This window comes from Serinus canaria, chromosome 11, assembly GCF_022539315.1.
Source record: "Serinus canaria isolate serCan28SL12 chromosome 11, serCan2020, whole genome shotgun sequence".
Taxonomy (NCBI): Eukaryota; Metazoa; Chordata; class Aves; order Passeriformes; family Fringillidae; genus Serinus; species Serinus canaria.
In genome coordinates, this window is record NC_066325.1 from 17,780,442 (window position 1) to 17,851,445 (window position 71,004).

At 44.9% G+C, this 71,004-nt stretch overlaps 2 protein-coding genes across 5 annotated transcripts; one reads left to right on the plus strand and one right to left on the minus strand.

Annotated features, from left to right (window-relative positions):
* Positions 1-781: 781 nt before the first annotated feature.
* ZDHHC7 (zinc finger DHHC-type palmitoyltransferase 7) lies at positions 782-20,806 on the minus strand. Of its 4 annotated transcripts, none has more exons than XM_030227702.2 (8): positions 20,652-20,806; positions 15,218-15,303; positions 12,658-12,986; positions 9,938-10,062; positions 5,473-5,569; positions 5,143-5,224; positions 3,876-4,006; positions 782-2,895 (listed from the first exon to the last, which is right to left on the minus strand). In XM_030227702.2, exons 3-8 carry the CDS (start codon positions 12,967-12,969, stop codon positions 2,719-2,721), a joined length of 924 nt encoding a protein of 307 aa, XP_030083562.1. In that variant the 5' UTR covers positions 12,970-12,986; positions 15,218-15,303; positions 20,652-20,806; the 3' UTR covers positions 782-2,718. The 4 variants fall into 4 exon arrangements, with proteins under 4 accessions (XP_030083562.1, XP_030083563.1, XP_030083567.1 ...); XM_030227703.2 differs by having other exon boundaries at positions 20,574-20,793; XM_030227707.2 differs by lacking the exon at positions 15,218-15,303 and having other exon boundaries at positions 20,652-20,804.
* A 3,526-nt stretch (positions 20,807-24,332) lies between these two features.
* LOC108962125 (uncharacterized) lies at positions 24,333-32,483 on the plus strand. The gene is made up of 11 exons (XM_050979087.1): positions 24,333-24,533; positions 25,183-25,317; positions 26,101-26,225; positions 26,492-26,560; positions 26,740-26,853; positions 27,568-27,683; positions 27,965-28,020; positions 29,370-29,422; positions 30,131-30,258; positions 30,815-30,971; positions 31,990-32,483. The coding sequence occupies exons 1-11, from the start codon at positions 24,333-24,335 to the stop codon at positions 32,075-32,077; spliced, it is 1,242 nt and encodes a 413-aa protein (XP_050835044.1). The 3' UTR covers positions 32,078-32,483.
* Positions 32,484-71,004: the final 38,521 nt, after the last annotated feature.

A 71,004-nucleotide genomic window follows, 5' to 3' on the forward strand; every position in this document is an offset into this window, starting at 1 on the left:
ATAAAAAGGAGATAAATTGGCAGGATCCATCTGCTGGGATGTCTGTTGCCTTCAAAGAATAAACAAACTATTCCTTAAAATACACATAAACATAATCAAACCATTAACCTGCTCCAAAATACCAGCAGCACTGGCACAGTCTGTGTTCATGGATTTGGAGCTCTTTTCTCTAGAGAAACATCAGAGTGTGATACAGACCCAGAAAACATCTCAAAGTGTTTTTTAGAATTATTGCAAGGGGGAAGTGAACAGCTTTGAGTCTCCCCATCCTTTCCTGCCATTTGTTCCTCCTCCCCCTTGCTTGGGTGGACACTCCCAACCTGCTGCTCTCCAGGCTCAGAACTCTCTTTGCTCCAGAAACAGAGGAAAAATCCAAGATTTGCACAGAAAAACTGGAGACTCAAACCTGAATTTATCCCAGATTCCCTGGAAGTGCAAAGGCTGGAATACTGAGGTGACTTTTCAGATTGGAAGTGTTTTCCCACTCACCTCAGCCAAACTGGGTGAGAACAAGATGAGCTTTAAGGTTCCTTCCCATGGAAATCACTCCATGGTTCTACAATAAAATAAGCAACTACAGCAGAGGATGAAGAAAATGGAATGACCAAGAAGGGCTAAAAGAGTGTAGCTTAAAATTCTTAATAAGCAGAGAAGCCTCTTTAATTTGGAGCAGTTAATTAATATAAATATGAATTAATTACAAACCAAAGGATTCAAGACTATTTCCCTGAAGCTGCTTCAATCTATGTGAAAAAAAAAAAAAAAACCTTTGACATCTAGAGAAGTTAATCAACTAAGACTTCATTCGTTTATTCTTTTTTACATAAAAAAAAATTACAAGGTAAGGATTTGAAAAGCTGAGTAAACCGGATTCCACACGCACACATTTGCCAAGTCACAGGGTCCAACCACCTGGAGTGCTATTTTCTGATTTTCTCATGGAACAATATACACAGTAAGAGCCTCAGGACAAAGCCAGACACCTTTTTTTTTTCTCCCCAATCCTTCAGTGTGCAACTGAATCTGCACAGAATCCTGTGCAACTTCCAGCTTCCCCCTCAGTTTGGTTCACAGGACTGCAATTCCAGTGGATTTCCACCTAGGAAGGTTCCAGCATTCCACACCACCACCACCCTCCCCCAAAAGCAAAGTGAAAATACCCCAAAGTATTGCACAGTTTTGTTCACAGGGCACAGACAAGAAATGGATCCCTCAGTACCTTCAGCCACCCCATGGAACAGAAACTGATGGAGCTGGGATCAGGATGCCAGGAAGAGATGGAGCAGCAGGGCACTGAGAAAGGAAACAGCTCCTGCAGGGCACAAAGGGTGGAATGCAGGGCTCTGAGCTGCTTGAGGTGGGACAGGTCACCAGTGCCACTGGCTGAGCAAAAGCAAGAACAGGACAATTTTAAGGCAAGTCCCAAAAACAGGGAGCTATTTACTCTCTAGGCACGATTTCAAGCTATGCATCAAGGCTCCTGCTTTATCCTTTCTATGGTCAGTAATTTATAGGTTAACAATAATACCAAAAAGAGTCTAAATGTCATTTTTAAAGAATCAACTTTTAGCTGGATTTTTATTACTTGCAGCTTGTATTTCATTACTTGCAGATTTATGAATATTTTTTAGCACTACTGTTGTTTGTCAGGCCCACGTAAAGCAGTTCTAGATCTATATTGCTCTCGTTTCTTCAAAGTAGTTTTGGTTGGAAATGGTTAAATTCAAAAGAACTCATTCTATTGCAGATGTTCCTACATTTAAGATGTGCTGTACTTGAGAAAGGAGGGAAGTTGCCTCTTTCTCTGCTGTCTTTGTCCAAGGGATCACAAACAGCTTTCCCTCTATGAAAGGTCTGTACAGCAAAAAAGGGGCAGAGCAAGACCCTACAAGGACAAAGTGTTTGCAGTGAATGACCCCCAATGTGTCCCCTCACTGTCACCTCACACAGCAGGACACTGTCCCACTCACCCCTGCACTGTCCACACCTGAGTTCCTCTGCAATCAAAGCATGAGGAACTGGAAATGCACATCCCAGGGCAGGATTTGGCTCCCAGCCAGGTTACAAGTGAACATTCAGCCTTCCCCTAAATGCCAGATGGGATGGACACTGCCAAAGACAGGCCATGCTTTAGGGAGCCTGGGAAGACACTGGGCAGGGTGTGACAGTGCCTCTGTGCTGGGCAGCACCTGCACATGAGGAATGTGTGGGACACACAGGGACAGCTCTGCTTATCAGGACAAGAGGAGAGAGAAAGGAGAACTGAACAAAGCACATTTCCCTGAAATCTGGACTGAGAAGGCTGTGTCTCACTGGAGATCAACTTCCACCAGAATGCTCCTCCTAATGATTGACAACTGCATCCAAGGACTTTGACTCGTTATAAAAACACACAGGTAATTCCCCAGACATTTATCAAATAAAAAGGGTTGAACAAAAAAATGGGGAAGTAATCTCAGAAAATAAATTACAGTAGCATGACAACATTTGGCTTCTTTAGTGTGACCACGTGCTTATCCTGCTGTGAAGATCATGGCAGATCCAGTTCCTGTCTCAGGATTAATGAGATGTCTGTGACAATAAACGTAGAAAACTCTGCTTGCTACAAGCAAATGTCTGATATCAGTTTCACCTGGTCACAGATTATATGTAGACAGCCTTCTCTGGCCCCAAAATAAATACTATATAGGATTCTTGCAAGTTCCAGCATATTTAGACTCAAACAGAAAACTCAGGTCCTCCTTTCTTCCCTCGCAGCAGAAGTCTCCTGATGCGAAATCCTGCGAAGGGGTTGATCCACAGGAGGGAGGGCTGGCCCCCAAAAACTGATTTCATCCCTTCCCAGCGCAGCCTGCGCTCCCACGTTGGCTTTTCACTCTTCAGTCTCTCAATCTCCTGCAAATAAACACAGGCAGGCAGGCCCTGCTAAGTCCAAGGTTTGGTTTAATCGAAACTAAAACCCGGCTGTAAAAACCGGGCTTGCACTTTTATTGTGCTGTTTCACTGTGTTGTTCCTCAGCTTACTGTTATTTATGAGTTATTAAGGGACAAGTCAGAAAGTGTTTTAGCCCTGTGGATACAGGGAAGGAGATTTAGAACATTAAATATCAATGAGAAGGTTGATATCTCTCTTTCCCCCTCAAGCTAAAAGACAAAAATCCCAGAAGAGCTGATGGATCCACGTGCAGTATCCTACACTCCAAGTTGTTTACTCAGTTAATGAAAGCAGACAATAAGGTTCCTGCTCCAAGTTACTGGAGACAGGATTGCTCTCCCAAATGCATTAATTGATGGTCATTTTTTGTGCTTCCCACTAATGAAGGCTAAGTATTTACCAGTTGTTTTGCACTTACTCCTCACTACAGAAATACACTTTTAAACATGAGAAAGTATTGAACAGTCACAGGATTCAATTCCCTTACGTTTCCAAGCAATTATTCTCTCCAGGTGTGACACTGCAGAAATAAGGACAAGGGAGCCAACGGCCCAAACTCTGTTTTATCCTCTGATAAAATGCATCACAGTGAGGTGAGAGACTGATTTTCAGTGTAAACCTGAGAAAAGCAGACACCTCCCGTGGCACCCTGCAGGAATTTGTGCCAGCTCAGAAGGGAAAGTCAAACCTCAAGTCAGAAGCTTTGTATTCTTTGTCATTTAAAACCAAATTACAAACTGTCAAAATCACAAATAGTGCAAGAACTTCTCTTAGCAAGCAACCCCCAGAAAACCATTCCAATCTTCCCCCAAGTGCAGAAAATAAAAATGATGAACTATTGAAGTTTTGCAGCTTTCTCTGAAATAAGAGCCTCTCCTCATGCAAATAAAACCACATCTAATCACATCTTCCCAGAATACAAAAAAGTCAAGGTTTTTACCGTTTCATCATTGCATATTGAGTGGATTTGGGTGCCAAACATGACTGCAGTGAAAGTGAGAAACAGAAAACCCTCAAGGCACAAGAAGATCATCAGGATCACAGTTACAGGTGGGGAGAAGTCACTGCACTCTGTGAAAATGAGATATTGTAGTTACAAAAAAAAAAATCAACAGCAAATTATAGAGCATGTCCTACATGTCTGGCGCTTGAAATAATATTTCCCATTTAAAAACAAACTTCTGATTTTGCAGCAGCTTTATTTGCTGATCAAGAAAATATAGAATTTTATGGAAGTAACATTTCTGGCTTCCTCTGAAGCACATGGTAACTATTTCTGCAATCCTGCCTCAGGATTTCAAGGCTATCAAATAAATGTTTGCACATGAGGTGAGTGAAGAACTCAGACCTGCACATGAGAGAGCAGCTTGGAGCTTCCTGCATGACAGATGCTGTAAAACCATCCCCACTGTCAGCCCTGACTTGCTCATACAGATGTTCCACTTGGCTGCCATTGCTTTATTACTCTTTTAATTTTAATTCTCCACACAAAGTAATCAAGTTCTGCCTCACACATCTCTGGAGAGCCTCTGATCACCTGATTAGCTCAGTTATATTTAAACAGGGATAGGTGAATGTTTCAAGTAAAACAAAGTTCTAAGATTCCATCCATTTAATGAAATACTCAGAAAAAAAAAAATAAAAATCACATGGATTTGCCTGTTGCTTCATAGACCAAAAGAACACATCAACAATCTGCCAAAAGCACAAGACCAGAATGAGCTCTGGAACACTTGAACAGAAAGAAATACAAGCCAGAAGCCTACATAAAAAAAAAAATGGAATAGTTCAGGGGATTTCCTTTCTGCAGGAGCCCCACAGCTGACTCCAGTAATGGAATGAGAGAGAAATGTGTTTGAATTTCAGGTGCCGTTCCCAGAACTGAGGTGGGGCACACAAAGCCCAGATTTAGGTGATGTAGTGCTGAGGTGGTTGAGGACCAGCTCTGTTTCCTTCCCACTACAGAAGCAGGGAATTACTACTGTGAGTAGAGGGAGTGAGAATGCCCCTGACAGCCACAGCTCCTACAGAGAATGACTGAAGGAAAGGGAGGGAAAAACCCAGAAAGGAAAAGGAGAGTGAGGGATAAACAGATCTGAAATGTTTTAAGGATATCACTGAAAAATGGGACTAAAATAGGAATGCTATGACTTTTCCCAAGTATCTACTAGACTATGATAATGAAAATTAAGTATTTATTTGCTCACCAGTCCACTGCCCTCGGACACAGGAGAAGAACTGAAATCCACAGAGTACAAGAGCATGAGCTGAAATTAGGGCTATGTACATCTGCAAACAAGAGACAGCACCATTTCACTCACTGCCACTGCATAAAACACAGCAAAACTTTGAAGAAGAAACTTTGAAACAACACAAAATTAAAATGAATATGGGAAGAACTACCCTGCACAGAAGGAACAACCCCACCCAATTTACCAACACAATCATGTCCTAAAGCCATTACTCACTCAGCACAACCTAAATGGGTATAATCAAGGAAAATTCAGCCTAAAATCAAGCTGCTGTTGCTCACTTACCGTAAACAGAACAAAAAATCTCTGATTTTTCTCCCCCACACAGTTGTTCACCCACGGGCAGTGGTGATCCATCTTTCGGATGCATCGCTTGCAAATACTGGAAAAAAGGACAAGAGGCTTCTGCTGAGAAATTGCATTTGAAAGGTAGAACCAAGGGCAGCCAGTGGTCACAGGATGATGGGCTGAAATAGTTCTTGACAAACTGCAGACAGGGATTTATTTTATTTGCATTTCTTTTTAAGAAACTGTTTGTTCCCTCTCACAGCTCAGCTTTTGGTTGCTCCAAAATGGACAGTGTACATAAAATACTCCTCACAATAAAACAAATCCAGAAATTCAGACACCTGCAGCTCAGAACAAGCAAAGCTTCAACTCTCTCTCATTCAGTATTAATAAGACCCTTTCCCTTCTGGAGAAATGTTTTAGATAAAATAAATATTTAACTTTTACAGGCTTTCAAGTTGTAAATTTTGCTTGTGGATAAGAAAAAACACAAGAAATTCACATCTTCAAGAGAGGAACTGTCACTGTTGAGGTCTCAACCGGCCATAATATTCTAAATTTATGCAATCAAAATCTCAACTAAAGCACAGCTTACAGTATCAAACCTCAATTCCTCAAGAGAAAACACAAATATTGAAATTATAACCAGCACTTATCAAGTAGCCACTTGTCCATGACTGCTTGAACACTCCTGTTCTCTGCTGGCTCACTTGGTTCCTGCCCAGTTTTGAGTCAAGGCTATGTCCACAGAAGTCAGAGAAATGCTCCAAAAGCTCCATTTTACATCTGCCATACAGCAGCAGAGGGCTCAGTTCTGCAGCCAAATATGAAGAATTACACACCAAAAACTAAACAGTTGCAACATCTGTTGTAGTTCTTCATAAATCAATAGCTTAGGCAATGCTGATATTCCATTTTCTCAGCTTTGTACTTAAGACAGCCACACACTCAGTGCTGCAGATTTTCCCACAGAATATCCAGAATATTAAACATTTTCACTTCAGCAGTCACCAAGCCAAAGAAGCCTAAAAATGCAGGCACTGTGATTCAAACCCCTTTGTTTTTGACACAGGCTGATTTACGTGTGATATCTACAAGTGCTGCAGTGACAAACCACAAAACAAAGCTGGTGGCTGTCACTGGAGAGACAAAAGAGGGAGGTGTGGGGGGAAATCAGTGCCCTGAGGCAGAAAATCATTTTTAAGTCGTCACATTTGTAGGATTCTAAGGTAATTCAGCACGAGGCAGAAGACATCATGTCCAGGTTATGGGGAAGAATCCCAAATGAAGCTGCCTTTGCTCTGGGCTATCAAAACCCAGCCCCTACATTCCCCCTGCCCCTTGTTTTGTGGACATGAAAGAGGATTCATCCTCTGCTACAAATGACTTTTTAAATACAAGTGGGAATCCCAATAGCAGATAAACACCAGAAGCACACTCTGGTGCAGGAAAAGTGGGTATCACTCAGGAGGAGACGTTCAGGAGGCTCCTCAAAAGAGTTCCCTTGCTGCCTGCAAGTCCAGCCTCTCATTTCCCTGAGTACCACAAGCAGACAAGGCTCCTGATGTGCCACAGAATCTATTCCAGCACTCTAAAAAGCAATATTAATGTGAAGTGCTGAGTAAAACCCTTCCCAGGCTCAGCTGAGCTGAAGGCTGGAGGATGGGAGGTGGGCAGGACTCGATTCTGCTCATTCAGAATTTCTCACAAGCCCACACAGAGCTCTCACAAGAGCTCAGATATCTGGAATTCTGCCTTCATTCCTGATCTCCCACCAACAATCTCACAGCAATGCTTCCACCAGTGCTTCTGCCTTCTTCCTACCCCATCCCTTGTATTTTATTCTTTTTTATGCAGCAGGAGTTTGGGGAAATCCCTCCTTCAGCTGCACCCAGGAATGTTCACAAGAAAGAAGCAAACAGAACAAGCACCTGTGGATGGAGGAAAGTCTCTCCTCCAGCCTGGAATTGCTGCTCCATGGACTCAGGCAGGTGCAATTACAGCTCTGAATGCCAAAGATAACATTCAGAAAGGCACAGATAAAGACTCAAGAGAAATGGGTGTGGATAGCAGATATTCCCTGGGAGCCTGCTGGAAACATCTGAGTGACTTTATTCAGAGTTACAGCTCCCCTCACACAACACAGGCACTCAGAACAGGCAGAAATGATGACAGCTGTGCTCCTTCAGTGAAAATGAAATCCCATTCACTCAGGACAGGGCTCTTCCCTGTGCTGAAAATGTTAACTGCTCACCAAACCATCACTTTGATTGCATCACTTTATTTCAGAGATGCTTAGCTGTAAATGAAAGGTTCTTGCTCTTTTCCCCATCACTAATGTGTATTATGAAACTATTTTTCTTCCTTAAAAGAACTTCTGTTGCAGTGTTGCACAACAATTTTCGTAACTACATCCTAAGAGTCTCTTCTGTTAATAATTTACTACTGAAAACATGCACTGTGGCTCTCTCTGAGTGTAAGTATTTCCCAACAGCAAACAACTTCAATTTCCATTTTCAAGCCTCTTCTATCAGCAAATTGCCACTTTAAATACTTGGGACTCGATCATCCTTTTAATGTCCTTGGAATGGGTTTGCAAACCAACAAAAAAAAATTGGCAGCATAATCAAACCAACCCTTTTTCTATTGGGTGAACTCCTGCAGTGATAAATTGAAGGCAAAGAATCAGATTAACAGAAACAAAGACAATTAAACCAGAAATCCAACTGCTGAGAAAAACATGACAGCAGCCTCACAACACTTTCAGGCTCTGATATTCTGTGGAGCCAGGGATGCACTGAGCAAGCCCCAAAATGCCTCTTTTGCCCTTAGGTAAAATAATTGATCAAGGATTAAAACAATGCCTGAGACAGACAAAGCTGGATCCCCAAATAGGTGCTTGGGGAAAAAAAAAACCCTTTGAAGATATCAGGTATTTCCTTTGTCACTGACATTATTCATTCTTGCTCAAATTCTTGCTATAAAAAAGGCATTTGAGCTCCAGGATCTCTGACACTCCAGCTCTTTTTCTGTCTTATGTATTTCAACAGATGTTGTTTTCACTTTGGGCTCCTTCCAAATTAGCAAATTCTACCAGGAGCAAGGATGTGGGAAATGCTTTCCACAGATACCTGCAAGGTCTCTGTAGGAATCAACCTGAATATGGGAGGAGAAAATGAGTGAGATCCAGCCCATCTGTGCAGGGGCTCCCAGCTGTCCCTCATGGACACAGAGCCAGGCCATGTGAACACTGCACAGCTCTCCTGGATCCCCAGGGATTTTCCAGGGGCAGCTGTGCTGCCTCCACCCCCAGCCATCCTCCAGTGAGCACTCCTGAGCTGATAAAGCAGCAGCAGCATCCCTGCACAGCAAGGCAGCCCTGGGATCTGCACCTGAGCAAAGGCAGCCCAAAGCACACACAGAGCAAGTGCAGAGCATTCCATCCTCGCCTGTTTATCCATGGAACTTCTCCCTTCCCACTCCAGATCCCAAATCCCACTCAGAGCTGAGAGAAGAACAGGAGCTCCATGCCAAGGCTGAGTATTTATAAATGGGAGCAGTTTCTCAGCCGTAGCACTGAGCACTGACACACACATGAGGCTTTTAATTTAGAACCCACAAAGCTCCAGAATCATCTCAGAGTCCTGACAAGACTCTGCTCTGTTCTTTTGACAGGCACTAACTCAGAGATTTCAATTTAGTACTTCTCACAATTCAACACACATCACTCCCCACACCTAGAGAGCCACCAAAAGCATTTGCATCTTTATGTAAGCCCTGATTATGCAGGCACAGCTATTTTCAACTGGCACACAATAAACACTACAAAAGCATTTCCACAGTGCCTGAGAACTCCAGAGACTGAGAATTAAAAATATACATTTACTATCTCTTCCATAGCATGTTTAGTTCAAATGATTATCATTTCTGTCCTTATTGAAATGGATTTTCAGTAAGTGGAAGTGCATTTAACCAATTATTCATGCAACTTTGGGAAAATAATCTGGCAATTCACATATGACTTCAGATGCACTGCAAAGAAGAGATGACACAAAGTAATCATTTTAAACTACCCTAAATTTTGTTCATTTAAGACTGCAGGAGTCACTTCTTAAATCAGCTCCTCTCAGAAATTTCTCAGAGATTCTTTTCTTTGCCCTGCATTACCCACAGCACAGCACAATAACTGGAATGATGTGCAGGAAAAGATATTCACTGATCAAAATTATTTAAGACACCAGAGCACAGTTATTGTAATAAAATCTTAGAGTTTCTTACTTCTCTCCCCTCATCCACAGTCATTTCTGGCCATAGTACATTACACTCACAAAATACTCTGCAATGTAGGAATTTGAAAGTTTACTGGATACCAAAAGAAATTTGTGGGGGAAAAAATGAACAAACATCAGGAATGTTATTCCAGGCCTCCAAATGCAGAACTCTTTAAGGAACTCTGGCATACCTGCAGTGGTGTGCACGCTCAGGTTTGATACTACAGCACTTGGGACATTTGTAGATCACTTCTCCTGGTTTCAGTTGCAAATTATCCATGTATTCTTTAGTGGCATTTCCTTTGGGCACAGCCCCCTGAAATCATTTCAATTAGAGGAGAAAAAGCTTCTTAAATGGCATGAGAGCATTTAAAAATACATTTCATATACTTCATACCAGTAACCTCAGGATAATTGCTGAAATAAGTTCATTTATTCAAAGCCAGAATCAATTCCAAAGGAATAAATTACCTCTGCTTGACCTCAAATCAGCTTTATTCCAGCAAGACTCATCTCTGGCCAAGTATTAGTTCATTCTCACAGAATATCCTGTCACCAGCCCACAGAAATGAAGAGGGAGACACATCTTACCCTGCAGATACAAGCACTGCCCATCATTTGCTGAGGAGTTACCCTGAATATTTCTTGTGGCATTTGATTAATGGGCCAAGCCATCCACAAAAGTTAAATCAGCAACTACTTGGAAGATGTTATTTCAACTCTCTGAAGCCAGGGTTTAACCACCTGCCCCAAGTTTTTGAGAACTGTCTTTTTTTTTTTCCCTAAAATCTTTAGGTTGGACCCTATTAGCAGGACCAGAACTGGCTCCTTTATTCTTCTTTATTGTGCAGCTTCATGGTAAAGAGTTGAAGGAACTGATTGAAAAGAAAAATAATTGATTGGGAAAAGAAATGAACTTTTAGTGATTAGTTCTCTGATCTGATTATCACAGAGCTGCACCCTGAGATCAGGATCTAAATTTGGATTAGTGAGGAGAAAATAATGGACAGCATCATTGTCACCCTGCTCATTTATGGAGATAAAGCCTTATCTGTGAGGGGAAGTGATTGTGAAACAAACTGGGATGTGCCAGCCAAGTGGCCTTTCTGTACAACTGCTCCAGGTCAGCCCTTCCTTCACACAGGGAGAGCCTTCTGCAGCTCAGCCTAAGCCAACTGCAACACTCTACAATTCATTCTCATTCAAAAAAAGCCCCCTGGCAACATCAGCACTTGACACAGACACCTTAAGAAGTTCTGGGACAGATTGAAGAAGGCAGCAGGAACTCAGATTCCCTCTGCTGAGGCAGGGAGTTTTTGTTACCTATGGCCTGGCATAATAAATGCGTGTTTGTGTTGCCAAGACACAGCCCAGCTCCTGTCCCAGGTGAGCTCTGTGGCTGAGTGGTGCTTCAAACCTGACCAGGTGTCACAGGGGTACGCAGAGACTTCCTGAAGCACTCATGTTGTGCTCCTGAGGTGGATTTTGCAATCTGAACATTTTACCCCAGTTAGTATTTGGTATAAACATCTCACATTCCCCTATTCACCTGCCACAAGGATCAGAACCTCAGACCATGCCTTCAAGCATTTTGCTGACAAAAATATACTCTATTTCAAAAACATCTTTCACAGTCACAGCCAGCCACCAAAAATCTATTTTTGTAGTTACAAGAGTAAATTTAATTCACATGAGTTTTGAGGCAGCTCATTCCTTTCATTTTAGTTTCTATCACACAGTTTTGTCTTCCATTCTGGGACTCAGCACGAAAGGAATGGAAGAAAAAAAAGCAGTGACTCATCTCAGTTTGGATCATAAAAAACACCACAGGTCTAGAAAGACACCCAGTTTTACCAGCTCATATTTACAAGCAATAAATCCTTAAACCATTATCTCTCTGAGCTATCACAGTTTGTAGAAGTTGTGATATTTCATCACTGGGTGTGGACAGAAGTAAATCAAAGACCTAGAAAATCATTAACTACAACACCCTGCTGGGTTTTTGAATGCTCCCTTAACTTCTCCATACACTGCTACTGGAGAAAAATCTCCATTTTTCTCCAAAAATCTGGAGAAAAGAGATGTTTTTCCCCTCACCCCACTTTTCCCAGGTTTATTCCCTAAAAATAGTAATGGATTTTAGTACAAAATCAACTATTTCATCACTTGAAATCTTGAGGAGTAAAAGTTCTAAGAAATGAGCACTTTCTAGACCTCTTACACCTACACTGCTTCAATATGTGTTCAGTTTAAATCTCCCTTCCCTCTGATTCCAAATATTCAAAGACAAAAATGCAGGAATCACATGGGACAGTGGTTTTTTCAGTATGCCAAGTGTGCCTGAGGTTTTGCAGCACATCCACCTCTAAAAGTTCTTCCATGGGAAGCATGGGAGCATTTCAAGAGATGCAAAAGATGAAGGTAAAAATTCTGAAAATAAATCTGATGAAAAAAAGATAAGAAAAACGAGGACAGAGAAGACTAAACTTTATTAGCTCCTTCAGGACCTGGAGTAATATTTTACTGGGTTTTTTTGAGTCTAACACTTTTATAAATTTTATATTGACTGTTCTGTGGTTTCATTAATGGAGTAACAGGAGAGGTAGAGGCATCATCCTGATGATAAGCACAGGTAACATCAAAACCTTGAGGGTTTTAAATCTAACACAAGCATTTTAACTCTAACATGAGGATTTTGAATCTAACATAAATATTCTGAATCTAACATGAGGATTTTGAATCTAACACGAATATTTTGAATATAACACAAATATTTTGAATCTAACGCAAATATTTTGAATCTAACACGAGGATTTTGACTCTAACACTACTTTTCCCAGCAGAAGACTTCTCCAAACTTCTGTGCAGATGGAGGGGACAATCCAATGCCAAGGAACTCTTGGATACTTACTGGATCAGTCAGCATAGTCCTCAGATGTGACGACAGAGCCAGCACTGCCAAGCAGTTAAAGAGAACCCCGTTGATCACGGAGTACCAAAAGTCTTTGGAAGGCAGCAACATGACAAAAGTCACTACAAAGTCTGCATAGACCACCAGGAGCCAGGTCATGATGGCACAGACCATGCCACAGCCGTCCCTGATGAACCAGACCCTGTCAGCCATGTCAGCCTCCGAGGAGGAGGAGGAGGAGTCGTAGCTGTCATTGTCGGCCAGGAGCGGGTGGTGCTCGACATCGCGGAAACGGTGCCCTGATGACTGCATGGTTTGCTGGCCTCGCCCTGCAGGGACAAACACACCACCACCACCATCATCATCATCATCACTGGTATTCATTATTAATGAGGAAATAGAGTACAGCTGGCTCTGGGGGTTTGTTTCTGGGAGATAAAGCACGTTCAAGTTCATAATAGAACTGGGATTCTTTCTGATCGACGCCTGAGCGATTCTGTGACTGCAGCAAGGTGAGTATGAAAGAAGGAGGGACAGGTTCAAGGTTTTGGTTTTAGGGGTTTTGTTTGGTTGTTTTTAGTTTTTTTGTTTGTTTGTTTTAGTTTTTATTTCTTATTATTCTACTGTAATGTCATTGGCAATAAACTAAGCTGATTTCCCCAGGTCAAGCCTGTGATGGGAATTGCTGAGTGATCTCTCCTGCTCTTATCTGAACCCACAATTCTTTCTTTTATATTTTCTCTCCCCTCTCTGACAGACACACAGACTAGCTTTGGTGGGTGTCCAGCCAGAGTTAACTCACCACTAACACGCAACTTCAATGCCTGACAAAGGGATTTTAGACTGGTTTCATTTCCATCATGCTGTGCTCATAAACCACTCCTCCTCTTCTGCCAAAAACTCAACTTCTCTCTTTTATCTCAAACTAAAATGGCAAAGTCTTCATTAAATTACAGCTCATGTCTCTCTGAAAACAGCAAATTATGGCACCAGACTGTTGACTTTTCATTCTGCTCCAGCAAGTGAGGGAAGAGTAGACTGGAAAACCAGGATGGAAACAAAGCTGTTCTAATACACTGCTCACAACAAACAACACAGCAAGTTAGAAAGCAGCTAAATTTGTTGACAAAAAACGTTATTGTTTTGGAAAAACCACAAGCCTGTTACAAAGATCTATTGGATAACTTATCAAACAGTCTCAGATCAGCCCAAACTTAAAGGAAACAAATGGTTCTGGTTAAATGAACATGGCAACAGATTACATGAAACAGATTTTCAAAGAACACATTAATTCATTTAATTTCATGAAAACTCTTTTAAGGTCTTTGTTGTCCTTCCAATGTGGAGCAAAAACCAGACATGAAGCCTTAACAGTTCTCATGAAAAGAGAATTATTTTCCAGACATTTCTCCCAAGGAAAGATATGGAATGGCAGAACTGAAGTGCTATCAACAAACAGGAGACAAATTAAAGCTTAAACATTAGGCCTCAAGAATATCCTGCTGCTTTAAAAGTATACTGTGTTCTAAAAATCAAATTGATTCCTGCTATTAAAGGCCATGTCTGAGAGAAACCTGAAAGCATTTCTATTGATTTATGACAGGCACACAGAGGTCTCCCTTTCCCCCCCTTATTAATGGCAGCCTGTACATGACTGTAGGGATTATGGCACTGCAATTTCAATTTCCATCCCAAGACCTTGAATTTGGGATCACTTTGTTCCTCTAGAATGGTCCAAGTGACCAGTACCAGGTGAAGACACTGGCACTGAGATGGTGTTTGATGAAGTTGTGTTTGTCTAAACCCTTTAAAATCTCTTTATCAGGAATCAGAATAACACATTCTGCCCAGGAAATCCAGCTAGGAGCAATCCAAGAAACCAGAAATGAAAATAAACACATGCAGATGCAGCAGAGAGATGTGAGAGCAACTGCAAAAATAGCTGGGAAGCTCCCAGGACACTGTGAGGTGTCTGAAGGACACATTCTCTGCTGGTGGAACAGAACAAACTGAAATTCAGCTCTGCTGCTTGGATCTATTACAATTTCTAGGAGTCAAATTGTATGTTCTGCTCACACATTGGGCTTTTTTTGGACAAAATTCCTCTCTCTCACCAGAATGAAGCTTCTAAGCCAAGGATGAAGATGTCACACACTCGAAAATTACCTTAGGAAAGAATGAACTTTATCTCCCTCAAAAGTAATTTAAGCTTAACTTAACCTAAATATGGCCCTCACCCAGTTCAGATTATCCTGATCTTTCTTTATGTTCAGAATTAAAACTACAATCTGTCCCAATTAAGTCCAATAGCACTTTGGGACATCACCAGCCCTTGTGGTCAAGAAAATTTAATTGCCATAAAAATACTGAATTAGCAGTTGAAACACGAAGATAACCATGCAAATCAGTTATTATTTCATCATAAAAAGGGCTTCTAACATTTTTAAGGAGTGTTTTAAGTATGGAATGGCACAGAATTACTGCATTCATTTTGCTTAAATGTCTTAAAGACAACCAAAAATTTTAGCACAATTAAAGAAATTCAAAACAAAACAAATACCTCAAAAATGTTTTGTATGTTATTCTGACATCCTGTCCTGCCTTTGGCTTATCCCTGGTTATTCACATAGTCATGTCTGATGTAATCTGCAAAGACATCACCAACAAACTGATTAGCAAAGCTGCACCAGGAAAATACTGTTAAATACAAAGAAGAGACATCAATAGTAGCACTCTGAAACATGCTGCATGTAGCTACCATGGAAAAGTTTGTGTTTTATTTAGAGAACCAGGTACTTGAAACCTTGACATTTTTGGCTGTTAACTTTTGGAAACCACCACATGGCACTTGGAGCAGGATTGCAGCACAGAACCTTGCATTTCATTTCTATTTGAGGAAGAGAACAGAAGAGGTGTGGGCCCAAACTGCTGTCTGGTTAAAGCTGCCTAAAGAAGCACCTAGGGTTTTCTTCTTCATTGGTTTTATTCTATTTATTTGAAGTAAATTTTGTGACATGGAAATCACTCTAATTTGCAAGGTTAACTTAATGGATTCTGACATTTCAGAGCTACAGCAAATACAAAGTCACTTTCTTGAAAGGCTTCTGAAAGCAGCTTGTTAGAAATAAATACTCCAAACACAACACTACTGGTGGAGTTCCTTCAGTACCCGTTTTCAAATGGTCCCAGCTCAAGGGGGATTGAAAAGGAGAAGTCTCTTACCTTATCTAAACAAACTCAAACATTCTACTGCAAGACCAAATGGTAATGCAAATGTTTATTATGAACATATCAGAATTACTGAAGAGATTGGGTTGGAAGGGACCTTTACAAGTCACCTAGTGCCACCATCCACCATGGCCAGGGACATCTCCCACTATCCCAGGCTGCTCCAAACCCCCAAGCAACCTGAGCCTCGACTTTTCCAGGGATGAGGCCTCCCTGACAGAGCTTCACCACCCTCACTGTGAAAAACTTCTGATATCAAACCCCAACTGACCCTCTTTCAGTTGAAAACCACCCCCTTTATCTTCTGTACCACTGCAGGAAGCTGTGATTGCTTTGTGGTTCGCTGTACAAATAAGCTTTTAGACTTTCCTTAAACTTCACAATATTGTGAAATGCACACCCATTAAGTTGTCACTGAGGTGGCATCTGGTGGCAGCTGAGCAGAGACACAGGAGCAGACAGGCTGAGTGTGTGCCATTAATGTGCAGTGCCACCCACCCGTGGGGAGCTGGGGATGACAGGCAGTGGCACACTCAGCTCTGCAGGTGAAATATTCAGCTCTGCAGGTGAAATATTCAGCTCACAGCCATCAGGTGCAACTGCTCCTGGAGAGTTCACTGACGAGACAGGGACATGATTTGTTCAGTCAGTCCCTAATCCCAACTGCAATCCTGTGCAAAATCTGTGTTTGTCACAGCCTCGCCAGTCCCTGGTTTATGTGCAAGTGTCCCCTCAGCTCAGCTCTGCAGGGATAATGGATTTAGGCATTCCCATGGGATCTGCCCCTTCCTTCTCCTCCCCAGCTGCCCACACCAGTGCCCCCACCTGGGTCCCTGCAAGGGAAAAGGATCAATGTTTGAAAGCTCTCCTTTATGAAGAGCTCAGCATCCCCACTGAGATGCTCACAGCTTCCCTTTACTCTTCATTTATTTGCTCCAATGCCTGTCCTAACCAAATTTACTCTAGAGTACAAAAGGGCAAAGCGTTACACTTCAACCTCTAATACATCAAGCAACAGTTTTTAATTTGACCTTGTACAAATCTTTATTTAGCACCAGAAGATAACACCAAATTATTCAATGCTTCACGGCCAATGTTATGTTTGCACACGTGGTTATATTAAACCTGACCCAACCCTGTTCCATTCCTAGGTGTTACTTGAAATTCCAGGTTGGGAATATGCCATCTGATCTGCACCTCTCTGGTACTGAAACTCAGGGCTAAAAGGCAGATGTACTACTGGAATAAAAAACACAAACAACTTTTGAAGAAGTTATGTTATAAACTCATGATCACCAGAAAGATGCCCTTGTAAAATCACTGGGTTTAGTGGAAGAAGGCTGCAAAGGGATTAGGAAGACAAATGACACAACACAACTAATTGTATCACAAGGCCCCTGGACTGGTAATTAAGTTTTAAAAAGGCACTTCAGGCTTAAGAACCGTCCTTTTCCCTGCTATTTTTTTTGAGGATGAATAGAAAAGCATTGTCGTTAAAAAAAAAAAAAAAAAAAAGCTTATTTCTCTGTAAATTTTTAAACAAGCAAGAATTTATATACAGGCTAAAAAATCCATCAGCTGTCAAAGCATAAATTTTTTTGGTTGCCTTTTCCTTCAAGCTACACAATGAACAGCTCCTAAGATTCCTCCCATTTCAGTGGTAACACAATACAGAGAATGCCTTTATTTCAACATTTCTGATTACACTACATAGTTGTAGAGACACCAGCACATATTGCACACTAGAATAACAACCTTGCAGCACTTACCTACAACGGATTTAAATCCCACCTGGAAGCAGAGCACTGGGGGCAAATCATAATTACAGCCCTGTAATCTCCCTAAGAGGTTACAGCATAAACATTAACTCCAGGAACTTGGGAGTTTTAAGCAAACCAAGCAGGCAAAGCTCCTCCTGCACCCATGGGCAATTTGGACTGTGAGTGCTGACAGATAAATATCTATCAGATAATGTCTGCACAGACTCATGTCTCATTTAGAAGAATCACCTACTTGCATTACAGATCCAGGCAAGCCAAGCTGCAAAGGCATTTAAAAAGCCAGCTGTGGCTGTTTTAATTCTTTTCCAGGGACTGGTTTAGCAGCCACCCTCTCAGCAATTTGGGAACTGGGATGTCCTTAACACAGCACACACAGCTCTGGAGAGGAGCAGCTGGAATAACTTGTGATGGAGATCCATGACACAACCCTGCAGTGTTACCATCAACTTATCCCCAAATCCATGCTCAGTGGCACAGCTCACCATCCCTCCAAAACCCTGCTGTTGTTCTTACAATATATTAAGTGTTTCTCTCCTGGATTTCCCATTTATGCCTTGCAGCCCTTTCCTTGTGCTGCTCCATCTCTGCTCTCCTGCAGGCACAGAGGGACAGGTCACAGTGAGCACAGAATTAATGTGAGATTATTTGTGTGCACACATTGAAGAGAACAGTCACTAAGCACATATTTAATACAGTCAAAGCTTCAAGATGCTGTAACAATTCTCCTTAAGCCAGCCCATCATGAATCACTGGAACTGCTCCTTTCCAGCTGTGAAAAGGGGATGTGCTGCTCCTCAGTATACAGAAGTACTTCAGCATAACTATGAAGGTCTTACTGAGAAGATGATCATCTAATTACTTATGTTGTTTTTCAAACTGAAAGAAAAAGACATTTAGTTTAGATATACAGAATGAATTGCTGCCTGTGAGGGTGGTGAGGCCCTGGCACAGGGTGCCCAGAGAAGCTGTGGCTGCCCCTGGATCCCTGGAATTGTTCAAGGCCAGGCTGGATGGAGCTCTGAGCAATCCCATCTGGTTGAGGATGCTCCCAGAGGGGGTGGGAACAAGATGATCTTTAAGGTCCCTTCCAACCCAAACCACTTCTATGATTTATGCCAGTAGCATCTTTATAAACATCCTCAAAACCCAGAAATGAGAATTCACAGTAAAAGAAGTTATTAAAAATGCACGAAAGCACCCCGATGCATGTATTCAGAACACGTTTATACAAAGTTTTAAAAAGCTTTGCTATCAGACATGGAATAGATTTATGATACCAAATCACTTTAATAAAAGCACAAAGCAATACCAGAGATGTTCAACAGGATATCTTTTCAATAACATCTTTCACCCTGAGATGTGAAAGTCAAGGAAAATGCATTACACATGACTTTGCTGCCCAGCACAGAACACTATCTGATCCACCAAGAGTTCACTGGGTACAGCAGCAAGGACAAAAGGCTCCTGCATCAAACAACCTTCACCTGAGAAGGACACGAACACAATCTGTGGCTGGGCTTTGATTTCTGCCTCTTCTGGAACAGGGCCACAGGCTCAAATTCAGATTAAACCCCACAAGGCTGCAGGCTCACACCAATATCAACACTGGTATGTGAAAGCTGAAAGTTTTACCTCTTTGCCAACAGCAATTGCATGGATCACATCCTACTCGAGAGAGTAATTTTTTATTTCTAATTTTCGCATTCATCAGGGCACACTCTGTCCTCACAGTCCACTGAAGAGAGCTCAGGTATCACACACAGTGATTGCTCTGTGATATTAACCTGGCAAGCACATTTTGATGTCAGCTATTACATCCACATCCACATCTATATCCATGTGATTCTTCTTCCCAGGTTCCAAAAAATAATGTTATTGGTTAAACTATTCTCACTAGCAACTTCCAATATCCATTAGAGGAATGTTCAAGCCTTTGTTAGTATTTTTGCTCACGTTCAATTGTTCCTCATTTCAAATGTTCCTCATATTTCCTCTATGTTCTTCATGTTCAGCCATTCAACCACGGCAAAATTCCATCAATTCACTTCCCTTAAAAGTTCTCAGCCCTCATAAAAGGCATAAAAAAGAAATCATCAGATCTGTATGATACAAAATATACTATGCTAAAGGAAAACCAAGAAGATAGAGTATTTAGAGAGATAAAAGTATTACCAATTCCTTTCAGCCACAAAGAGATCTCAGCTATTTAACTCTAATCCCAAACCACTAAAATTTCACATCAGTTTCATCTCCTAATGAACCAGTACGGCTCCTTTTTATCTGCAAATTTTCAAAGCCAGAGAGCATTCACTTCAAAAGAGCTAATTTAAGTCTCTTAATGTGAACAGTCACGGCGACTTCAACCTAATTATGTCTCCAGCAAAGCAAACAGTTACATCACTGTAATTCTGCATCCCGATACCATCACCCGAGTGGATATTCTGTATAAAAAGTAGCCAGTGATTTCCCAATCCTTTTTTTTTTTTCACGGCACAGATCACACACACGCTGTGCCGCACCAACCCACCCTCTCGTTTGAGAGCTATTTGCATTCCCACTTCCTGCAAGCGCCGTTCTCCTCTCCTGGAAATGAGGAAAACGAGAAGCACAGAAACCAGGGGAACTCCCCGGAGCAAGCAGGGCACGGCCGGAAAGGAGCGATCCAGACAGGAGCTGCCCGCTGCCCTTCAGCCTCCCCGGCCGCAGCTCGGGCTCCGCACCACCCGCGCCGGGGCACCGGGACACGGCCAAGCTCCTGCCCACAGCTGCCGGGGAATCATTTTTAATGTTTTTTGGGGGGGTGTAGATAACGCGGAAAGCGACAGGAGACGCAGAAACACCGCACGAACTGCGCCCACACAGCAGCCCCGCGCTCAGCCCGGCCCGAGGCGGCTCAGCCCCGCTCACCTTCCCCGCTCGCCCTTCCCGGGGCCACCGCGCTCCCTGCAGCGGGGAGCCGCGGGGAGGGACCGCGAGCGGATTTACCTCAGCAGCAGCAGCGGCGGCGGTGGCGGCGCCGCTGCCCTGGCGCGGTGGGGCGCTGGGGCCGGGCCCCGGCCGCTGGAGCTCCGTGCCCGCCGCCACCGCGCCCGCGGCTCCCGAGGCTCCCGAGGAGCCGCAGGATCCCGGAAGCGGCGGAGGCGGCGCTTCCGCGGGAGGCGGAAGGGACGCGCGCACGGCCCCGCGCAGGCGCGGCGGGCGGGGCGCCCTTGGCGCGGCCCTGAGGGCTGGGCAGGGCAGGGGCTGGGCACGGCCACGGGCACACCCGCAGCGCCCTCCTGGAGCGGGCACGGAGGGCAGATCTGGGCTGGGCACACCCGCAGCGCCCTCATGGAGCGGGCACGGAGGGCAGCTCAGGGCTGGGCACACCCGCAGTGCCCTCATGGAGCGGGCAGGGCTGGGCACGGGCACACCCGAGCGCCCTCCATGGAGCGGACAGGGAGGGCAGGGCCGGCCACGGGCACGGGCACACCGGCAGCGCCCTCGTGGAGCGGGCACGGAGGGCAGAGAAATCCCGTCCCACCCCGGCCACTTGCAGGCACACCCGCAGCGCCCTCATGGAGCGGGCACGGAGGGCAGCGCAGGGCTGGGCACGGGCACACCCTCAGCGCCCTCATGGAGCGGGCACGGAGGGCAGAGATATCCCGTCCCACCCCGGCCACCTGCAGGCACACCCGCAGCGCCCTCATGGAGCGGGCACGGAGGGCAGAGATATCCCGTCCCACCCCGGCCACCTGCAGGCACACCCGCAGCGCCCTCATGGAGCGGGCACGGAGGGCAGAGATATCCCGTCCCACCCCGGCCACCTGCAGGCACACCCGCAGCGCCCTCATGAAGCAGGCACGGAGGGCAGCGATGCTCCCATCCCACCCCGACCACCGGCAGGGACACCGCCCGCTGTCCCAGGGTGCGCCAGGGTCCGACCTGCTGTGGGACAGTTCCAGGGATGGGGCAGCCGCAGCTTCGCTGGGCAGTCTGTGCCAGGGTGTCCCCGCCCTCACAGGGGAGAATTTCCTCCTAACAGCGAATCCAAACGTGCTCTGTCAGTTTGAGGCCATTCCCTCTGGTCCTGTCACTCCAGGCTCTTATCAACAGTCCCATTCCATCATTCCATGGTCTCCTTTCAGGCACCGCAAAGCTGCCATGAGGTCACCTTGAAGTTTCTCTTTTCCAGGTGAACAATCGCAGTTCTGTCAACCTTTTGCCAGCAGAGCTGCTCCATCCTCTGCTCAGCCTGGAGCCTCCTCTGGGCTCTGCAGCCCCAGGTCCCCGCTGTGCCGGTGGGGACATCACCCTGCCCCTGCAAGAATCCAGCACGGAGGCAGTGGGTATTCAGTTTCTCCATGAAGAGTTTTTGCTTTATGTCTACACATATTTCCGTGGCCATATTCCATTACAGTCCCTCATTTATTTCTACCTAGTCCCTGGCAGTGTACAAGGCCAGGTTGGATGGGGCTTGGAGCAGCCTGGGACAGTGGGAGCTGTCCCTGCCCATGGCAGAGGGGAGAATGAGCTTTGAGGTCCCTTCCCACCCAAACCATCTGTGATTCTGTGATTTCACTTCTGAGAGCCTCAGGAATGTGATTTGGCACCTAATTCGAGAGCATGTTCAGCAGTTGTTCACTATGCCTAAACATCAATAGTTAAATTGTTTGATATGTAAATATTATGTGACGCTCATCCAGGTTTTCCCACTGTGTATGAGGAAAAATACAGACCCAGTGGCTCAAAAAGTTCAGGCAAAACAGCAAACCTTGCAGTGTGTGAGCTGAGGATATTTTTAAAACAAATTAAAAATGCTGAAGGATGACAAACAGAAACGATGACAACTCGGGCACGCTCCTGCATCCTTTTTCTCTTGTAGCATGACCACCATCTAGTGGGACACGGGCAGCCAGTGCACAGGGGTGCTGTGTGCTGGTAAGTGCAATAAAATACAGCTGCCCACGTGCCTGTTTGTCTCCTGCGCTGAAATATTGGGGACTTCTGAAAAGCTTGATTTGACGTATTTTCTTCTATTTCCCAACAACTGGTTGCACATATGAAAAGAAATTTGTCTATGCCGATGTCTCTGCTATTCAAATGTGATTGTGTAAATATTTATAGACACAAAATCATAACAGCTGATCGTTTTCTAAATCTGCCTTCTCCCTCGGTGTTTTCCTTAATGGAACTAATATGTTATTTATGCAGGAATAAAAATAAAAACAAAATATTATTCTATTTATTAAATTACAGTGAGTTTAACCCTTAAGAAAACTACCATTATTGTGCTTTTTATCTCAGGCTGGCTGAGATACCAGAATTTCCCAGGAGTTACAAAAAAGTTAGGTAGAGTGGCATCTTTATTTAGCAATATTGCAGATGCTTAAGACCTTATACAAAAGCTTAAATTTTTGCTAACCAGAAATCCTTAAATTCAGCTCGCTTTTTCTTTGTGTTTTAGCACCGTCACAGATTCCTGATTTCCTCCTGATCTCAAAAACAAATCAGTTGAGTATTTTCCTCCCCACATTTTTGCTGAACACGTGGAGCAGCTCTTAGAGTTGTTTCAATACACAAAGAGCTGGTGTTGTCACTCCAAAAACATCCCCAGGACTCTGGTTCTTCTGCAAGTCCTGATGGTTTGGAACCCCTTTCCACCACAAATAACATCGCCAAGATAAACTGTTTGCCAGAGATAACTTCAAGCCCTCAAACAAATTACCTAAGAAATGTGGAAACAGAAGGTGGCACGAAACAAATTGTTTCCATGTCCTGTGCTGAGAGGAAGGAAGGAGCTTATCTCTGGTACAGATTCCATAGGGACACACACACAATGCCTCTCCTGAGAGGCTGGGCTTGTTCAGTGCAGGGAAATGAGACTAAATGCTGATTGTAGAAAGAATAAAAAAGATCTATTGTACAGCCAACCAAAAGCCTTCAAAAATATGGCTTCTAGAAATGGTACCTACAATGGTACCTGAAGAGATGCTGAGGTGCCTGCTGTGGGTGGGGTGTTTTGGTCCTTGAGTGAAATGGGCTGCTGCCTGTTGGATGGAGCTGGCACTGGGAGCAAGAGAAGGACCCACTGATGCCAAGAGCCCAATAAAACAGGATCAGAAACCACAGACTCATAGAATCACAGAATAGTTTGATTTGGAAGGATCCTTTTGCAGGTCATCTAGTCCAAGTCCCCTCTGCCACGAACATCCTCAACTAGACCAGATTGCTCAAAGCTGCATCCAAATATTTCCAGGGATGGGGCATCCACCACCTCTGTGACAACCTGTGTCAGCGTTTCACCATCCCTCCTTGTCAAGCATTTATTTCCTATCTCTAATCTTAAACGGACTGTCCTTCAGCGATCTGCAGCAAAGAGTTGGGGAAGAGAGCCTAACACCCGCTTTTTGTGCCCTCATCACTAGAGGGTTTCCTCTAGCGTCCTTCCAGGAGAACTGCCTGAACTTCCCTTGGAGTGCGTAGTAACCAAACCGAGCAAATCCAACTTCCCCCTCGCGGAAATGACCGCGATCCCAGCCGGGACGCGGCGGGGAGCGGCCCCGAGGCGGGGTTTGGGGCCGGCCGGAGCCAGCCCCGCACCGCGTCCCGCATCGCACCGGGCTCCGTGCCGCGCACCCCGCACCGGGCACCGCGCACTCCGCACGGGGCACCGCGCACTCCGCGATGCCGGCGCTGCTGGCTCTGGTGGCCGCGGCGCTGCTGGCGCTGCTCGGGGTCGGACGAGCGGCCGCCCCCGGCTCCTGGGCGCCGCTGAAGCGCTGGGCCCTGGGCTGCCTCCTGCTCTGCCTCGGCGCCTGCCGGCAGCGAGCGGCCGCGGGCACCGCCGAGCCGCGCCGGCCGCGCCCGCTCCGCGCCGACCCCCACGTGAGTGGCCCGGGACACCCGGTGCTGAGACCCCCTTCCCTGGGACCCGCTTCTGCGACACCCTATTCTCATAGCCTGGCGTCCCTGTGTCCCACATCCCTGGCACTCCCATCTCGCTGTTCCCCTGGCACTCCATCTCCTGCATCCCCACATTCCACCAGTCTTGGAACTCTCATCCCCAGCATCCCCATGTCCCCCCAGTCTTGGAACTCTCCTCCCCAGCTTCTCCATGTTCCCCCAGTCTCGGAACTCCCACCCCCAGCATCCCCACGTTACCTCAGAACACCTTTTCCCCTTCGGACTCAAACTTCCCTGGCCCTGCACCACCTCCACCCCACTGCATCCTCTGCATTCCAGCCCTTGCATCCCCCTGGCAATACCTCAGGTGCTCCTGTTCCCTGCATCCCGGTGCCTGGCACCCCTCACTGCCCAACCCCATTTGTTTTTGAGCTCTCCTTTCTTTTGGCTGAGGTTTCACTGCTGCTTTTAAAGCTGCCTGGCTGTTCTCGGGGTGCCTGCTATGAAATACAAAAAGTGAAAGCAAAATTTGATCCCTGAGCAGAAGCCTATGGAAAACAAAGGATTGCTGACCTTCTCTCCTCCCTTTCCTGCCTCCTGCTGGAGCTGAAATCCATTTCCCTTTCCCCAGGCTCTCGATTCCCTGTACTTCACCGGCTTTGCAGAGACCAACCGGAGCTTTGTGATCGCTCGCCTCGCCCGACGCCCCGCTGGCCTCTGTGAGATGTGGCTCTTCCTCAGGCTGGATGGGATCGGCGAGTTTGAAGTAAGTGCTGGGTGTGGGGTGATGTTCAGGAGCAGTGCTTAACTCCTTTCTTGATCCCGTGATGGGATCCCAAACCAAGATTTATGTCCTCTGCATCTCACACAGTAAGGCACCAGAGCTGTGTCCAAGGGCAGTGGTAGAACTGCTCAGAGTAGTGGAGATGTTCTTTTTTCAGTAGGGTCTGACACTCATTCCCCCTTCCCATCATCTGCACAAAACAGAACAGTTTCTAAAAAGTGCCTTACTAAATCCCCCTGGAGGAATTCCAGCATCAAGTCTTTCCAATCAGGTGCAGCACATGGCTGATGAGTTCTATTTTATGCTGATGGTTAGTTTCCTCCCTTTTCCTAATTTTCATGCTATAAAAAACATTTGGAATTGCCTCTTTAAAAGAGAGGGGAAAGCTTTTAGCCAGTTTTATGCACATCTGCTTCATTCTTGCTGAAAAGAAAGCTTAATCAGATATCATTAATCAGATTTTTGCCTGAGGATTTTCTTTTTTTATTAAGAGCCGGTTACATAGTAAAGAAGGAGAGAAGACCTGACATAAATCCCTTTGCACTCAACTCTCTTTATATTCACAAATCTCTTTCACTAAGTAGCCATGACCAGAAAAAGCAGGAGAAATCTTATTTGAAGAATACAGGGAAGAAAAAAAAAGAGAGAGGAATGATGTGCACATTATTTTGGGTTTTTAGTCATATGTAGTATAACAAGACTCTTCTGTGGCATCCTCACAATTGAAATAAGCAAATGTTTTCCCAAAATGTTTCCTCCTTTTAGCACCCACAGCACCCAAACATGATGGTGAGAGATGAATCCAAAGAGATCTGGAGTGGAGGAGGACTCACTATGGAATACTTGGAGCCCCAAATGTGCTGGAAGATAAATTTCGATGGATTACTCAGGTACTGCAGCACTCCCTAATTTCATTTATCTACACATAAAACCAAGGCTTTTTCAGCACTATCTGGAAATAGATTTCATTTATTTTAAATTTACCCAGCTTGAACCAAAAGCTGTTTGGTAACTAAAACACTTTGATTTTTAAGGAATGAAAATAAATCTGGTGGTGTAGAGCATTATAGATTCTTCTATTCCAATTCCAAACATGCAAGAAACATTTTGTTGTTTGTTTAGGAGTGATATAAAATTATAGTGCTTTGCCTTGCAGGAAAGGATCCTACAGACAGCAGTGGAGTGAAGAGGAGGGAGAACTTGTACCCGTTAAATTCTCTTTGCAGTAAGTTTTTCATCTTTGCTTTGGGATGTACAGTAAGCTCATAGCTCAATTAAAATGGCAAAAATCAGAATTTTCCAATAAAATACCAAGATTGCCTCTGTCAAAGTAGCAAGTGCACAGCTTGGCCTAGTATGAGCTGAATGCTAATAATGTCTTTTTTTTCCCCTCTCTTTTTCTAGGTGGGAGAACTCCACAGATGTTTTTAACTTTAATGTTGACAGCAACCCCAGCACATTTGCTCGTGCTTTAGCCCAGGAGCCTTGGACCATCGAGCTCTTCCAGAGGGTCAAAAAGTGAGGGACAAGATTAATACCTTCTGGGGTTAATAATAATTTGTTCTACAGTTCTGTTCAAGGTCTGATGTATGTTATAGTTGCATTTAGAAGGTGGGTTTAATTTGAAGTGCTCTAATAAAGGACATGGCTCTTGGTTTCAATGCCACAGCACACCTGGGGGATCCTGCACACAGGTGGGATCTTCCTGATGCCTGAGTGAAACCCTCAGCAGCAGGAATATTTCTTATTCTTTCTGTTTGCATTGATTTAGGCAGCTCCCTAAATGGGAGCTGCCTAAATGGGTTCAAGTATAGCTAAAAAAAGGAATATAATCCCATGAGAAAGGAGCCGAAGTGGGTGTTTAAAATACTGTACAAGCTCTGGAGAGCTAAAAATATGAGAATCAATGGTGTGAAATTATATCTATCAATAATGTGTGTGTTTTGGTGATGCCTGCTGAGTTCTAAGCAGCAGCTGTTTGGCAGCCCAGCATTTCTTCAAACAAAGGGTGATTTTATATCCTGTCAGCGTGAGAATTTGCTGCTGTTTCATTCTCAGGTGTCTCATTATGTAACAGTAACTGGGAAATGTAGAAGTGATGTGTAAAACCTGGGATAGCCATGGTCCAGATGCTCTGAAATTCCCTTCATTTTGAGGGGTAAATCCATAGGATTGGCATTGAGGCTTCTTGAGGAGAGCTGGAGTGCTGACCCACTCCTTTCTCTCTTCCAGGCAGAGGGAGCAGCATTTCCGACACGAGCAGTGGGGCCGGTCTGTTGGAGAGATTGAGATTGAAAATTCTGGGAAAACTGAACTTTCCCTCCAAGGCATTCGGAGCCACTCCTATGGTAACAGCACTGCAAAGAATTCCCTGCCTTGGGAATGCCTTCAGCATAGGTGGCACTGGCAGGGCAGTGAGATGAAGGATGAGCTGTTAAAATAACCAGTTCCATGCCTGGGCATGAAGTGAAGGCATTCCAGAGGAAATACCATCACTGGTTTGGGGACATACATTGTCAATGACTGGATATTTCTTTATCCAGAAGGGTTGTTGTGAAGTCAGGTACTGTTCACATTTCCCAGGAATGGTGAAACTCCAGCTTGAGGGATTTTGGTTTTTTTATTGCAGGTGTCCGGAACTGGGCTGAGATTCGCCGTTATGTGATGGTTTTGGCACACTTTGAAGTAGGTATTAACATGGCAATACAGGAAAATTTTCTGAGCTTTTCAGGCATATTTAAGTATCCAGAACTAAGGATTTGGGAACATCCACGGTGCACAACGAAAGTTCTCACTGGTGGCACCATTAGCCCAGATCAGTGTTGAGAGCTTTTGCTCTCTCTCAAAAGCAGAGCTGTGTGTGTAAAAACTGAGATTTTGCTACGCTGATTGAAGCAAAACTTGCTTGATAACTTGAAACAGTTTGTTTTGGCTCTTTCAAGAAGAATTAGGCAGGCAGCCTTACAGGAGAAATTCTCAGCTGCTGCAAGTACCCAGCACTCCGGGGAGTTGCTGCAGAGCTGATTCCCATTAATGGGAAGCCTGAGGTGTTTGAAGCATCCTAAGCCTTCATGACAGCAGTCAGCAAATATTTCTGCCTGTGCTGAGCCATAATTCTCTGCTGTGCTGCGTGGGGGAGAGGCAGAGCTGTGGCTGCTGGGAGCACACAGCCCAGGGACATGCTGGGGGCAGGCCCTGCCAGCTGCCAGCCGAGCCCAGCAGATGCCCCTGAAAAGGCATTTCCTTTGCCAAGCCAGGCATAAATCAAAACTCTCTGTTATAGGCAGCCTTACAGGGTTTAGACTGAATTCAGAATGAAAGTTCTTTTCCCAGCTTGGAAAATTCCACTTCTGTACAAATCCTGATTTATCCTGTGCCTGTGTATCTTTTCCTAAGACTGAGCTTTGGCACCACAGTGTGCATAACCAACCTCTCCCTGTTGTCCAGTTTCTCAAGACACAAAGTGACTGTGGCTGTTCTGCCCCTAATTAAAAGCCAGCTGACTTCATTAAGAACTTTATTGCAGATTGAAGCTTGGAGTCCTCTTACCCTGTGTCTGTACATTTATAGCATCAGAGGAGGCTTAAATTTGCCTCAGAGCAGCCCAAACAGAGCATGAAGAGTCCAGACCTAAGGATGGAAGAGAAATTAGTAAAACCAGGAGATTCCAGTTCCTCCTTAACATTTTCCCTATCTGCTGCTCCCAGACATAGATGAATACAGGTTAGAAAAGTCTGGTCAAAGTACACCAGTTTTGTTCTTTGCAGGCTTTGTTTCCTTCCTATGTCCTCTTGCTGTGGACTTTCTGTTGTTCCCATTGTCCTTAATTTGTCCTGACTGTGTTTGGTTTATATTCCTGGATTGGTTTGCAGCCAGATTTTCATGGTAGATGTAGTGAGAGGATTTTGAAGTGTGAAGCCATAGCACATTGCATAGGCTGAGTTCTGCCCAGTGTCTTCGTGGTCCAGCCAGTGATGCACCCTCAGAAATGAATCTGCACAACTCTGGCTGCTTTTTCTTTCTCTCTCTTGCAGGATGGGACTGCAGCACATTTAACAGTTATCAACATGCCAGCTACCACCACTCAGTAAGTGACCAAAGAACTTTCTGTTGCTGAAACCACTCATCTCAGAGGTGGCAAAAGCTGCTCTGCAGGACACCTGTGTGCACATTCCTGCTTTGACCCTGTACTGCCCAACTTCCATCCACGCCCTCATGCTCCCTGCTCCCAGTTTTTCAATTGCAGTTGGTCACAAGGACAGCTTTCACCTTCCCTTGTTTCCTGTCCCTTCAGCTGCTGAGGGCTGATGGAGCTGTCTGTCTGTCTGTCTGTCTGTCTGGATGGTTTAGAGGTACAAACTGGGCACTCCCAGCTGTGTGAGGAGGATCCAGCTGCAGTGGGGCATTCCACAGGAGCCCTGCCTTGCTCACTGGTGGGTTAAAGAGCAATGTCCATGGCCCCAAGGTTGCTCCAAGCCCCATCCAACCTGGCCTTGGACACTTCCAGAGATGGGGCAGCCACAGCTGCTCTGGGCACCCTGTGCCAGGGCTTCACCATCCTCACAGGGAAGAATTTCTTCCCAATATCCCATCTAACCCAGCCCTCTGGCAGTGGGGAGCATTTCTCCTTATCCTGGCACTCCAGGCCCTTTTCCAAAGCCCCTCTCCAGCTCTCTTGGAAGCCCCCAGAGCCTTCTCTTCTCCAGGCAGAACAGTCCCAATTCACTTTGCCATTGTTCTGGTGCATTTGAGTTTCGGCTGAACTTCAAACCTGCTGCATTCCTCTCCCCTTCAGCCTCACTGTAGGTTATGTGTTTTTTCCTGATGGGAGGAAGGCTGGCATTGAGTGGTCCAACGCCTCCCTGGCTGAGCTGGCTGAGGATGGGCTCATCCTGGAGGAGTATGGAGTCAGTTTTACTGCTGGTAAGCTCCACACAGTCCAGCTGCCTCTGCCTTCATTTCTTGGCCTGCAGTTCCTTTAGTGGAGGGAAGGCTGTTTGTTCAGTGAGATTCTGTGTGATTCTGGGGAGAGCATCATCTGACACCCTGAGAAATCTTCTCAGAGCCAGAAAGTCTTGGTTTGGGTTGGAGGGGACTTGAAGATCCTCTGGTTCCAACCCCACTGCCACGGGCACTTCCCTGCTTAAATGAAATTAAAGTTGTGGTGAGTCCTGGGTGAAATGTGTCCACTGCAGGGTCAGGGCCACATGTCCCAGAGGGAGAGTTACAGATTCTGTTTGTGCTAATCCACATAAAATAGTGATTTCCACATTTTTGGGGTGTCAGAACATCTCTCTTGAGGTGGATTCAGCTGGAAATATGGTTGATCGTTTTACTTGATTTACAAAGCAGACAGAACTATCACTCTTCAGAAAAGCATAAAAACCCCCATACACAAAAATAATAGAAATGGGGATTGTTTTGAGAGAAAATACTACTGAAAGTTGTTGACATTGTTTCCTTTTCACTCTTCTGCAAGGTGGCAAGAGCTTTGATGTTTCTGCAGCCCTGGATAAGCAGGCCTGTCCCGTGGTGTACAATGGACTGACAGGGAGTGGAGTTTTCCACGAGTGCATTGCAGATTTCCAACTCAATGGCTTAACACCAGGCTGGGGCCTGGTTGAATTTTATTACAGGTAAAAAAATGACAGGCAAGAAGAGGTAAAAAACTCCCATCCTCCTATGGTTACAACTCCATAGATATTTGAAGCATAAATACGTTGATTTTTTTTTACCTGATGTAAAAAAAGTTGCTCATTTAGTGCTTAATGTGTTTATTAAGTTGACAAGCACTCTTATATTAATTGAAAAGGAATAATTGCACAAGCAGTTCATGGTGCAGCCATTTGTTTGTTGTATAGGTTTATGTGGGTTTTCTGTTGGTCTCCATGTAGGTTTATGAGTTGTAGGATGCTCTGTTCTGGACATTCTTTTATTTAGAAAATCTGTCCCATTATAGAAATAAAGAGTCCAAGTGAAACTTGCTCACTCAGGGATTTATTTGGACAGATAAATGTTCAGAAAATCCCCACAGAAATGGCTCTGTTAGGGGGAAAATTATATCCACAAAGAATTGCACTGAAGTGCTGTTCCTCCAGCCACGTGATTGCCCCTCTTTCCTTGGAACCTTTTCCATATGGAGTCTTTGCTCTCATGAAAGAAAAAGGCAAATTTTGTTGCTTACATTTTGTTTGCTTTTTAAAATAAACACTGATCCTTGGCTGCTGGAGGAAATGCCATAAATGACTTTCAGCAGATGGAGACCTCAGCTCCTTCCGAAAACCAGACATATTCAAAGCACATCAAACAGGCCAAAAGTGCAAAATACCTGCTGGTTGAACTTGAACCTGCAGCTGCTGCCAGGTCCCTGCTCCCTCCCCTTTTTGGGCTGTCCAAACCTGCCTGGTGGAGGGAATGACCCAGCAGGGAAAGCCTCGGCTAAAACCCAAACCGGGCTCCTTCCGCAAGCCCGCACAGCCCCGCCGGTCTGGAGGCGCCCCAGGGAGCCTTCACTTGGCAGTGCTGACACCGTTCCTGTCAGCTCCACCTCGTATCTGCTCCCAAATCAACCCCACGGGACAAATGGAAGGGTGGGGGTGTTGTTCTTCCTCCTCTCCACGAGACACCAGCTCAGCGCCGCTGCTCTTCCCGCAGGGACGAGGCCGCCCAGCCGGTTCCAAACCTGCAGCTTGGCTCCAGAACAGAAGGACCTGACCCTGCCACCGATGCCTCTCCCCCATGATCATCTACAAGCTCATCCCAGCAATGTTAGCCAGCAGCAGCTTTCCAAAAATATGTAATTCCCTGCAAAAATCCAGCACTGGTTTGAGTGTAGAGCTCGTCACAGGATGCTGGGGAGGTCAAGGGTACAAAAGGATTTGGAGAGAAATGAGATCTATTTTTATTAGTGCAGCTTTCAGTGGTTGCTAACCAGGGTGGTCTGGAGGCAATTTGAAGGAAGTCTGATTGCAGGAGGAATGCACTGGGAGGGATCATTCCATGCTCTGTCCTTTGGTGTTTTTCCTGAACTTCCAGCTGCTCCCCACCGTGACGAGCAGGACCCCAGGCTACGTGGATCACTGACCCAATTTAACAGCTCCTCTCTTCTCTCAGATTTGTTTTTGAAATAAAAACTGTGTATTTCTGAACTCTCTGGTTGTTATAGTCATTAAAACGTGGGAAAAACCTGTTACAGGAAGCTGCCCTGATTTGATAGTTTTGTCTGTGGCTGTGTAAAACATGAGGTGGAAGGAGCAGGAGCAAGCACATCTAAGTGAGGTGTCCTCTAGGAATAGCATTATTGGCCAGTGAAATAAGTGGCACAAACACAATTTTCCCTTGTCTGAAGGAAAGGCAGGGTCTGGTAATCCAGTTTAGAATGGGATCCGAATTCCTCATCATTCCCTTGTAGGTGCCTTATTAACCACAGCACCCACAATAGTCACAGGCCCAAGGCAGGTGTTCCCTACCTAGGTACATCTTGCCATTAATTACTGAAAATTAAACATGCTTCAAATATGTGAAAAGAAAAAAAGTTAAGTGGAAAGTGTGGAGAAGAGAAATTGAGGAAAGATACCTTATAATTAGAATAGAACCACCATTCTATTTCAGAAAATAGTGAAATCTGGGTGCATAACTTTGTGTTTTTATAAGCCCTGCTTAGGCTGACAGAGGAAGAGATTTTAATAGAATTTAAAGGAGAATTTTTCCTTTCTGAGGCAGTTCCTACACTTACTGCTACAACAACTTTTTCTGCAGAATGGGTGCATGAACATAAAATGATTCCATGTGTATGCATGACATCCATGTCCCAGTTTGGGATGCGTCACTGAACGAGGCTGGGATGCTGCAAGCCTGATGTGCTGTGACAGGCTGGTTTTATCAGCTCCCTCCTGCAGCTGTGAGAGATTCCCATTCCCTAATTCCCTAATTTCCAACCTGATCCCTGTTCTGCACTCCTGCCCTTGAGCTGCACCCCAACAGGTGCAGGGCTGTGTCCCTCCTTCCATCCCAAAGCACCCCTGGATGAGCCAAGCTGACTTTTGGGTGCATTTCTTTTGAGGTTGGCACTGATTCAGAGCTTGGGATTGGAGCTGCCCCTCTATAAACCCTTCTCCAGTTACAGAGGTATTAATGGCCACATTCTTGTGAGCCTTGCACAAACTCAAAGATGCCTTAAATCTGTCTGTGCTCTCGTGGTCTCGAGGTGCTGAAACAGGGAGCTTCTAAATTTCTCCAGACAATGGTACTTTGACAGGAGGGAAGGCCTTATGCCTCTTTTTACACCTCAGAAATCAGTCAAATAGGTAATTTTAGAAAGGTTAGGAAAATAATGATGTTATACATCACAGTTTGTTCCTATTAAGTGTGTGGCTTGTTTTGCTATGATCTCAGGAACATCTGTTCCTTTCTTTCTGTGGAGTTCTTGTCATCTCTTTCCCTTTCACTTATTTCTTCAAGGCTAAAACATTAACATTTAGAAGGTGGGAGACAGGCACGTAATAAAGCAAGGTTTTGGAGGTGTCAGAGCATGTAGATTATGAGAAAAAAATTGTTAATTATGACTCTGGAATCACAGTTTGAGAAATCACTATAAAAATAATTCCCTGTCCAGGACAAAAATTAAAAAAAAAAAAAATCCCCTCAAGGAAGGGATTGGCCTGGCAATTTCCTAAATTCCAGAAACTGGGCTTGGAAGTAGGGATGCTGTGGGGAAAAGGCAGGTGTGTCCCCAAATTACTGGAAGTTGATGCTCCTGCAGTGGAGGAGGCAGAGATGAAGCCTTCATCACTCTCCTTTTGTCCTCTTCTTGTTTCTTTTGGTACCAGTGGGTGGAGAATTGGAGCACTCCTGAGTTCAGTTGGGAAAAGTTCAAGCAGGGTACAGCAAATGATTAATAAAGTTTGGAGCTGGCAGGTTTATTTGCCAGGTGATGAACTACTGGTAGGGTATTTCAGCTCCAAGGACTGAAATAATTGACTGTGGGGGTTTTCTCCCTGGATTTCAAATTACTTTAGAGCAAGCCTGTGTCCAGGACAGATGGAATAACTTATTTAATTTAAAATAAATCTCCCAAGCCCCACGCTTTGACCGTATGAAGTGGTCCTTCACTTGTGGCTCCTTTCTCAGTGGAAAAATCCATCTTGGGAAGTGCTTCTGCAGCCCAAAAGCATTCATTTTGAGCCAAAAAAGCAATAAATGGAGGTGAGCCCTGGCCAGAAGTGAAATGCAGCATGTGATCTGCATGAAGGGGGGCAGCTGGAGCCTGGTTGGGATGAGCTGCTTTCCCAGCATCTGGAGGAGGGAGCACCTGGAATTCCTGCTGCTGTCACGGCAGAATGCTCCCACCAAACCCGTGCACCTCCCCCTGGAGCTCCCTGCACGTTGAATTTCAGGATTCAGGCCTTGTGAAGAGGTCATTTAAAGGCTGTCAGCCCCAAACTGAGCATTTCCCATCAATCTGCCCCTGGCTACCGATGTCTAGAATGGTAAATATTTTACCGTGCTTATTTATTCTCCTTCCTTCTTGCAATTTTTCATTGCAAAGCTATAAAAGCCATTTTCAGTGACATTGTGTTTCACTGGCAGAAAGAAAGGAAATAAAAAAAAAAAGTCTTTTTTTCTGTTTGGATTTATGTCGTAGCTTTACAGTTGGTGAAGCAAAGCGTAGCCCAGGGAGCTCTGTAATTTATCCACAGAAATGCACTGCATGGCCAAATTATCTCTGCAAAGCAACTGATTACTTCCAAAGTGGACTTTTCCCTCCATAAGAACGTGCTCAGCAGCCAAATAACTCAAAGACATTCCAGCCAGAGTGACTGATAACTGCTCACTCCCTTCTCCCATTTACTGGAACCCCAACTCCCTCACATCTGCCATAAAAACCCACATTGCTCTTTCTCCATCCAAAATTGCTCTTCCCTAAAATGTGACTTTTTTATTGCTGTTCTCCCAACAGCCTCCAAGCTCAGGTGTCTGAAGCAAAGCCTCCAAAGGGATCTGTCCTGGGGGGCTTTTTGGGTCCCCCCTTTTGAGGTATTTTTTGCCACTCCTCATTAAAGCTGTAATTAGTTACCACATTGATTTTTTTGCTTTCCTTCAGCATAAAAAAACTTTTATTAAACCACAGTGCAAGTGAAGTTCATTCTAATCTGGCCGTAAAATTTTACGAGAGGTGTAAATCAAAGGGAGGAGTGGCAGCAAATTCTCTGGAACAGTTGAGCCCTGTTCAGGCTCCCTCAGTGGAGTTAAATCCCTCCAGGAGCAATTAGCCTAACGAGCTGCTCGGTCCTCTTATAAATAACGTCACTGATGGAGACATCTGGAGGTGTCTGCTCTGTGCAGAGAGGCTTTCCAAATGTGCTCAGTGGTGAATGACCTTTTTTTTCCCCTTAATCCACGGGCTGGGGGTGGAGATGCAGATCTGACATGTCCCAGGATGTCCCGTTTTTGTCCCGTTTTCCAGGAAAGATAAAGAAGGGAAAGTAGGAGTGACGTTGTCAGCCAGAATGTCCTCTTGCATTCCTTGGTAGCTGAGCATGGGACAGCGTGTCTGCAGGGCTGACCCCAAGTGCTTTGGTCAGAGAAGGCCAGGAGTGGCCCTGGGCACAACAAACCTGGAGAGGGTTCGTGGCTGGAGTCCTTGTCACAGCCCTTGGGACACCAGAGACTGGCCAGGCACTTCTGGCTGCTCTAGGGGTCACAAATAGGTTTGCAGAAGGAGATCCAGATGATGGCTCTCCGTTTTTACTTCTGCCACAAATTCTGCGCACTCGATACCTTTTGAACAACCTTTTTTAACCTTCACAACTCCCTTTTGGATTTAGCACAGGAAATTAAACTGTTTGTTGCTTTGGTCACTCCTAAATGCACATTGAGAGAGGGCTAGGTAAGCGGTTGATAAGGAAGGAAAAAATTAATTATAAAATGAGGTTTAAGAATATTTAATAGTGTTTTGCAGAGGTGAGGAGTGGGAAAAGCTGTGAGGTCACACAATGGGCAGTGCTGATGGTTGTCTTTACTAAAGCATCCAGATCCCAGTGTTTCCTTTCCCACTCTTGTTCCTGCTGTTATTCTAAGGCACGTAGGCTTCTCTCACATGTTTATAAGCTGATAAAACCATAATGCCAGGAATGTTTTCCTTCCCCTATTGCATTAACAAAATAAGTGACTTTGCAGATATAGCCTTGTTTACCTGACTTTCTGCACCGAAACAATGTTTGTGAAGAAATGTCATCATTCATGGAGAGGTGAGGAAAGAAGAGTTTCTTTTCTAAATGCTGATGTAAGAGCTGTGCATCTCCTTGTGGATGAGAACTGTTCAGCTCTGCTGTCACACCGCTGCTCTGCTGGGCTGGCAACCCTCGGTGGTGACAGCAGGGCTGACAAAATGCTCAGCCCAAATATCTGAGAAGAAATCCCAGCAGACACTGCTGAGCAATTCATAATTGGACATGTCAGGCAGCTCCTGACGACACAGGCTGGACTCCCAGCGGGGCAGAGCAGCCCCACAAAATGCTTTTCATGGTGCAGGAGGAGGATTTGAACTGATCTCTGCAGAGATTTTCCCAAAGCCATAAATAAGCTGCTCCTGCTCTGCAGTGCACTCGGAGGAGCCTGTGCTGTGTGAGGCTCTCAGAACAAACCCCAGCACAGAGGAGCTCAGGGGTTGGGGAAGAGCCCTGAGCCATCACAGCCAGTTACACTCAACTCCCCAAACACATCAAGCATTTCATCAAGGGAGATCAAAGTGCCTTTCATGGGAAGGAAGAGCTATGATCTGCCTCTTACCCACGGGAAAGCTCTGGGGAAGAGGCTGTCTGGCCAATTCTCTAGCAGCATTCTTTAACTGTTAACCCCAGAGTTTGCTCTCTGCTCCTCACAGCCCCTCCTGGGCTCTGCCCAGACCTACAGCAGCCTTCAAGCTTCTTGGGGTGGGACACAAGGGGAAAAAAGTGGGGGGAGAGTCTGCAAAAAACCCCCCAAATCTGGTCAAAGCTGTAAGTGAAACCTGGCAGCACCCACTGCAGATCCTCCTTGGAAATGCTGTGCAACCACCCCCGGTAAAATGGTTAAAAGTGTGACTGCAAAAAATGATGTGGGATGTGTTGGGCTATGAAGAATCCTCAGTTTTCATGCACGTTATGAATGTGCCATGATGATAATGCCAAGGTTTTCCCTGCTTGGCTCTGGGTTTCATGGTCACAACTGGATCAGCTCGGTTAGCATTGAATGGATATTTAGGGGAGCACCTTGTTCCTGGATAATTGGGTGTTCTGGAGGTGATGTTTGCTAACATTATTTAGCAATATTGCCTAGAAAAGCTGTAATTCATGGCACTTTATTAGTTCCCACTGACTGAGGAGTGAGGATTTTGTGCAGGCTGAGGTGCAAATGGAGCAGAAAAGGCCCCAGGTGTGTTCTGTGCCTCCCACGTTTGCCAGAGCTCTGTTGACACAGCTCAACCCCAGCAGAGAGCACTGCCCCATCCCATCTCTGCTCCCAGTGATGCCTTGGGAAGGCTGAGCTGGAACAGAGTTACAGAATAAAGCAGGGATTTATCAAAAGGATCTCCTCAATGGATCCACCTTGGACAGCACAAGAGCCCAGCCAGGGCTGCACCCAAGATGAACCAAAATGGTCCCAAAATGAACCCAAGGTGAACCAAAATGGTCCCAAAATGAACCCAAGGTGAACCAAAATGGCTCTAAAATGAACCCAAGGTGAACCAAAATGGCCCCAAAATGAACCCAAGATGAACCAAAATTGTCCCAAAATGAACCCAAGATGAACCAAAATGTCCCCAAAATGCCCGAGCGCTCCCGGGGTGTCTCCCTGGGATCAGCTCTGCTCCATTCCCACCTTGCAGTTCATTGTCCCAGCCCAGCTTTAGCCCAGGCAGTCCCAGCCTTGTTTTTCTCTCTCCAGCCCACGGGGTTTGTGCTCCTGGGCTGAGATTTGGCTCATTTGTCCTTGGTGCCCAGCTGGAGCAGGAATTGTTTTGTCTCCCTGCTCTGTGCACAGAGCTCACCATGCCCTGATGGGAACCCAGCCCCACACACTAAAGCAGCACAGAATGTGAGAAATAGAAAAGCCAAACCTGAGGCATCACCTCCAGGATGTTGCTTTCCCTTTCCTGGAATCTGGGATGTTTCTCTGTCTCTCCCCTTTCAGCCTCCTGAGACCAAGCACTTCCAATTTGTCTTCTCTGATGACTCCAGAGGCTGTTTCCTCCAGGACCTTGCCTCTTGGATTTGTTTCCCCTGTCTGATTTGCAGACCCCCAGTTTGTTTGATCTCCCAGGGCCAGCATTTCCAGCAGCTCCCTGGGGCTCCATGAAAGGGGAGTGAGGAAGAAGAGTTCACATGTGCTCCACAGAAATCTCCATATTTTAAAGGGTATCCTGTATCCCCGCTGGAACATTTTTAATGGCCCACAAATCAGAAAAGAGAAAAAAATTAAAGAGTTGAAAACCACACTTGAGGCATTCATGGTTCAAAGCCCAGATCCCTGGGACTGCTGGAGGCTCCACAGGGGTGGATCCAAGGAATTCTGTGCTGGGGTGGGCTCTGGGAGCCCCCTCACCCAGGCCTGGCTGGGGGTGCTGCTCTCAGGCCCTCTCTGTTTGTTTTTCAGGGAAATGTTTCCATTTTTGGGTTGGGAGGCAAGCAGGGAAAATTCCGAGGAAGATTCTGCCAAGGTATTAGGTGTGGAGATTACTGCCCTGCTTGTGGCAGGGGATGGTGGAATGTGTGTTAGAAGAGGTAAAAACTGATTTTATTCCTCCTTAAAGCTCCTGTCAAGCAGAATTCTGCTCCCCTCGTGACATCCTTTGATGAGCCTCAATGGTCACCAAGGCTGGCCAAGCCAAAAGTGATGGCTGGGATTTTCAAAAGTGGGAAAGCCAGCATTAATCCAGCATATTTCAGATTTTGTCTTCCCTTCAGCTTCTCCATTCATTCCCTCTGCAATTCCCAGTCACTAACACAGGGAAATGGAGTGTCACTGACACGTTTTATGAAAAATCCTTTCCTTAAGTTTTTTTTCCTCCTGAGAAGCTGAGAGGCCTCAAGAACAAAATGTAAAAAATTATTATTTGCTGCTGTAGAATGCAACAAGTAGATTTCTGATTAGTCTCATGTAGTTGTTTCTAATTAATGGCCAATCCCAGTCCAGCTGTCCAAACTGTCTCAGTCAGAAACAAACCTTTGTTATTCATTCTTTTTCTATTCTTACCTAACCTTCTGCTAAAATAATTTCTTCTAGTCTTTTAATATAGTTTTTAATCTTATATATAACATAAAATAATAAATCAAACCTTCTAAAACACAGAGTCAAAATTCTCATCTCTTCCCTCTAAAATCCCTGCAAAGTTCCTGCAATGGAGACCCCCATGAATAAACTCTGCTTTTTCCTTCAGGTCAGCTGTTTAATGAGTCCTCTGCTTTGGTGTTTGGTGACAGGGCAGGGAGAGGGACCCCCAGGAGCTGAGGAGGCTCCAGCTCTTCAGCAAGGAGCTGCATTTTCAGGCAATGATATGGATTTAATCTTACCTGGGCTCAGAAGTGCAGTTACTGAGACTGAAGAGCCAAAATCCTGTGACACTGTTCACAGGGGTCCCAGGATGAGGGAAGAGATGAGAAAGTTGACTCCATGTTTCAGAAGGCTGATTTATTATTTTATGATAAATATTATACTAAAAATTATACTAAAAGAATAGAAGAAAGGATTTCATCAGAAGGCTGGCTAAGAATGGAAAAGGAATGAATGACAAAGGTTTGTCTCTGACCCAGACAGTCTGGACAGCTGGGCTGGGATTGGCCATTGATCAGAAACAACCACAGAGACCAATCCCAGCCCCACCTGCTGCACCCACAGCAGCAGAGAAGAATTGTTCACATTTTGTTCTTGAGGCCTCTCAGCAACTCAGGAGGGAAAATCTCAAGAAAATGATTTTTCATAAAACATGTGGGTGACAATATCCCACAAGAATATTGGGACTGGCCAACAGTTTGCAGCTTATTGTTAGGACAAGAAACATAAACTTGTGAAATTGTGAGAATGGGTTCTCCAAAGATTTCTCCAAATGTGTCCATGATCAGCTGGAAACACTTCCAGACTGTCTTTGTTTCATAAAATCCTCTTGAAATGGGATTCACTTGTAAAAGTGTTTGTGCTGTAAACATCTGGCAATTCTTGAGCTTCTGAGTGAAACAGAAATATTGTCAATTATGCAACCAAAATGGCATTTCCTTTGGTATCTGAATGTTCTGAGTGAAAGCGTCATTTCTAGAATTACTCTGCTGCAGGAGGGTGCACCCAGGTGTGGGTTGGCCTCTCCCCCCAGGTGACAAGTGATGGGACAAGAGGAAGTGGCACTGGATCCCAAAATCCCAGGATCCCTCAGGCTGCTCCTTGCCTGACCTGCTCTCACAGCCACGGGCTAACAGGGATTTTTTGTGTCCTGGAGACATTTGCGCACATCCATCCTCCTCCTCCTCCTCTGGCTGAGGAAGCCCAAAATGTGCCAGACCCAGAGAGGAAAACCCAATGGGATGGTGAGGGGACGTGAAATTCCAAACATCTGTCTCATTTCAAGGCAGGAGCACCAAATCCCTGGAAATATCCTGTGATTATCAGGGCTCTAGAGACCTCTCGTGGACAAACATTTGCTTCCTTCATGTGAAGTGTTTGTTTTAGGGATAAAGTGTGTTTACTTGCCAATAACTTATTACTATTATTACAAACACAACATTATTATTATTATTATTATTATTATTATTATTATTATTATTATTATTATTAGTAGTAGTAGTAGTAGTAGTAGTAGTAATTATTATTATTAATTATTATTATTATTGTTATAATATTATTAGTATTATTAGTAGTATTAGTATTATTAGTATTATTAGTAGTATTAGTATTAGTATTAGTGTTATTATTATTATTATTATTGTTATTATTATTATTATTATTATTATTATTATTATTATTATTATTATTATTATTATTACCACCATCATCACCACCATCATATTTTATAATTAATCATCATTATTATATTACATTATAATAATGACAATAATTATTATATAATCCAATTACATAATACCATATGATAATTCTGTAATATATTATAGAATTTAATATAATTCCATTCAATAATACCATGTAAAACAATGTATCAATAACAGAATGTAATGTAACTACATTCCAGGTTATTAATGCATTCCATGGTGACACAAAGGTTCTACTCCTACAAGAGATGATCAGGCAAATAATATCTTAAATATTCACCCACCTACCCCCTTTGCCTTGCCCTCAATTCAATATTTTGTTAGGAATTTTGCATTCTGGAGTGGTGCTTGGCAGTGAAAAATAATTCCAGTTCACGTTGGGTTTGGGTTTTTTGACTGTTTTGACTTATCAGACAATAAAGGTGCTAGAAAAGGAAGAATTCAACCAGCAGCACTACATTCCATCCCTGTGCATTTATTGTTGGCTGTAAATTATTTGGAATCTGGTGGTTTCTTCCTCATCTGAAAAACTTATTAAGATTCATCAATTTATTGAGTCTTTTCCCCCTCGATTTTAATGCCCATTTTTTGTCACAAAGCAGAAAATTTCTATCAGCCAGAGAGAAATCTGGGATTTGCTGAGCATTTCTGGGGCTGGCCGAGGGAGTTCAGTGATTGACACCCAGAACTCTTAAAGAGGAAATAAATCAGCGAGGGAATTTTTATTTACTGATTAAAAAACTCCAATTTTTCCCCCTGAGAAATGTGTAAACCTGGCTGTGGGAGGTGACTCCCAGGAGATGAGATTTATCCCCAAATCCCCTGTCTGCAGCCATCTGCCAGTGGGGGGATAAATTGCTTTTTCCACAGAGATTATTCGATTTTTTCCACGATCCGCCTCATTTTCCAGCTCCATCCTTTCCTCACTGGGCTGAGTTATTGGTGGCCCTTGATGTTCTCACTTAACAAAAAGCATGAGGAGAAATTCCTGTTTACTTCACCGCCCTGGCTTTGCATGAAAGTGCTGTAAAATTAAAGGCAGACAAAGAATTTAATATTAAGGAGAGGTAATTAAGGAGTTGCTCAGCCCTCGGTGCTTATCTCCAGCCCACTGTGTGCAAGGCAAAGGCAATTTTTCTTTTTAATATTGCAATAACTCTGAGCTCTTTTAAGAGAAAATCCACTGACCATTTGGGACAAAAAGCTACATTTCAAAAATAAATTAAAATCTTGGCCGGCAGCGCTTGATTTCACAGGAAAATTTCGATGTGCCAGAGTGCTGAAAACCAAATGTATTTCAGCTGAGAGCTCTTTGATTTTTTTCAGGGAGGAAAAATTCCTTTTTAATTCTTCTCTGCCCTTTTCCAGCAGGGGGAAGGTCTGGCAATATTTTAAAATTCTTCTTTGCAGCTTTGGTTGTGGGTGCAAAGATGGAACGTTGGAATTGGGGAGAGAAGGATGAAGATGTTTACATCCAGGGTGAGCTCTTCTTTTCCCAATGCTTTATATCCTATACAATTTTTATATAGGATTTTTATAATTTTTTATATAGGACTTTACACATTGTGCAGAGTAGATTGAAGCAGATTTTAAAGGAATTTCTTCCAGCTGGTTGCTCTGCTCACCTTCAGGACCTGCCTAATTCTGACACCACTTTCTCTTTGATTCTGTCCTTGTCCTGTGTGCAAAGGAAATAATAAATAAAAGGAATTTCCAGGCACCAGGGAAAGCCTGGAGAAATGGGGTAGTGGTGGATTTAAATTGTTTTTTTTCATTTTTTCTCCCATTTTTATTCAATACTGTCTATCAGCTGTGTCCAGGCCAACCACAGACCTGGAATCCCAAATCCTTGCCCCATTTTTCTCTCTCTCATTCCAAGTTTCTCATTCCACTTTTGACAAACCACCAGGGAGTTTGAGGCTGGCTATTATTTTTTTCGTGGTACATCTTATCAGCCAATTAGTGTTTGAATTGAAACCTACAAGTGCCTATCTCTCTGTTCACAGCTATTCTGCCTGATTCCAAACAATTCCTTGCTCCCAGGCTCCAGGAATCAGCGTTATCACCACTCCTGGAGTATCTTATTTGCTTTGTGATAGGAGGGCTGAGCGCATTCCCAAATTCTGTTTGCTGGCCCTGCCTTTTCGTGTGCCACTCTGCAAAAGCAGAGTGAGCTCAGCAGGAGATTTTCCTGTTGTTAAGCCCTGCACCCTAATCTGGAGGAAACAAACCCAGCTCCTCTCATTTTCGAGCAGATAAGATTTGTGGGGTTGTTAATCACGGGCTCGAACGGCCGCGCCGGGAATTGGAAACGATCAAGGGTTTGATATAAAACCTGTCAACATTTATTCCAGAGAGAGACCATCCGTCCAGGGGGAGCCTTGGGAAGTCATTTTGTGTCTGGTGGATGATAAAGGGCCATTTAAGTGCATAAACAGCCATGACATCATGCTGAACTTACATGTTCTTTCATCTGCCCCTAAACGAGACCGGCTCTTTCTGGCTGCTGCCCCGAGCTTTGATTTTGGAAGATTTTCTCCCCCTCCATGTATCATTTAATTTATTTCTTCTCTCTTGAATTGTTGTTATTTAATAGAACGAGTTGCTGCTGTTTGGTTTATTTTTCTCAAAGGGCTTCAATGCTGGATTCAGAGGATTAACTCCTGGGCAGGTGTAAATCAGCGTCGGGTCGGCCTCCCTCGGACAAGGGTTTAGCTCACGGTGTTTAATCCTGGTGAATTTGTACTCTGGAAAACATGAAATGATGTCCTCCCCCCTGTAAACATCCTGGGAGTGCTGAACACTTTGAGAGAAGATAATTTTCACATTTCTTTTTTTCCTTTCTTAGCATTGCTCTCCAGCCTTTAAACCTATTTCATGGGTGGCTGATACACAGGGCAACCCAACCCACAGACAATTCATGACAGAGAGAACTGAAAAAGGAGATTATTTTCTTTTTGCTGTAGCTGCCATGAGCTCTACGAGTGCCCAACAGCCTTGAGCTGGAAGAGCTCTCAGTGTGTGCTTTAACATCACCTTCAATTTGGCAAAATAGGTTTAAACCCTCATAAACACTCCACAAAAATCTCCCAGTGACCATTTGGTGCTGAAATCAACTGCCAACATGGCTTGGGAAAGTTAGGATAAATATTTATCTGTCTAAAATATATTAACTAGCTAACTAACTAGCTAGCTAGCTAACTAACTAACTAACTAACTAACTAAATAAATAAATAAATAAATTTTTATCTATATATCTGCTCCTGATGGGAAGGGAGGCCTTGCACAGATGCCACGGTGCAATTCCAGCCTCCACGGGACACCCCAGTCCCTGCCAAGGGCTGTGATAAGATCACAGAGTGCAATAAACCTCTCCAGTCCCTTCCAAGGGATAAAAGATGGGAAGCAAAGTGTTTCAAGTGCAGCCAGATTGCTGTCCTAGGCTGGGGAGGAGAAAGCAAGAGCTGGGGAGGCTGGTGTTTGGAGAAGTGATCTCTGAACTGGGTAGGATTTTGTTTGGCATGGAGGAATTAGGCTGTGGAGACTGAAAAAATGTAGATTTTTGTTCTCTGGTGGTGCTGCAGCCCTGAGCTGGCACCTCTGGGGCTGCAGATGCCAAAAGGCAAAGATGGGGCAGAACATTGCCCTGTAGAAAGAAAGAAATCAAAGATTTCTTTGGAATGGGAGTGATTTGTCTGAATAAAGCACCTGCAAATGGACTTTGTCAAAATCCACTCCCTGTTTCAAGGGATGAGTTTTCTGAGGGAAGGGACATCTGTTGGGGCTTTCTCTGCTAGTGTTCAATCTTACCAAGGGGTTTTTTCCCTCTGGAATGTGCACATCATTTTGAATTTCACCCTCATTTTAACACAAGAAGTGATTTGATCACTGGCAAGAGCTGATGCAAAACTCTCCACTCTTTGTTAGGAAAAGGTTGGCTGTTCATGCAATTCCAAATCCTTCCTTTTAAAATGAAATTTACAGCCTCCTGAAATGGCTCCCACAGACCTCCCAGGCTTTGAGCTCCCTCTGAGTTTTTGGAATGCCTCTCGACCCCCAGGCTGGGAACAGCCTGGAATAATTACACCTGATGGGAGGTGTTAATGCCCCTGACACTGCCTGCCACTCATCTCCACACTCTGGAGAAATTGATGTGCCAACTGCCTGGTGTTTTACTGCCAAGCTGAGCCCTTCCCACTCCTCCTAGGAGAGAATCCGCTCGTGCATTTATCATTGCAGTTCCTCAGGTCAGATTTATTTCCAAGGGGAGAATAAGGAGAGGGCTGCACACGTGGTGAGGTGTGCAGAGGAGGTTCTGCTCTCCATGTTCTTTTTCTCTATTTTCCCTTGAATAGGGAATTTTCCCAGGATTTAATTCTGTCAGTGTCTACTGCTCACGTACCACGAGTAACCCAAACCATATTGTTGTAGTCTATTTCCAGAACTTTAGACTGAATTTGAGGTTAAAAAAAAAAATTATAGCAAGTATTTCATAGCTCTTGCTTTTAAATTAATGAGAAGTGAGGAAAGGGAAGATCAGCAGAAAGCTGTTCTCACCTTGGTTCAGAGAACTCTGAAGAGTTGTGCTAAGCCAGCTGAGTTCTTTAATAATGTTTTCAGCTACACTCCATCAAATATCCTGGCTGAGCAGGAAATAGCCAGACCTTTGAACTGTTCTTGTGTCTCCTCATCACTCACATCTGCTCAGGACTCTCTCCTAATCTTGATCTGGAACAGAAAGGCAGGAGACACAGCTCACACCTGAGCAGTGCTGCCTGCCAGGCCTCAGCTAATCCCAAAATCCCTGGGAATGCTCCCACATTGAGGCAGGTTATTCATTACTGTTATTATTATTATTATTGGAAGGATCTCCTCAATTGATCCACCCTGGGCAGCACCAGAGCCCAGCCAGGGCTGCACCCAAGGTGAACCAAAATGGTCCCAAGATGAACCCAAGATGAACCAAAATGGCCCCAAAATGAACCCAAGGTGAACCAAAATGGTCCCAAAATGAACCCAAGATGAACCAAAATGGTCCCAAAATGAACCCAAGATGAACCAAAATGGCCCCAAAATGAACCCAAGGTGAACCAAAATGGTCCCAAAATGAACCCAAGATGAACCAAAATGGTCCCAAAATGAACCCAAGGTGAACCAAAATGGCCCCAAAATGAACCCAAGGTGAACCAAAATGGCCCCAAAATGAACCCAAGGTGAACCAAAATCGTCCCAAAATGAACTCAAGGTGAACCAAAATGGCCCCAAAATGAACCCAAGATGACCCAAAATGTCCCCAAAATGCCCGAGCGCTCCCGGGGTCTCTCCCTGGGATCAGCTCTGCTCCATTCCCACCTTGCAGTTCATTGTCCCAGCCCAGCTTTAGCCCAGGCAGTCCCAGCCTTGTTTTTCTCTCTCCAGCCCACGGGGTTTGTGCTCCTGGGCTGAGATTTGGCTCATTTGTCCTTGGTGCCCAGCTGGAGCAGGAATTGTTTTGTCTCCCTGCTCTGTGCACAGAGCTCACCATGCCCTGATGGGAACCCAGCCCCACACACTAAAGCAGCACAGAGTGTGAAAATAGAAAAGCCAAAACTGAAAGCATCCCAGCAGCGCTGATGGAAAACCAGGTGATGTCTGAATGTGGCTGAGGGTGGGGCCTGAATCTCTGCGTTTAATTTGGGACAATCATCTCCTGTGGGACGCAGGCCAGGAGGACTGAGCTGAGAGCAGCAGCCACACTTCCCCTGGCAGATGAAAAACCTTTTCTGGAACCTCAGCAACACCCCCTGCCAAAAGCTTTGTTTTACACAGTGCTGGAGATGCTGCCCATTAAACAGCAATTAGTCCTTGCTGGATCCAAAGCCTGCCCTCTCTCCCAGATGGCCACTTATTAAGATATTTATGGTTAATATGAATTTCCCCTGCCATAAATCAGCAGCTTTATACCTGCAGGGAAGTCGGGGCAATCAGTGACCCTGCTCAGCCCGGCCGGGCAGCCAGCGCTGCCTTGTAAAATAAAGGTTGTAACAACTTCTCCTGCTCGTAAAAACAACAGGAGAGGGGAAAATCCCGGTGCTGGGATCTGATAACGGGCTGTAATCAAGAGCTGGCACATCCTCCTGGAGGAGGCTGGCAAGTGGAAAGTTACAGGGATTCATTTGTCACTCGGGGGTTTCTGGACACGGAGCCACAGCCGGCTCGGGTGGGGGAGCAGGGATCTGCAGCCATGAAGAGACACAGAGAGGTTTGGGTTGGAATGAACCTTAAAGCTCATCCCATTCCATCCCATTCCATGGGCAGGGGTGGGGGTACCAGTCCTGGGTTTCTCTGGGGCTGGATTGAAGGCACTGAGACAGCAGTTCATGCTCAGACTCAGGTGTTTGTTATTTCTCATCAGTGAAACAATCTCACAACCATGAGTTGGGCAGCTTTTCATTAGAAGGCACAAAATGGTTAACTATCTCTTGTTCCAAGGGCTTTTCAGACTAAACTATCCCATTAAGATCTGACACCTGGATTATTTCCCTTTTAACCCAATAACTGATCCCACAGAGCCCCAGTGGGGACTTTTCTGCCCAATTACAAAATGCCACCCCAACCCATGGAGAAGAAGGTGAAGAAGAAACCCAGGATGACACCCTGTGCCCTCCACCTTGCTTCCATCCACAGCACACTAAAAACCCCAAACCCTCAATTTCTCACCCAGTGACACACCTGCACTGCTCTCTATAACCTATTCCACACTTTTGTGGGTTCCAGTCTATCTTGGAGTCTGGGAAACTTTCAGTAGATGGCACTATTTTATACTGGATGAGGCCCCGGGACAGGTAGGGAGCAGATGTTGTGAACACAATTTCCTTCCTCCAGCCAAAACTGCTCCACCAGGATCAGAGCAGAAGAGGTGAGATCTTTGCTCTCTGTCATTCCCTCTCTTCCCTTTCCTTGTGCTGAGCCTTTGGCAGAAATTAGGATTTAAGGAGATCTCTGTCATTTACGGTTGTGGGGATGCTAAGGCAGGGATGCCTCCATGTGTTTATGAAACATCTGGAGCCAACCCTGCTCAGAAAATAATCCTGTCCCTCCAGACCATGGCCTGAGGTCTCATTTGCCCCCAGAAAACTGCTCACTTGGGGTGACACTTTGATTCCTCTGGGCCCAGCTGCTTGTGGGGGGACTGAGAGCAGCTTTCCTTTCAGCTGGGCAGGATTTAAAGGTTTCTCTGGTGTGAAATGGCTCTGGGTGTTTTAGATCTTGGCATGAGTCACCCTGTTGTTCGTTCAGTGTTGTAACCTCACTTGGGCAAACTGGGGGAGGAACCAAAATTGCAAATTGGGGCAAAATGTGACTTTTCTGGGGTCTGCAGTAAAGCCCCCTCTGCCTCCCCAGCCTGATTCCGTCGGCCCTGCCAGAATGCCAGGATAATCCTCTAAAAATCCATTTTTGAGGATTTTTGCACCCCCAGACTCTGGGGGCACGGGAGCAGAGTTTGACCACTGCCTGCCTGCCTGTCTGTCTGTCTGTCTGTCTGTCTGTCCCCAGGAGCTGCTGCCACCACTGGTGCTGGATGCAGCCAAACGACACCATGGGTGTGTGGCCAAAGGCACCCAAGGGACCAGCTCTGCTGTTTGTTGCCATTTCTGCTGAGCTGGCCAGGATTTATTTGGGAGGCTCTAAAGGTCACAGAGTTCAAAGTTCAAAAATGCTCATCAGATTGAACCTATAGTTTGCCTTTAAGTAAAAGAAGAAAAAAAGGAATCTGTCCTTTCCTGCTAAATCCCTCATGTCAGGAATTCCTGTCATCTCTGACAGTGATCTTTTTATTCCCTTTAGTAATTGATTTTTTTGCCTGTCCCCAGAGCCTGCCTTGTTTTGATTGCTCTCATTTATTATTTTTCTTTTTACTTGGCACCTCAGAGGACTGTCACCATCCCACCAGCGTGCTCCCCTGTCCCTTCATGCCTACAGTGTCTGCTTTTCTGTGCTAAAATCCAGCCAAAGACACGCCTGAGGAGCAGAAAAACCTCCTGCTCTTTGCTCAGCAGAAAGACCAAACTGTGCCCAGGGACACCCAAGCCATTTCCCCCTTTCCATTGCTGATGTAATGCTGGATTTGTAAAAAAAAGAATCCAAAAACCCCCTGACTACTCTGCTGTTTTTATCTGGAGGAACATCTAAATCACTCTGGAGTCTGCTGGCTGAACTCAGTAAATAAATAGCAGCGAGCTCAGTGGTAGCAGTGAGTTATGGCTGTGTGCAGCAGCTGCACTCCCAGCCACCCCTGACAGCACTGGGGCCTTTTAGTCCAGTCCTGCAGGATCCCAGCCGTGTTCCCAGCCCTGGCAGATAAACTGTGCAGGTAAAGCTCTGCCCAGGCAGCAGGGCTTGGCCAGGGGTGCCCTGCTGTGGGAGAGATGCTCAGACCTCACCACAGAATCCCAGCATCACCGAGGCTGGAGAAAACCTCCAAGGTCATCGAGTCCCCCCTGTGATTGATCCCCACCTTGTCCCCAGCCCGGAGCCCTGAGTGCCACATCCAGGCATTCCTTGGACACCTCCAGGGATGGGGACCCCAAACCCCCCCTGGGCAGCCCCTGCCGATGCAGATTTGATGTGGAAAATCACCCAAACTCCCAAACCCCTCTGTTTTAACAGAGAAACCTTTAAATCCTGCCCAGCTGAAAGGAAAGCTGGGCTCAGAGGAATGAGTGCCACCCCAAGTGAGCAATTCTCTGGGGGCAAATGAGAGCCCAGGAGCTGCTACATCCCAAAATAAGCCAGCAAGGGATCCATCCATCCATCCATGGATTCAAATCCATCCACTTGGACTTGAATCCAAGTCCATTCATTCAGTCATGCCTGGTGCTCTGAATTTCTCTCATGGCTGTCTCTGTGTGCTGACACATTTTTACTGTCACATTTTCAGTGTCACATTTTCAGTGTCACAATTTCAGTTTCTCATTTTCAGTGTCACAATTTTAGTTTCTCATTTTCAGTGTCACATTTTCAGTGTCACATTTTCAGTGTCACATTTTCAGTGTCACATTTTCAGTGTCACATTTTCAGACAAAACGGGCTGGAGAGGGGTTTGGGAGAAGGGATGGAGAGCCAGGACAAAGGGGAATGGCTTCAAACAGCCAGAGGGAAGAGTTAAGGTGGGATTTTGGGGGGGGAATTCTTCCCTGTGAGGGTGGGCAGGCCCTGGCACAGGTTGGAGAAGCTGTGGCTGCCCCTGGATCCCTGGAATGTCCAAGGCCAGGTTGGTCACTTGGAGCACCCTGGGATGGTGGAAGGTGTCCCTGGCCATGGACTGGGATGATTTTTAAGGTCCTTTCCAGCCCAACCCAGCCTGGGGTTCTGTGCTTCCACACAGATGTTGGCTCAGATGTCCTTCACTCTGCAGCACCAAGGGAACACAGCAAATGTTTATTCCCACCCCACCCATGCACACAGGTCATATGAAACCAGGGATGATCTCTCTGCCAGCACATCCCCTTTGTTAAAAATCATTCTGAACACGTCTACACCTGAGAGAGGGTTGGTGTAACCTGTATTTATCTTATATATTATGTCAAAAAGTCCTAATGGCAGCAGGGATTTAAGGAAATAACTCTTTTTTCACTTCTTTGTATTGATCACAAACCCTTAGGTTTTACCTCTCTATATTCTACATATGTTCCTTGTGCCATTAAACAGAAGTGACTTGTTATTTTTTTAAATGTTCTAAATGTAAAAATCATACTAAGATATAAAATATTCTGTTGGTTTCTGGTTTTATTTTGTATTTTTTTTAATCCAGGGGAGCAGCATGACTCAGTCCTGCTCCCAACTTCCAACAAAGCTCAGTTTTAGGTTCATTATGGTTTTTTATGACAACCTCATAAAAGCATTTACAATATTTCATTATATTTTAAACCAAAAGCACCGAGAGAAAATGCCTGAAATAAAAATGCCCATAATTTTCCTGTTGCCTTGTCACTGTCTGAAAACCTTATCAGAGTTCCTTGTTACTTTAATGGTGTGGGATTAGGGGCAATGAAGAAACATTTAGGGTTCTGCAAATCACTTTGATTTCAGTGTAAAATGTACCAGCACTTCTCTGTGATTTGCTGCCCAGTTGTTTGAAACGGCCTCTGGGATTTATCAGTCGTGGAGGAAACTCTGTTTCCTTCAACAATTAGCTCAGACTGAAGTTGTGTAACTCTTTTTTTTATTAATATTATTGTTATTATCCTTTTTTTTTATAAGCATTTGTGGGTGGGAAATAATGAACTCTCCACTGGGTCCTACCTTGATGTTTAGTGGGAGACAAATGACTATTTTTATGGCAAATGTTCTTGCAAACATTATAATTTTTTAGCTATTTTCTCCTTTTTTTTTAACATTAAAGGTTACTGATCATTATTAAATTGGTTTTATGTCTATATTTTGGATAATTTTCATTCTCTCGTTTTTCATTTGGTTTTCAGCTCAGATCTGCTTTCCTCAATGCCCACAGGAATTTCTCTATTTCCACACAGTGGGGTGTTTCTGAAGGTAAAATATTGTTTTGACATAAACCACTTGCACTCAAGCAGAGAAATAACATTTTTAATTATTAAAATGCTCATAAAATAAAATTTTAAAAAATCCAAATCACTCCAAAACCACACAAATAAAAAAGCTTTTAAAAACGGTGTCATTTTCATGACAATTAACGCTGATCTTCCAACTTTTCCTGGTCACTCAAGAGCCATTTCCCCATGGAATTTACCAACTTCTGCAGGAGGAAGATGGTGGGGTGAAACCCAAACCCACCTTTTTGGGTTCTTGGCTTAATTCCTCTCAGCTCAATCCTTGGCACATGGATTTCTTCCACTTGGGATTTGGAAAGGTTCAGGAGCAGTTCAGAGCATGTGGGAGCATGCAAATAAAATAAAATAAAATAAAAATAAAACAAATAAATAAATTCAAAATGTTTCAGAGCTCCCCAGGGCCAGCAACTCCTTTGAGCTGGAATTTCATAATTGTGGATCAAATAAGTGTACCTGTGGTTTGGCTTTCAGTGGAAGGGGATGAAGGTGAGGCTGGACCATTAATTGCCATTAATTAATTCATTCATTCCCTTTGATGAGTTTTTCCCATGGTTTGCACAGGTCAGGGGAAAATCCATTGTCAGGTGGGAAAGTCCTTCTGGAAGCAGAGCCTCAGCTCTTCCCAAAGGCATGGCCAGGAGCCGGCCAGGAAAAATTGGGATTGCAGAGAATTTGTGCTGTGGGACATCCCCAGCCTTAAAGGTTTGATCAACACAGCACCTCTGGAGCTGGGGATGATGGAAAAGGGCACCAGGAATCATGGAATCATGGAATCATTGGGGTTGGAGAGGACCTCCAGGATCATCCACTCCAACCTTCCAATGAACATCAGCATTCCCACTAAACTGTGTCACCAAGTGCCACTTCCACTCACTTTTGAACGTGTTCAGGGATGGTGTCTCCAACACTTCCCTGAGGAGCTTCTTCCCCTGCTTAATCACTCTTTCAGGGGTGAAACTTTCCTTATTATCCAGCCTGAAACTCCACTGGCACAACTTGAGGCCATTTTCCATTATCTCCAGAGATCCAGGCATGTGTTTGAAGCATGGGCAGTGGTGGAAACTGCTGATAAGGCAGGTGTGAATATTGCTGATAAAACAGGTGTGAATATTGTTAATATTGTTAATAAGAGGCACCAGAACTTAGGTTTGGGCTGGACATGACCCTTCCTGCTCCCTTTTTCATAGGGCACAGCTCATGTTGCAGTTCCTCCCTTCCCAACTGTGCAAGGAAAGCATCCATGGGTGATTTTAGTGCTATAAATTCCCTAAATTCCAGTGGGAATTGGACACAGCTGAGGGCACTGATGGGACATCATTCACCTGGCCAGGGTGCCACAGGGAACATCCAGCCACAGCTTTCAGAGCCACTGCCTAAAAATGCATCTCAGGCATCTCATGGCAAGCTTTTCCTTCAAAACATAAGGAATTCAGGCTATTGTGGGAAATGGATTAGTAGGAAATGTTTAAAATGTGATAGAAGTTTTACATAGCATGTATTTGTATGGAAATTTTGAGATAAAAATGTTAATTCAGAAATGTTATGGAATAGGATTGGTATTGTTGGTAGAGAAATGGAAATAGAAATAAGTTTTAAAAGATGGCTTTGTAGAAAGAGATTAAACATTTTAGAGAAATAGAATTATAAAAGATGTATTGTAAGGGGTAATTTTAGATTATTAGTTTTAAGGCATTTATAATATAGTGTAGTAAAAGTTGAGAAGTTAAAAACCACTAATAGTGTGTTGTAATTAGGAGACAGCTTCTGATTGTGATAGTGTGCATTATAACATCAGTGCTACCAAAACCCCTCTCCCAACATTTTTTCAGGGAGGGTGGGCAGGAGGAGGGGGAGATTTCCAGCTAATTCTTTCCATCTGGGCTTCATTTGCAGATTATGTGGGAAAAGGAGAGATTAATCCACGGGAGGAATGAGCAGACATTAATTTGCCATCTGGGGATGTAAACAGGAAGCCCAACACGTCGAGCCTCAGTGGCTGCTCAGTGCTTCAGTGAGGAAAGATGAGTTGGTGCCGTGGGTCTTATGCTGAAAATATTTTAGTAATTTCTAATAAGATATTATAAACAAATGTCAGTCCAAAGCTTTTCTGAAAAGGGGAAGGGATCGTTGGCCTTGGATACAAGCTGATAGGAGGGGGAAAAATATCCTTTGAATGAATTTGGCAAGAAAATCTCACTTGTTAGAGATTATTTTTCTTGAAGTTCGATTTTTTTTTTTTAGTTACATTTCCTTTGAATTGAGCATGTAAATGATCCCCCTGTTCAGCTTTCGAGCATCTGCTGCTTCTCCTTTTAAAATTTCATAACTGACCTCAAGGATTGACAACGCCCTTCAATCACAAGTTTAGGAGCAATCCTTTGGTGCTGTGATGGTTGAGTGAAGGAGGGATGATTTTCTCCCGTGGCCTTTTCTTTTTGCTTCCCACGGACTCATCAAGCCCGGCCCAGACCTCCTGTGTGTGGTGTAACCCCGAGGTGACAGGACCCCATCTCTGCTTCCCTGAAATGTGTATCCCTGTCCTTCCTGAGCGTGCTCCTCTGCAGAGGTGGAAGCTGAGTGTTTAAACACTGAGTCTCCTTTCCCAAGACCTGTAGCTCAGCTCCCACCTTCCTCTCCCGGGCTCCAGGTTTCCCATCCCCTGCCCCCGCAGGATTCCAGCAATTCCTCATGGCAGAGGCTCAGCGAGGTCCTGCTGCAGCATCACTGCACAAAAATCACTCCCCTGAGGCTGCAAAATCCTGGATCAGGGGTGTTTGCCCCCAGATCATCCCGAGGGTGATTTTTGTCCGTCTGGACAGCAGTGTCACACTGGGGGTCAGAAATGCTCCCAGGTCTCTGCAGACAGGGGTTGTCCCAAGCCAGGAGTGTTTATCTGCTGTCCCTGCTTCGAGCCAGTGCTCAGGACTGTGGACAATGAATGTCAGGCCCTGGCATCCATCATGATTACCAAGTTAATTTGAGAAATTAGGGCAGGTTGGGTTTATGGCTGGCTACAGAAATGGCACGGCCCCTCCTAAGTGTGACTCCTCCATCCTCCTTTTAGGACCTGCTGTGGATGTGGGAGTTCCCATCCAGCAAGTTTTGCAGGGTGGGATGCTCCACACCTGAGTGGGGCACCCTTTTTTCTACCCTAAAACACCCCACGTTCCTCCTGGCCCAGGAATCTCCTGCAGGGATGTGTCTGGTGATGGTACAGCGAGAATTTACTTTTTAAGGACTCTTGGGCTACTCAAGACTGCCAGAAGATAACTCATTTAAACCTCAGAGAATTCCCCTTTCTTGCCCAAATCCCAAATTATCCTCTCTATTAATACTTTTTCGAGCACATCTGTGTATGTGTGTGTGTGTGTGGACTCATCTACCATTAATTGTGGGGTTTTATAAATTTCCATTCCTGTCTAATGACTTTTTACAGGCAGTGCAATTACCAGTTCCTTTTATTGCCATTCTAATGATTCGAACATGCATACAAGGAAAGCACAGTCCAGCTAAAGAAATAGCTGCTGTAAAATTCTATATATATTTTCTCCACATAGCTTTAAATTAATCCATTTTTATTAGGGTGCTTGGCAAAAAAATTATTCGGAAATTGAGTCCAAACAGACCAGGATTTATTGCAGCTCTATAACTCCGAAGAGTGACTTGATTGATTTAAACCATTTTTTACAATAAAATAAAATAAAAATAAAGCCAGCAAATTATCCTGGCTTAAAACCTGGAAAACCATTCTGCCTTCTTGTGTCCTGCAATTTGAGCCAGCTGGGACAGCGAACTCCAGCTGGGCTTTGAGATGAAAGAGGGTAGATCTTGATGGGGTGTGGAGGAGAAATTCATTCTGTGATGGTGGTGAGGGCCTGGCAGAGGTGAGGCTGCGATGCCTCATCCCTGGAAGTGTCCAAAGCCAGGCTGGACAGGGCTTGGAGAAACCTGGGATGGTGGAAGGTGTCCCTGCCCATGGCAGATGAGTTTTAAGGGCCTTTCCAACCCAAACCATACTGTGATTCCATGATTCTGCAGCTTTGACAGAGAAATTCAGAGCAAATGGTGTTTGGGACCTTGGCTCTCAACACCTGAGCTCCCCACAGATCTGTGTGGCTTCCTGGTGGAAAAATCATGAGAGCTGACCCTGTGGGCAGCCTCTCAACCCACGAGGAGATTCATTGATTCAAATTGATTCACTGATTTCAGATTTGAAGGCGGTTTTTAATCCAATATGCAGGAGGAGATTTGAGTTTAGCCATAAGCACTTCAAGCCTCAAGGATGCTAAACCATTCCATCCTCATCTCTTTAAATATGTCAGCATTTTGTGCTCCTCAAATTCTTGATTTTTTATTTTTTTTTTTTGGTGCAGAAAAGCAAATCCAGTGAAAGCAAGGAGATCTGTGGTGTCCTGTGAGATCCAGTGCCTGCCTGCACCCCTCCTGGTGAAAGCCAATCCTGCTGGAGATCAGTGGGTGCTGAGGGCTCCCAGCACCACCCTGCTGTTCATGAATCCTCGGCTCCTCGGGAGGAATGTTTTCCAAGACTCATTTTACACGCTTTAAATCAAAGCACAGAGAGTTGCCTTTGTAAGTTTTGATAAATGCTCTCGTTCTATTTGTGTTCCTGTGGTGTTCAGAGGCTTTAGCAGAGATCAGGGTCCTGTTGCAGAAGGTGCTGCACAAAACCCTCTGAAGAGCTGACAGTGTAAACAGCCAAGGCAAAAATGTGAGGTATGGAAAAACAGGGAGGTGATTTGCCAAAAATCCAGGGAAGCTGGAAGCAGCTCCCCTCTTCCCCATGGCTTTGGTCACCCAGTGGTCCAGCTAAAGACAAGACCCAGCTGCCACAGGTGTGGCTGTGGCTAAAGCAATTCCTCTTTTTTAGGTGTTGACTTCAATGTTGTGCTTGGAGAAAACAAGGTCTGGGATTGCTGTTCAGAGCTAGCTGAAATTCAGGAGCCACAGAGTGTGTGGAAAAAGGTCCTCAGGGAAATGGTGGAGCCACCAGCCCTAGGAATGCTCAAAAAATGAGCAGACACAGCACAGAGTGTTGTGGCTGAGTTGGCAGGGTGGTGATAGCTCTAAGGTTGGGTCTTGGAGGTCTTTTCCAGCCTTAATGATTCCATGCTTCTACATTGACCTCTAGCAGAAGGAAAAATGGTTTGCAGCAGAGCAGGAGCCTCCCTGCTCATCAGATCCCTCTGAACATCTCATTCTGGAAAATGAACCTCAAGATTACAACACTCTCCAACCATTTCGTGGATTATTCTAACTTTGGAGAAGTTTTCTATCTACCGTGAGCCATTCTTGACCCAAAAAGCAGTCACCAAATCTTTTCTTGCCCAAAAGCAACTGCCTGTCCCTTCTCCCTGTCCACAGCAGGGTCTCCTGGGCTGTCCCAAGCTGTCACTGCTGTCTCTCACAGCTCTGCAAGCCAAGTCACTCCCTGGGGACTTGGTGTCCATAAAGGAACCCCAGATCATTTATAACGACCAAGGGCTGACCCCCAGTGAGCCCCAGTGCAAATGGACCTCTGGCCACCCTGCTTTATAAATTGTGTGTTTTCCTCCTTCCCCCAGTGCTGTCCATTGCCCACTGTACCTCTGGCCACCCTGCTTTATAAATTGTGTGTTTTCCTCCTTCCCCCAGTGCTGTCCATTGCCCACTGTACCTCTGGCCACCCTGCTTTATAAATTGTGTGTTTTCCTCCTTCCCCCAGTGCTGTCCATTGCCCACTGTACCTCTGGCCACCCTGGTTTATAAATTGTGTGTTTTCCTCCTTCCCCCAGTGCTGCCCATTGCCCTGACCAGTGTGGACAAGACAAATGGCACCACACCCCGGGGTCTCTGTCAGGGGACAGGAGCTGCAAATGCCTTCTCAGGGAGTCACTGCTGACCTCACTACTCACACAGGCAGCTCTGATCCAAGAGACAGATTCCCCCCGTGCTCCCATGCATTCCAAATCCCTCCATTTGCTTGGAGGGATATTTTTCTTTATCTCCCTGCTTTTTCTCTGTTAATTTCTTCCACTGGCAGTGGCCATCACTCAGTGGGTCACCCCGAGTCATCCTGAATGGGAGCGCTGGCAGCACTTCACTTATTAGTCAGCCAACTCATGGGATCCTGGCAACCTTTTTCTCTCTGCAAGGACAGGGTCCAAGCTGCTCTTTGATGTTGTCAGACCATGATTTCCACTGGTCTCCCCGCTGATTCCTTTGCTCTCTCTCCCTGGGAGTAAAAAGCCACAGGGAAGATCTGAGTGTTGTGTCAGGCACCAGGCCAATCTGGTTTCAGGCTTTGTTACTGTGTGCAGCAGACAGCCTGTCCAGCCCTGGATCTATATGAGGGATGCTTTCATCTTCCAAGAATGCTGTGCATTTCAGGTTGTTCCACCTGGAGAGCCCATCCAGGCAGCCTCTGCAAAGCCAACCTTCCTGAAAAACGAAGGAATAACAAAAATCGAAGTCAAACGCACAGATCAAAGTTTGCCCAGAATTTATGTTTTATGGGTTCAGAAACAGAGAGGACAAGGTGAAATCTGCATTTCTGCTGGGATATTGATTTATTTCTGTTCCGTTTGCCTCCTAAGGCTTGAAAAATGTGGACAAAAAGGAGTCATTCACCATGTCTGAAGCAATACGGGTGAAATTCTGGCCACCACTGAAGGCGATGGCAAGACTCCCATTGACTATGGTGGGGCCAACGTTTCACCCCACGATTTCTCATCTTGCTTTATTTTATTGACCTTTCTCTTGAATACGAGCGAAATGCAAATATTTTTTTGCAGCACAAGTCTTTGTACTCTATGAACTCTGCTGGATCCAAAGCACTTCATATGTATAGAAGAAAAACAGCGGAGGACGAAAGGGAGAGCAGTTAACTGTGCAAATAATGATCTCCACAACCTGTAAAAAAGGAGATAGTGGTTTCAATGGTCAGGATAAATAAAACAGGCTCGAGGCTGAGTTTTGGACCACGAAGAGCATTCCCAAGCCTGCACGGTACAGACCACACATCTTGGGAATGTGGATGGCCTCTGAGGCCACCTCAGCATGGCCCCGTGGTGGCCATGAAATCCCAGACGTTTTGCTCTCATTTTCAAGTCATGCTGATGTTCAAAGCCTAAGGAATCCAGCAGTTCTGATGTGAGACAATGGGTGATATTCCCAATATTCTGGCAAACTGTTCACAGGGGGGAAATAAGGATGTTTCTTTCTCTGTGGGTTCAGTGTCCACATGGAAAAGAAATAGCTGATTTCAGAGGCAAAGAACTGCCCTCTCTGCTTTCACTCAAAGCCTTTTTTCATCCTTAAAATGTTTTTGGATAACCCCCTCTGTGATGCCATTGTGAATCCAGGTAGTGTCACAATCGAAGAAATTATTATTTTGTCTCCTTGTAGGAAAATGCAAATTGTCAAAGCTGGTTTTCACAATCACCTCACCTTTCCTGGTGCCCAACCCTTGCCCACCAAATCCAGAATTTCACCACAGACCTCTCGACCAGCATCATTCATTTTATGGAAGGCTGTGTTGGATGGGAGGCTCAGGCAGCAGGATTGGAAGAGACCTTCCAGCAGCATCTCAGGCGTTTGCAGATGGTTTGGATGGTTTAGTCAGTCCCCAAAACAGTAGAAGAATGTGACTCTCAATGAAACAGTCCTGAGGCAAAAGAAGTCATGGAGAGTGACAGGGCAAGGAAGGGCAGCTGTGGTGGGAAGAAAGCAGAGCTCCTGAATCCCAAAGTGGAGACGGGGTCATGACCAACACCTGACAGGACACAGGAATGAGGAGTGACATCACCTATTCGTTTGGAAAGCTTGCCATCACTCCCAGAAGGAGAGGGCTTCTGGCATTCCAGTCTTCATCCTCACCTGCTGCCTGAGTGTTTTCCAGCAGCCTGGTGCAGTGGAAGGTGTCCCTGCAGGGAGGTGAAAGGAGATGACCTTTAAGGCCCCTTCCAACCCAAGGCATTCCATGATCCTTTAATCCACAGACAACCTCACTACTGCAGGATGTAAAATCCAAGGCTCCTCCTGTGTGGTGCTGCTGTGAGGCCTTTCCTTTACAACCAAATAAAAACGAGGGTAAGCTTTAAGTGCTCTGGGCTTACATTTCCTCCCCTTTCATTTATTTTGGTTTCAGAATGTGCCTTTTTATTAAAAACAAAAACACAACAAAGACATTTCCATCATCTCTGGGGCCATGTTCTGATGCCTCATGGACCACCAGTGGTTCACAGACCACAGGGTGAGTAATGGTGCACGAGAGCACATGGAGTCCTCTGCTCTGACTGCCAGAGGAACTCTGTTTGCACCAAGGTGCTCGCCCGGGCTTGGTCACACCCACTTCTGCCTGGTTTGAGTTATGGAGCTTCCATCACATCTTTGGGGAAAATTATTTCACTGTCTACCAGGTCTCTGGGGCTGGAATGTGGATTCATGAAGGCCACGGTGTGCATTTAGTAAAAGAGCACTTTGAAATTAATAAGCTTGAGGAAACGAGGCCAAGATTCTGTCCTCAGCCTCCCCGGCGTGGTGCTTGTTAAAATGCAGAGGAGCCTGTTGAGTGACAAGGGGAGGAGGATGGGGGGCTTCTACAGGGGCTGGGGCATCACTGAATTTTGAGGCCTTTGGGAAATCCTTTAAGGTTAATCACCCCAGCTGGAAAACTGAATAAACCATCAAACCTTTGCTAAAAAGCCAGCTCTGCACTTAAATCAGTGTTATCACTTACACAAATAACAAACAAATCGTATGGTTTGGGCTCTACTTCCTGCCTGGAAGAAGTGTGAGGACTGATCACTCGCAGAAAGAGAATTTTATACTATTTTTGCTTTTTAGCAAGTGGTGGATTGGACTTGTGAACACGGATCAACAATATTGTTCTTTCTGCAAACGTTAGCGCCCACTGAAACATTTCAGACAAACATCCCATGAAGATTTAGTGGCCTCAACTTGTTTGACTTGGAATTAGACATGATTTCTAATTAGCCAATCTTCAGCAGTCCATCAGAAAATGCAGCCAGCTGCCAATTTTCACACCTTAGCCAAAAAAAAATTAAAATCCCAATAAAACTCTTAAGAAAAATAGCCTATCACTTATGCTGCTAGGAAATTCCCAATGTGTGCAAGGTTCTTCTCCATTCCCACACATCCACCCATCCATCCACCCATCCATCCATCCATCCATCCATCCATCCATCCATCCATCCATCTGTATGTGCCTACACACTCATACACAACCACCACCCAAATCTCAATATTTATACTCTTGGACAGCCTAAACTGCGACCATTTTATTAATTTCCTACAATTTTCCATAGAAAGAGGAAGTTCCATGGAGCTAAAGAAGCCTCAACCATTTAAAATAATGAATGTTAACCAGCGTTTTAGCTGTTTAAATCAAAACACCTACATTGGTGTTTTTGTAACAAAAATTTATAGTGAAATTAAAAAAATTGGGGGTGAATAAATGATTCTGAAGTCTAAGCCATCAAAGAGCTGTTTAGGTCAAGCTTTGAAGTGAAATAAGCTCAGTGCAGCTGAGACTCCACTCATCATTATTTTAAAGTCTTAAAAAACATCGATTGAGAGTCCAAAGAGCACCCAAACCCTTTTCTTTCTAAATTTTATCAAATTGGATTCATTATTGACCGTATTCCACAGCCCCCAGACCTCAGGTGAGAATGGCTTCCAGGAGGACACCAAGCTACTGCTACTTCCAGGACCAAAATAAGTCAAAGTGTTGTTTTATGGAAAATTAAGAAGAAATTCTCCCCTGTGAGGGTGCTGAGGCCCTGGCACAGGTGCCCAGAGAAGCTGTGGCTGCCCCTGGATTCCTGCAAGTGCCCAAGGCCAGGCTGGACAGGGCTTGGAGTAGCCTGGGATAGACACAACGTGTCCCTGCCCATGGCAGGGGGTTGGAATGAGATGACCTTTGAGGTCCCTTCCAACCCAAACCCTAATCCCATAAAATGGTAGAAATGGAGATGAAACAGCAGAATATGTGCTCTTAATGGTGTTGGCAGGCCCGGTGATGTCTCCATCTAAATTTTTGTCGGTCGTTCACATTTTTAGGAATGGTTCTGTCTTCTTTTCTCTCTCCAGTCGTGGTCAGATGCAAGGAAAAATATTGTTCCCTGTCAGCCACAGTGCTTGTTCAGCTTTGAGCCCTGCACTTGGCTATAAACAACCTTGTGGGGGCTTCTTGACACTTAATCAGAGCATCTGGTGCAAGGAAGGGCAGTGGGGTTCAGTCCTGAAGACCTTTTTCAGCTGGTATGGAACTCCTAACCCAGGCAAATTCCAGCTGCCTTCAAGGGACATTTTGGCCAATTAAAGTCTAGGTGAGAACTCCCAGAATTGGCCAATACTAATAAAATCAGAGAAATGTGAGTCGCTTCCTCCGCTCATGGTTTCCTTAAAGGCACTACCAGATGCTGCTGCATTTCTCTCATCTCTCTGGGCAGCCCAAAGAAATCCCCCATGGATGTCAGTGGATGTCAGCCATGTCTGCTGGGGATTATTTGCATTCCTTAAGCCAGCACTCAGCCCATAAATTACAACAAGAAAGGCTCTTCTTTGAGCCCTCATCTTTAAATTCCTCTTTAGGAAGGTTTTCGCTCCTATCACGAGCCATTAACCAAGCCATATGTAGGATCCTCCATCCAGAACCATTCCACTCCCAAAAACACAACTGCTAGGGAGAAATGAACATTTGGATTCACTCTTGTTTTCCTTTCTGGCTCTTTGTTTAACAGTGGAAAGATTATTGAAGATGTTATCTCAGGGAGAGTTCACTGGGCATGTTTCTGTGACAGTATTATTGCAAAGGCAGTCGCCTGGCTCTTCTCTTCAGCTAATAAAGATGTGTTAAAAAGGAAAGATTGATCAAATGTGAGCTGACTCTAATTTCATTTGAGGTTTTTTGAAGCAAATATTCTATTTCTTACACCTTTTGTTCAGGTTTAAGTGTTTATCTGCAGCCTTTCCAACATAAAAACTAGAGGGGCTCCAGTTGGGAAAGGAACATTTGGGTGTCTGTTCTTCACAGTCTTGCACCTATGGAATTGTGTGTAACCCAGGAAAGCCCATATATTCACTGGGAAAAAGCTCTCCAGCACCCCACAGCAAGCATGAAGTACTTGCTAGGAGAAAGGAAATCATTTATAAATTGAGGGAATTGCCCAGATGGGACTAAACCATGATTTACACTCCAGGCTCCTGCAGAAAAAAAAAACCTGTCTTTCTGCACCTCCAGTCTCCCTGGAGATTCCTGCCTGCTGAGGAGAGGGAAAACATAATTTCAGTTGCAGATCTGACCATTTGCAGTCACTCCCATGGATTTGAAGGCATTTTTGGTGCTCCTCAGAGCTCCATCACAGCCTGGACCAGCCATTCTGACCCTTCCAGAAGGAATTAATCCCCGCCACGAGAAAACACGGGATTATTCCTTTCAGCATCATACAACCAACACACAACGAGCATCACACAGACTTTAGGCAAGCCCTCCACATCCCCTTTGGTGCAGATGAAGTTTGGCTGTACTTTTCCCCCCTCATTTCCAGCGTTATCCCAGACCGGGGCCGCCTTTCACGATCTGTTGGTAATTTGCGCGCATTGTTACCACTCAACGACCGTATTCTTTCTGCTGACCCCACTTGAACTCGCTTCCCCTGAGTCCATGGCACGTCCAGGAGGCGAGGGCTTGGTTTACAGCAATGAGCCCTCGGTGGGGCTACACCTTTGGACCACCCAGGAACGGCAGCAAGCCGTGGCACGGCTCGGATCTGGAGCCCACCTGTGCTCCTTGACCTGCCTTGGCTTCCCCTTCCTTTCTGCTCTCCTTCAGAGCCACCATGCCCCTCATAATTTAGCACTTAGAGACCTCATCTCCCTCTCTCCCTCCTTTCCCTCTCCTCACAAAATCAGTGGTGGAGTTGACTTTATTTGCCTTCGCCGGGAGCGCAGCTGTTCCCAGACGGTGCTGGAAGCCATGGGAACTCCCATGCCAATTTGCATCCTCCAAGAGGCTGGCCCAGGATGTTTTCTATTTTAATTTTTATGTCTGCACCTAGCGTTCCAGTTGGATGCGTTTTAAAGTAAACAGAGTCGATAAATAAAAAAATGGTGCATTTCCCAGCCATCCTGGAGTATTTCTGTTCCTCCCTCGTTGCCTGTCCCCTCCTAGTCCTTTACTGCTTTCACAGATACAACAATGAAATATTCAGCTGACAGGCCAGATTTTCCTCTTGCTCGGTTGATTCATCACAAAATCCAGTTTTTGAACGGACTTCTTCTCATAGAAGCAGTGCCAGAGCGGGGGATTTAGGTTCTTGGGTGGAAAACTCCTTATTCAGGACTTTTCACCTCAAATTAGTCATCAACCATCAGCAACCGAGGATGTTTTACTCTGACCTGGGGAGCCAAAAGGCAGAGGCTTAACGAGGAGGATGGGAGCAGTAATGTCCAGCTGACAGCAGCCAGCAAAGAGCCTGGAATTTCTTCTGGATCTGGATGGTGGAAACCAGAGTGGAGCGTGCCCTCGTTCCAGGTGAAGGTGAAGGGGGTGGGGATGGGTCTGTGTCCCCCATCAGCTCTCCTGGTGCTCACCTTTCCTGGCCTTCTGTGTGTTTGGGAGCTGGGAGTTCAAGGGAATTTGCCCTAGTTTGAAGCCTTTGATCCCAGAAGCCAAGGTCTTTATTAGTTTAAGATGGTAATTAGCTGAAATTAGTGTATGGAAAGATTTTTTTATATGAGCCCTTAAGAATTTGAAAAGTGCTGTTGGATGTATTTTTAAAAATATGAATCCATTTTTTCTTGTTTTGTGAAGCTGCTTTCTGATTATCCCCTTCATTAAAGACCTCTGAGCTAAAATGCTGGAGCTTGTGACTTGGGAAGGATATGGATTTTACACCCCAAAGACAAGGCACAGCCCACTCCTGCTTGTTTATCGTCCCAGCCATGGGACTCCTTGGCTCGGCAGCCATCAGAGCACAGGTTCCAGCCTTTTCAGGCTCTCACTGTGTCCCAGCTGTGTTCAGACCCTGGCAGGCCCAGTTCTCCTCCAAAAGCCACCTTCCTTCCCTTGGAACAAGCCTGGGGATCCTCAGGCCTTGGTGCATTTCCAGGGTCTGGTAACTGAACCTGCAGGGCTCCATCCTGCTCACACAGAAGGAGCCCAACTCCTCGGGCTCCGTGCAGCTGCTCTGCCTGCTGCAAATGCAGAGCACATGCCAGCCTCTCAGCCCTGCCTGGGAAATAAGGCACTGTTCCCAGCCTGGAACATCTAAAAAGGAAAAAAATAATTTTTTTTTCAAAAGAAGGTCTCATTCCCAGTCCGTTTCCTGGCTATGAAGGAATCGTTCCTACACAAAAATCATGTTTGTGTCCAGACACAGTTGTGGAAAGGGAGGGATGAGAAAGAAGCTCCCTCAAAGGCCGGCTGAATAAATGGAGATTTTCTCACACCCTGACATCTGCTGCCCAGAGTCCGTCCGTCCGTCCATCCATCCATCCATCCATCCATCCATCCATCCATCCATCCATCCATCCATCCATCCATCCATCCATCCATCCATCCATCCATCCCTGCCCATGGCCAGGGAGTGCTTGGGGACAGGACCAACGGAGGGGACAGGAACTCATTGCCTAAAGTGACCCTTCTGATGCAACGTGCCATAGCTCAGACATGAGACATCCCAAAGCCAGCAGAGAACCTCCAGAGGCTCCTGAGCTGCTTTTCCCACTTCTCCAGAGCATTTCTGTAGCTGTGGTTCAAATATATTTTTCAGGCAGACGTGAAAATAGAAGGAATTTGGATTTTGGGTTGTGTCTGCTCCAAAGCAAAGGGCTCCTTCTGAGGCAGTGCAGAAGAGCTGCAGGCTTCTGCTGAATGAGGGCTGAGCAAGGCAGCCTCTTACCAGGGTCCTCACTGCTCTGGGGAGCCTTCACCATGGCTGGTGACAGCAGCACCTCCTGCCTCTGTGTCTCCTTTGCATTTTCCTCTTTTGAGCAGTGGACACATCTCTTTTCTGTTTGTCTCCTTCAGCCAGGGTTCTCTGAGTCCCCACATTTCCAGCCAGCCTTTGGTCAGAGGGTGATTAAAGGGCTCAAGCCACACGTGGCTGTTTAATGTTATTTGGGATCTCCTCAGGAGTCTCCCTGGCCCCAACAGTTATTCCCAAGGATGAGGGTCTCTCACAGATCCTGTGTGGAATCTGTCAGCCCCTTGGAGATGCCTCAGACATTTGAGGATGTCTCAAGGCAATATATTCAACCCCAAAAGTCTGTGGCTGCATGACCTGGTCAATCCTCCATCTCCCAGCTTGGATTCAGCTACTCAATCAATGATCACATCCCTTTGGAAGCCTTGCTTCCCCTTCCAGCCTTGCTTGGCCCCAAAAAGCTGAAGGTTCCCAGCTGACTGAACAAAAATGGGTGAGAGGCAGGCACGGTGTTATCCCACTGCTGCAGCAGGCAGGTGAGCTCCCCCCACCTTTTGCCAGGTAGAAGAGATCCCACAGGTGATTTGGGAAGGCCGAGAGCAGAAGGCAGCAAACACACAGAAAGCCATTTGTCTGAAAACTGGGACACACGTTGACTGAGAACATTTTGCAGCCTTCAGCAAGCCCTAATAGGAACTCACACATTCCTTGAAATGGGCTATTCATTATACAGCAGCTTGTAAAAAACACGTTGGGGTTTTTTCCCCCCTCTTTCCCCCCAACCCTTAAACATGAGATTTTTAGCTCCGACCAGGACTTTACGAAGTTCACCTGGAGAAACTGCACCGAGGGCAGGGTGTGCAAAGGGGCACTTTGCTGGTGCAAACTGGTGTTCATGGGCCCCTGGTGCCTGGGAGGCCGTGCCAAAGCCCTGAGCTTTTATTAGCGCTGACTTTCCATCGGGTCGGGAGGGACCTTTCCATTCCCTTCCCCGGCAGCGCAGCGCTGGCTCCACCCCAACATTTGCACCTTATAAAGTGTTGTCATGACCCGACTGGAGCAGTTTATACAAGGCCCTTCAAGATCCCCGGTAATGAAGAGTAAATAACCCAGGAAAGCTTTCTCTCACTTTGCAGCTTTCTTTCGGTCTCAAAAGAAATAAAACAACTTACTTAACAGCATTCTTTAATCTTTTGCACCAGTGGCCTCCTTTATAGGGTGTTATACAGAGCCAGTGTAAATCCAACCTCTGTAATGGGGTCAGTGTTTCTCAACAGGTGATGGGTGGATACAGTGTAAGAACTATTTTTTCAATAAATGTCAGGCCAGAAAGCTTGCTGTTCATACACAGGCACCCTGAACATGTGCTTCTCTCACGCGCTCGCCCTCCCCTCTCCGGTACCCCTTTCCTAATTTTTTTTTTCTTTTTTTAATTTTCCAGCAGCCCACCAAGGTCTCCAGTTTAATGAAGGAAAGCAGTGAATGCCCGTTGCCTGGTTGTAGAGCACAAGAGCCACTGGCCACCCCAAAAAATTAAAGAAATCTCTAATTTTCTGGAAAATTTTCTCTCTTTTCATAGAGGGGATGCAGAATACTGATGGTGCCAGGAAAGTGCAGTAGACAGTGATCCAAAAAGACTCTTTGTGCTGTTTTTGACCAACCCTAGGCCTGATCCTGAAGTTTTAATTCTTCTTTTCCAAAGGTGAAATTCTCTTTGGAGCCAGCAGAAAGCTCACCTGAGTAAGGATGACATTGGTGAGCCCACTGCCATCACGTTTGTTGACCAACAATTTGCTTATTTCAGCAAGGCCAAAGTTTGATGTTTCCTATGCAATGGTCCAGGAAACTTACCAGAACTGCATTAAAAATTTCCTAATTAACCAAACCATTAGCACCAAAATTTCCTAATTAACTAAAAAATAATGTAAAGTTTTGCTCATGAAAGACCAATTTTTTCAATGGGCCTTCTTCAATATTTTTGCTTTAATATAGATAGAAATCTTTGCATAAATCTTAAATCAAGCTGATGTTCATTAATTTGTAACTGCCCAAACCAGGCAGCTCCCATGGCACTGTTGGTACTTCCTGATGCCAAAATCTGCTGGAATCCCCATTCCCCAAATGTTCTGCCCCAGTGAAAGACAGGTTCAGAGCATGAAACCTTCTTTGCAGTATTTATTTGTGGCTGCAGCAGACTGTGCTGCTGCCCTGCCTGCTTGTCCAAACACCACCTGGGAAATAAATGCCAAACACCTCTGTGAGCATCCATTGGAATTTAAGAAGGGGAAATCAGACTTTGCAATCATTTGGGATTATTCAGCAAAATGTTTGCTTGTGCACTTGACTTTAAGCGTGTTCTTAAGTCCATCTCCTGTTCATCAACACATTTCAGCATCTAAATAAAGCCTTAGACACTTTGCTTTGTAAGAGACTGTAAGAATTGAAGTGAACTGAGAAAACAGAGGTGGAAACTTTCTAGTTGTGTCTCAGTGAATTTAATTCTTGTTGAATACTCGCTTCTGATCTACAAAGAAGAACAAGACACTAATGCCCTGTGTGCCACCAACTTTAATGGTATCTCAAAGCCAACTTAGGGAGAACTTTTTAAAAAATGAGAGACTTGTCACAATCCCAATGAATTCCACCAACACTGATGTTTACAGAATGGCAGAACCAGAATTACCTGGGGTGGAAAAGACCTTTGAGATCTTCAAGTCCAAGCTCCAACCAATTAGGGCTGAAAATCAAATGATGATGGCATGACTGTCCCAGATGGACAATGAGAAAATCCCCCCAGAGCATCTCCTGGTGGAAGGAAAATTAGTAAAGGAGTCATGAGAGAGAAGGAATGACTCAATCCACAGCTGTGGGATCTAGTCCTTTATTGGTAACTTCCAAGAATGATTAGATGGCATTAAAATCAGGAAGGTGATTTATTTCTCATGAACAGCACCAGATATTTTGAACAGGATTGTGAGGAAATCCAGTCTGCTATTGAAATAATCTGTTTTTCCTGATGAAATTAGGTTTGATTGGAAAAGCCAGTCTGGATTGGAAGATTTCAGAGTTGCAAGAGACGTGAGAAAATAGATCTGAAGTTACAGCAGAATGCAGTTACTTTTAAAATTCAGATTAGACATGGATCATTTGTAATAATCACAACAATCACCATCATGGTGCTCTGTTAGCAGCAGGCTGTTATTGGAAAAGAAGAAAAACCAAGGAAAAGAAGTTAAAACCAAGGACAAGAACAGAATGATCCTTTCCCTTCTTTGTCCTTCCAGCTCCCAGCAGCCCAGGAAATAAATAAATAAGATATTACATCCAGACTCCCATTTTTGGTGGGTTTATTCACCAATAATTGGTCTGATCCCTTCCTGAACACATTCTTTGGGCCCCCCGACGTTCCGTGGCGGAGGTGCTGGATAAATACAATCTCTGGACATTTGTGCAGATTGTGCAAGCCTAAAACAAACAGTGCCAGAGGATGGAATCCTGATTGTGCAAGCTCAGCCCTCGTGCCTCTCGCTGGGAGTTTCAGCTGTTCCATTCCATTTGCAGTTTGGCATTTCTGTGGGAGAGGAGCTGCGAGCTCCTCTGATTTTTGTTCCACGCTCTGTGAGAAACTGGTGGCACTGGGAAGGAAAAATGGAGCTCCTTTCAGTACCAGATTTCAACAAGGGCACATTATTATCCCAGGGAGATGTTTGCAAAATTAAAAAAAAAAAAAAATTAAAAAAAATTTAGAAAAGGAAAAAGAAATGTTTGTTTTTCCTGAAAATTACTCATGCATTTACAAAATTCCACCACAAAAGGAAAATTATGCAAAAAAAATTGCAGAATGACTAAGAGAGCTCACATCTCCCAGTTTTCATTGGAAATATTGCAGAGACCTTGCAAGCTCCTAATCAAAAATGAAGGCAACCAAAGCAGACACCTTTTGGAAAAACTCACGGAACTAAATAAAGCCTTTCATTTTTGGTCAAATAATGGTTTGGAAAAATGCTTTCAGGCAACCCAAGAAATGAGTAACTTTCATTTCTTTACCTCCTTGCAGGGATCAAGCCCTTAGATAATATTATAGAAGTTTCTTTCAGAAAATATCATGGAAGGTTCTTGGAAGGAAGGAAGTTGTTCCTGCTTTCAGTGCAAACAGCCTTTGCTTCACTTCTCTGAAGTCAATAATTTGATGTATTTTCTTGCTGTACCCCTGTGTGTGAGAGATTTAAAGAGTAATTTTATTTATTCTCTAAACCATATTCAAGTTCCTGTGGAAGTAAACAGCCATATAAATACAGGCTCTTCCCAGGTTCAGTGCTGGTGTTGTTTAATTTATTAATTATTTGACGCAGATTCCTTGCAGTGCTTTGATCTGTTTTTTAGGGATATCCTGTTATCTGACATCATGACAGCAATTTTAAGCTCAAATTAGTGCCCTATCTTTAATTCTCAGAGAATTTTTCAAGTTTCAGGGTTTGAAAAAAGACCTGAAATGGTTTTAGATAGTGTAACACCACAAGGAATTGTTTGAGCATGGGAGACACGTGGAGGATGAGCACTATCAGTAATAGCAAACTATTTTTACCTGGGATGTGATCACCAGCAGATAAATCCATAAAATCACAAAAAATAAATGCATTTTAAACTTTTTTTTTTTTTTTGGGCACTTAATCTTCTGAAAAAGGAGATTGAGAATCAGAATAAAACCCCAGCCACTGTGAGCTGACCCAAAGAGAGAGGGAATAAAACCCCCAGAATTTGTAGCTGTGAGGGTTTCTTGTTTGATCCAGTTTATTTCAAAGAGTGATCTCTGGTTGTGAAAGGCTCTGATTAGGGCAAGCAGCTCCAGCTAAGCTTTTGCTGACCTGTTCTTGCAGGATGTTTGAAAATTCTTTGCACCACAAGTGGAAAACTGATGTGGGACTCACGTTGCAAAGGAGGGAGGAAAAGCCTGAAGGGTTTGGAACTCACAGGCTCGCTCCATAGGGTCTGTCAGGGATGAGAGTGGAAAAAGAGATGAATCTGCAAAGGAAGCTGCATTTTAGAGGTCAGCAAGCTCAGGGGTAAAGTGAGAACTGCCAAAAGTCAAGCTGAGTTAGACCTTGCAAAGGATATTAAAATAAACAACAGAAGTTC

Excerpts from the sequence above, each read along its gene's own strand:
- ZDHHC7 (XM_030227702.2), bottom strand. The coding sequence starts at position 12,969 with ATGCAGTCATCAGGGCACCGTTTCCGCGATGTCGAGCACCACCCGCTC. Across the intron at positions 5,225-5,472 it reads GATTTTTTGTTCTGTTTACG|ATGTACATAGCCCTAATTTC; the intron begins GTAAGTGAGCAA and ends TCTTGTTTGCAG. Across the intron at positions 2,896-3,875 it reads CAATATGCAATGATGAAACG|GAGATTGAGAGACTGAAGAG; the intron begins GTAAAAACCTTG and ends GTTTATTTGCAG.
- LOC108962125 (XM_050979087.1), top strand. The coding sequence starts at position 24,333 with ATGCCGGCGCTGCTGGCTCTGGTGGCCGCGGCGCTGCTGGCGCTGCTC. Across the intron at positions 29,423-30,130 it reads ATGCCAGCTACCACCACTCA|CCTCACTGTAGGTTATGTGT; the intron begins GTAAGTGACCAA and ends TCTCCCCTTCAG. Across the intron at positions 30,972-31,989 it reads CTGGTTGAATTTTATTACAG|GGACGAGGCCGCCCAGCCGG; the intron begins GTAAAAAAATGA and ends CTCTTCCCGCAG.